At 38.3% G+C, this 52,790-nt stretch overlaps 2 protein-coding genes across 3 annotated transcripts; one reads left to right on the forward strand and one right to left on the reverse strand.

The window, feature by feature from the left end:
* The first annotated feature begins 7,127 nt into the window (after positions 1 to 7,127).
* On the forward strand, positions 7,128 to 19,338 carry LOC135481761 (dual specificity protein phosphatase 14-like). Of its 2 annotated transcripts, none has more exons than XM_064761443.1 (2): positions 7,128 to 7,486; positions 18,156 to 19,338. In XM_064761443.1, exon 2 carries the CDS (start codon positions 18,221 to 18,223, stop codon positions 18,809 to 18,811), a length of 591 nt encoding a protein of 196 aa, XP_064617513.1. In that variant the 5' UTR covers positions 7,128 to 7,486; positions 18,156 to 18,220; the 3' UTR covers positions 18,812 to 19,338. The 2 variants fall into 2 exon arrangements, with proteins under 2 accessions (XP_064617513.1, XP_064617514.1); XM_064761444.1 differs by lacking the exon at positions 7,128 to 7,486 and adding an exon at positions 16,334 to 16,484.
* Positions 19,339 to 23,986: 4,648 nt separating this feature from the next.
* On the reverse strand, positions 23,987 to 49,553 carry LOC135462196 (glutamate [NMDA] receptor subunit 1-like). Its single transcript, XM_064739596.1, has 18 exons — positions 49,392 to 49,553; positions 47,766 to 48,191; positions 46,845 to 47,036; positions 46,001 to 46,101; positions 44,375 to 44,487; positions 43,547 to 43,721; positions 41,909 to 42,053; positions 41,405 to 41,512; positions 40,300 to 40,432; positions 38,968 to 39,092; positions 37,152 to 37,316; positions 35,255 to 35,489; positions 33,988 to 34,136; positions 32,318 to 32,475; positions 31,663 to 31,835; positions 29,651 to 29,755; positions 28,668 to 28,813; positions 23,987 to 26,941 (listed from the first exon to the last, which is right to left on the reverse strand). Exons 2-18 carry the CDS (start codon positions 48,135 to 48,137, stop codon positions 26,726 to 26,728), a joined length of 2,811 nt encoding a protein of 936 aa, XP_064595666.1. The 5' UTR covers positions 48,138 to 48,191; positions 49,392 to 49,553; the 3' UTR covers positions 23,987 to 26,725.
* Between the last annotated feature and the right edge of the window lie 3,237 nt (positions 49,554 to 52,790).

A 52,790-nucleotide genomic window follows, 5' to 3' on the forward strand; every position in this document is an offset into this window, starting at 1 on the left:
GTTTTTAGGTTTTCTTCTCCTTTAAATATAATTCATTCATATTACTTCAACATAAAGATTCTGTTAGACTAACAAAATATTACGCGGAATATGACAGAATATTACGTTGTGATAACAGAATACATTCTAGCATACTTAAACAACAGGCTTGGTGTTAAAATTAACATTAATACTTTGAGTGAAGGAGTATGGGACATAGTGGGGTAAGGCAGTGAAGGGAGTATGGGATATAGTGGGGTAAGGTAGTGATGGAATATGGGACCTAGTGAGGTAAGACAGTGACGGGAGAATGGGCATAGTGAGGTACGGCAGTGAAGGGAGTATGGGATATAGTGAGAAAAGGCAGTGAAGGGAGTGTGGGATATAGTGAGGTAAGGTAGTGATGGGAATATGGGACACAGTGAGGTAAGGCAGTGAAGGGATCATGGGATATAGCGAGGAAAAGCAGTGGTGGGATTATGGGACCTAGTGAGGTAAGGCAGTGAAGGGAGTATGGGATATAGTGAGGTAAGGCAGTGAAGGGAGTATGGGATACAGTGAGGTAAGGCAGTGAAGGGAGTATGGGACATAGTGAGGTAAGGCAGTGAAGGGAGTATGGGACATAGTGAAGTACGGCATTGAAGGGAGTATGGGATATAGTGAAGTACGGCACTGAAGGGAGTATGGGACATAGTGAGGTAAGGTAGTGAAGGGACTATGGGACATAGTGGGGTAAGGCAGTGAAGGGAGTATGGGATACGGTGAGGTAAGGCAGTGAACGGAGTGTGGATATAGTGAGGTAAGACAGTGATGGAGTGTGGGATATAGTGCGGGTAAGGCAGTGAAGGGAGTATGGGATATGATGAGGTAAGGCAGTGAAGGGAGTATGGGATATAGTGAGGTAAGACAGTGAAAGGAGTATGAGACATAGTGAGGTAAGGCACTGATGGGAGTCTGAGACATAGTGAGGTAAGGCAGTGAAAGGAGTATGGGATATAGTGAGGTAAGACAGTGAAGGGAATATGAGACATAGTGAGATAAGGCAGAGAATGGACTATGGGACCTAGTGAGGTAAGGCAGTGAAGGGGTATGAGACATAGTGAGGTAAGGCAGTGGTGGGAGTATGAGACATGGTGAGGTAAGGCAGTGGTGGGAGTATAATACATGGTGATTTAAGGCAGTTGTGGGAGTATGAGACATAGTGAGGTACGGCATTGAAGGGAGTATGGGATATAGTGAGGTAAGGATGTGATGGGAGTATGGGACATAGTGAGGTAAGGCACTAATGGGAGTATGGGACATAGTGAGGTAAGGCAGTGAAGGGAGTATGGGATACAGTGAGGTAAGGCAGTGAAGGGAGAATGGGGCATAGTGAGGTAAGGCAGTGATGGGAGTGTGGGATATAGTGAGGCAAGGCAGTGAAGGGAGTATGGGATATAGTGAGGTAAGACAGTGAAGGGAGTATGGGATATAGTGAGGTAAGACAGTGATGGGAGTGTGAGACATAGTGAGGTACGGCACTGATGGGAGTATGGGATATAGTGAGGTAAGGCAGTGATGGGAATATGGGACACAGTGAGGTAAGGCAGTGAAGGGAGTGTGGGATATAGTGAGGTAAGGCAGTGAAGGAGGTATGGGATATAGTGAGGTAAGACAGTGAAGGGAGTATGAGACATAGTGAGGTACGGCAGTGATGGGAGTATGGGATATAGTGAGGTAAGGCAGTGATGGGCATTTGATACATGGCAGTGAAGGGAGTATGGGATATAGTGAGGTAAGGCATTGATGAGAGTATGAGACATAGTGAGGTAAGGCAGTTGTGGGAGTATGGGACACAGTGAGGTAAGGCTGTGAAGGGAGTATCAGACATAGTGAGGTAAGGCAGTGATGGGAGTATGATACATGGCGAGGTAAGGCAGTGAAGGGAGAATGGGCATGGTGAGGTAAGGCACTAATGGGAGTATGGGGCTTAGTGAGGTAAGGCAGTGATGGGGAGTATTATACATGGTGAGGTAAGGCAGTGAAGGGAGTATGAGACATAGTGAGGTAAGGCAGTGGTGGGAGTATGAGACATAGTGAGGTAAGGCAGTGGTGGGAGTATGGGACATAGTGAGGTAAGGCAGTGGTGGGAGTATGGGACACAGTGAGGTAAGGCTGTGAAGGGAGTATCAGACATAGTGAGGTAAGGCAGTGATGGGAGTATTATACATGGTGAGGTAAGGCAGTGAAGGGAGTATGAGACATAGTGAGGTAAGGCAGTGGTGGGAGTATGAGACATAGTGAGGTAAGGCAGTGGTGGGAGTATGGGACATAGTGAGGTAAGGCAGTGGTGGGAGTATGGGACACAGTGAGGTAAGGCTGTGAAGGGAGTATCAGACATAGTGAGGTAAGGCAGTGATGGGAGTATTATACATGGTGAGGTAAGGCAGTGAAGGGAGTATGAGTCATAGTGAGGTAAGGCAGTGGTGGGAGTATGAGACATAGTGAGGTAAGGCAGTGGTGGGAGTATGGGACATAGTGAGGTAAGGCAGTGGTGGGAGTATGGGACACAGTGAGGTAAGGCTGTGAAAGGAGTATGAGACATAGTGAGGTAAGGCAGTGATGGGAGTATTATACATGGTGAGGTAAGGCAGTGATGGGAGTATGAGACATAGTGAGGTAAGGCAGTGATGGGAGTATGAGACATGGTGAGGTAAGGCAGTGATGGGAGTATGAGACATAGTGAGGTAAGGCAGAGGGTTTGTAATAATATGTATTATTCAGGCGCTATACCAGTAATCTATATCCACATGTTGATGATTTAGGGAGCACAATACATGGATTAAGAATATGATGCCACGTTGCACATACATAGGGATGAGAGATAATCACAGCCATTTACATATAATCCATTCAAGGTTAGAAGACCACAACACGTGGATTAAGGACCTGACGATAACTGACATATAGGGTAATCTATAGTAACAGATAAGGGTTTCCAGTCATATAATATGTGATATCCGAAGTCCATTACCATTATGTGTTATCTGTAATCTGAATCCGCGTGTTGGGGTTTGGAGAACATAACACATCGATATAGGACATGTGCAACAGAGCACAGTAAGAGAACATGAAAAAAAATCATAAATGCATGTGGCTTGTTATGTGCAATCTCATATAAACTCGTGTGTACCAAGACTATATAGTAAACCAAGACTGGTTATATCTTATGTTCAAACACAAGTGAACCTTGCAATGCAGCGCATGCTTCCACAATGTATATTGATACAGTATATAATGCGAACATATATGCTTACATGAAGGAAGCGTGTTTAAAACTGATAAGAACTATAAAGTATACAAAATGTACAAAAACAGATATATAAGATTGTGAAGAAGAAGTGTGTTGTTTCCGCTATATTTACATGCGCGTATAAATATCGAACTAGCTGGCACGGAGCTCAATAGCCTAGAACATGATTCCCCATGCATATATTACCAGTCTTATTTGTATATTTCTATGATTGGTGTTTTACGCTTATACAACGGCTGGGTCATTGCGCCAGACTGGAATGCTAATCCCTTCGGCCATGGAGGCTCCAATATTTCACCAATCTCACAGACAAAGCAATAGGATGCATACAGCACGTATAGATTAATAATTCTACGATTTCCTTAGTTTGTGTGTGTACTTTGAATGTATATATATATATATATATATATATATATATATATATATATATATATATATATATATATATATATATATAGGCATATATATAGGCATATACTGGTCCACATATATATGCAGATATTCATTGCAACGCAAGTTATATATACATATATCTGTATACATATACATAAATGTACATGCCTAACAATTTTTAGTGTTTTGTAAAAAATATGCCCTAATAATGATTTTTAAAGAGACGTAATGGTTTATGTTCGAGGAAAAAAGAATCAAGAGCCATTTGAATTGTTCTGATGAGAACATGTCTTGCCATCAAGCATGTGTTACTTTTCATTGGCTATAAGCAAAGTGGTATTCACGGTGTAGCATGCATAGACTTCACAGCGTATATATACCTGAATCTTGGCGTTGTTATAATGAGCGCAGCATAACGGAAGGACGGTAAACTGTTATATCCTGCATGGTGGTGACTGACACAGTTCACTTATCTGGTTTCTGTATTATAGCTTCTCTGTGTTATTGTTTCCCTTGAGAAAGTTAACCCCAGTAGGCGATTTGACCATTAACATGTGAAAATTAAGTTATACTCTCTGGTCACGGAGTTCAAAGTTCATATAGCTTTTCGGACCAAAAGACCGGATCTATATTATGATGGAAAGTAGTGATAAGGCATATATATGCATGTGTAGGCCTGGGTGCAAAACTGTTACAGTTACCTATAGCGTTTAGCCTATCGAGCCCTACTATACTAAGCTTTCCTGTCCGACTTACTGATATCCTCAATAACAAACGATTCGCCTGCACGAGCTAGGCATAACTATATATTGCTTCTGTTGTAAGTTTTCTGTGGCCCTTCGCCATGCACTCAGCATGTGGTCGAATCCAGCAGCTCACATTGGATCGACAGAGGTCCTATGTCAGGAGACTTTTCGGGCAGGTTCCTGTATAGAGGGACTATGGTGGCTGTTAAATATATGATTATGATGGCTGATATCGGCTACAGTATGCCTCCAGTGAATACCAAGGGCGGTGCAACCTCTCCCCTTCGCATCGCAACATTGCCACTCCGTTCTATCGCAAATTCATCCCTTCGCACCGCAACTTTGGATTATCGCCTCTTCGTATGGCAACTTCGCCGCTTCGCATCGCAATTTCGCTCCTTCAGATCGCAACTTCGCCTCTTCGCCTCGCCCCTTCGCTGCATCGCCCTTGGTATTATACTGGAGGCATACTTTGGCCCGTACCATGCAGGCCTCATAACTGTAGATGAAGTTGTGGCCTAGCTCTGTGAGAACTTACAGACTCATCCAATAAAATATTCGTCCAACAAAAGCTGCATATGTACTATGAGTCTTTATTATGGGACATTTGCATGGGTAAGGTTTGGTATTGCTCTGTATTGGGTCTGACACTGCTCTATTCTTGCGTGTTAATAATATATTCAATTATTATTATTACAAGCCTCGCTTTTATGCATGTCAACTTTTTCAGTCCGTAAAGGCCATGTTTTATAACCGAATTACATTCCATGCATACACTATGCAAGATTACATGCTTTTCGCAGCTCTTTGAAGATTACGAATGTTTTCCATTCATGTGCCCATAGGTCTAGATGTTTAGAGAAAAAAATAAATATAAAATTGAATGACGTCAGCTTAAATATTATACCACATATATAGTATAAAGTCACCCTAAAAGGCGCCGGGGTCAATTCCACTAAGCCATTTCTGATTTATCATTTCCTCGCAATTAACTACTGCTGTATATATTGTTGAACTGAGTTTAAAAAGCATTAAATAGAGGTACATTAATCGGAGGAATATGGCACTTAAAATCATTGGATAATGAGGCTGGTTTTATGCATTTTTTTTCGCGAACACTCGGTAGTCTCCGCCGAATTACGTCATGCAAGTCCAACCGTTACGAGCTGTCAAAGCTTGGACATTTTGTTTAGTGTTAAAAAAGCTACATGACTGACAACGAGTATATCGAATTTCTTCCTAAATGGTTTGCTGCTCTGCGTAAGGGTGTAAAAACACGTCGTCGAAAAACCCTGGAGTTAATTTTTTTTTTTCACATTTCCAGACAATTTGATGCTCAGGAAGACGTGAATTTACAGAACAAGACGCAAAGATTTTGTACCCTCAAAAGATAGCCGCATCTGCTCTTGCCATTTTTCATCTGAATGTTACGAGAGGAATACATCTAGCTGAGCTTGAAAGATTTGGCTACTATAAGGGGGCCACAGTCGACTAAAACCTCAAGCTTGACTAAACTAAAAACTGCTATAACTTCATATCTCTGTACACTAATGCCGACGTCCACATTTATACCGTACATGACCATATAGGAATACATGTACATATAGGTTATTTGGAATGCCAACAATAAGATGCAGTTGTCTTCGCATGCATACAGGTATGAATTTAGTATACCTCGGAGGAGTAGAATGACATTTATTGTAACAGAGGGAAAGAATAGTAACTAAATTTTCCATTCTAAGATAAACACATGAAATGTAGGCCTACAGCGTAAACTATAGCGAATCAGTCCGTATTGCCAGTGCTGTTCGAAATGCCATGACAAAGATCAAATTCAACGTCTGAAAACTGAAGTCTGAATTCTGGCCAGACATGCCAGTGTCAAATCGGAACTTGAACGTCGTCCATTACGGGCTCAAGTTAATACAGTTAACGGTATATTTGCTTCTGTGATGTAGCTAGAATCCATATCAAAAATGACATAGTTTTGATAGGAATTCTCAGGTTATTTAGAGCAGCTAGACTTGAGTTGGGCATCTGTGACGTAATTCGCTGAGCCGTACCAGACGACCAGGTGAGGATCCCAAATTGTTTTGGTGGATTTAAATTTACTATCACGTTTCTCAGAAGCCCTCCCGTTAATATACTGTTTAAACAAATTACAATCTTTATAATTAGGACCACTAGCTAAATCTGGACACTAATCATTTAAGTCAAAATCTGAAATACAATCTTAAAGCTGTAGAAATCAAAATTTTGTCCACTTCCTCAATATTATAAGATGATAAATGTGCCCAAATTTCAACTTCCAGTACTAAAAACTAAGCATTTTTGAAGAAATTTTAAAGTATGACTTGACCAGTGTGATCTGGTTGTCGAGCTTCCGGGGCCCCAGTAAGCTACCGCATCTTCTGCACATGAATTGACGCCTCCACCTCAACCGCTACCACTTCCAGAACATCTGGCTAGATCCGAGCCTGATGATGTCTATAGCCATACAGTCAAATAAGCTCTAGGTTAACGTTTTAGTGTACGACAAAATAAAAACGAGCGTATAAACGTTAATTAAATTAAATTAAATTTATTTCATTTATTTATTTAATTTACTCCGCTTTAATAATATAAAAGAAATTTCCAACCATTTCGTCGCCTAATGCACAATGGAGCAATTATCTCCCCTTGTCCCTAAGCCGGTGATCGCTCCAAGGGCCACCATATTCGGCTGCGTGCATACTAAGCGAAAGCTCAGTTGTAGGTTGAACAACTCAAACGGTTGGGGGTTAAGTGTGTACAGCTCTTTTATTACAGATGCCTAACCACACACACTACACAACACACTGATTTTCGTTCGGGGACCTGAGAGATTTTAGCGCGGTGCAGTCCGATCATTAGGTCGTTACAGCTGAACAACGCTCCGTGTCAATATTGACAAGATACAACAATCAGCGACTGTCTGCAGCCCGAAGACGTGGGCTGAACATACACTTGGAGCAAGCTGTTGGTGAATGACATATGGGCGATCGCTAGCTACACCAACCCCCAGGCGTTTACAGACAGAGGATCTGAAGTCTTGCGGGTAGGTATCATCTTAAATTTACGGCGGTGAATTTTCAAAATGACCTGCCGTGTCAAAAAAAAAATGTCTCCAGTCAACTTTCAACCAGCGCACGTACATGCTACATGCTCTGACATGTAGACTACATGCAGGCCAACTATCATTCAGACTTGGGCCGTCACTCAGACACACTAGTCAGTGATAAGGATGTCTAATGAATAATTGTAGCCCAGACATTCATTAATTATTTGTAAATGGCAGCCTTACAGTTAATGTTCTCCACACTGAGGTGGCCTGGATTCCTCCTTCAACTTTTGAGTTTGAATCTTGTCCATGCTATCAGCGAATGACAAATGAAAAATCTTTTTAGGACCATAAGAGCAGAATAAAATTAAGCACCAATTAATACTTAAAATGGGAGGCCTCTAGGAGGTGGTTAGCGTGCTAGCACGGTGCATTGACCCAGAAGCCTCACACCATTTCAATCACTGTGAGTTCATGTCCAGCTTCCTCTACAGCCGTACGTGGGAAGGTCTTTCAGCAACCTGCAGATGGTCGTGGGTTTCCACTGGGCTCTGCCCGGTTTCCTCCCAAAATAATGCTGGCCGACGGCATAAGTCAAATATTCTTGACTACGGCATAAAAACACCAATCAAATAAATAAATAAATACTTAAAATGTATATATTATGATTTAATTAATTTTTTTCCCCTAATATTATATATGTAATACATTATAGGCCTACGTATTGTCTGACAAATTAACAGAATGCAAGATATACAATAGTACAATAGTACAGCAGTACACAATATAGAACATAGTAATATTTTTATATTGTGTAATATAGAAATATATGTACTTACATGTACATGTACGCTGATTCCACATAGATGCTTACATGCTTACATGTACAATGCATTTATCCTGCAAGACCCATCAATTCAGGTCAAACCAATATATAGGTGAATCTCTTCAGCCATGTGACCATTGTTGGACCACAAGAAAGGGAGATAACCTACTCAACAGACACATTTGATGTCGTCTGCAGGATTCGAGAATATATCTCTACCCCATGTGACCGTTGTTGTCCAATGAAAAGTGGAGTATTTTGTCTGATGCAGAAAAAAATATACTTACATGTACTTTATCATGTGAAGAATGGGTACTGGTAATTATCAGTTAGTTAACATGTGTATTACGGGACTTCTGGTTTTATTCAATTCGTTTGGTTTTATCATTTCAACATCAGAAATTGCACTGTAAATTTATTATTGTCATTTACATGTATCACTATTAGCTTCTTGATACTTTCTATTTCCTAAAGGTCAGTGTATGTTTAATTTGACATACAGGAATGATGATTGATATATTTTGATCGACAAATACATATGTGGCCAAAAGGGGTTGGTCCAAAAAAAGATGCCCCTGAAGGACCCATAATTTGAGCTAGTTCATATATATGGAGTGCCATGCAGATACATGTCGAAACAAGTTTTACAGAACACCCACAAATAGTGGAATGGTCTCTGCCAGACCTGTTGTCATTGACCCTGCCAGACACCCCGAAGCCTATTATCTTATGACTGTGTGTGTTAATTTAGACAGTGAAGGTACCAGAAAAAAAACACCTTTAATTGAATAATAATGGTTAAATTGTGGAATGGTTCAGAGCCTGCCTGATACTGTCAAGCTCCATTTGAGCTATGACTGACCTGTTTGTTTTGTTACGAGGAATCATAAAGCGCATGTACATTTACACTGTAACATGTACATGACATATTCTCATGCCTGTATATCTGCTTTATTCAGTAGAAAAAGCCTTTGGTTTTTGGTCAAGCTGACAAACTGGCAATGCAGTCCAATAAGCCCAGGATGCCCAGCAGCTAGTATTTATTGCAGGAAAGAGAACTCTTGCATTACACTTCATTATATGCACATGTACAACATACTTTGTTTCTTTGATTTCTCATCATGAGAATCAGCAGTTTTGTATTGGCCAGTTACAGATCAGATTAGAGAATGAATCCAGTTCTTGATGCTGCAGTTTACAGCTTTAAATCAAGAGGTTTGTCAAGAGGTAGCAAGCTAAGGTCCACCCGTAAACCTGACTTATGTTGAATACAGTGTTAAACACTAATGAAGTAAATAAACAAATACATGTACATTTCGGTCCTTGCATGATAAGTCCAGCTTTTCTATAGCACCATTATCATGATATGGCTGAAATATCATAAGTTCGTATCCCCTGGTCGTATAAGTGAAATATTCTTGTGTACAGCGTAAAACACCAATCAAATTACATGCAATACCAAGGTTCATGTGCAGGTATTTTCAAGTATTGCCTGGGTGTACTTTGGTACATTTAGTTCTCTAAATGTATTACCATATAAAATTTGGGTTGAGCTGTGAAATAGGAAGGGGTTAAATGCTCGATATTGTTTTTGTTTTAACCATTATATGAATACAGGGGGCCGCCAAGGCTGAGGTGGTTAGTGTGCCAGTGGAGCTCAATGACCAAGGAGCCTCTCACCGATGCGGTTGCAGTAAGTTCAAGTCAAGCTCATGCTAGCTTCCTCTTCAGCCGCTTGCGGATGGTCATGTGTTTCTTCAGATGCTTCCTGGTTTCCTCCCACCATAATGCTGTCATATAACTGAAATATTCTTGATTACGGCAGAAAACACCAATGAAATAAATATACAAATAAATGAATATATGATTACACTTAATGTTGACTGAACAAGGTATTTGTAGAATCTCCTGCCTTACTCTTTGTGGGTCCCAGGTGAGAGTAAGTGGTTGACAATGCTTTTGTGGCCATATGCGCAGTTAGCTGTGTTCATTTAGAAGCACTTGTTTTCCACCAAAATACATGTAGTTCTCATATTTTACATCACAAATGTTAAAGTTTGTCTGTATCTTGCCAGAAGCCTGTGGTTAATCTAGTCCACCCCGGTTTCCTCCAGCCATAAATAGTAACTGCCATTAAAGTGAAAATTTGTTGAGTATGGCATTAAAAGACAATCAACTGCAAGTAAATGAAACAAATAATGTTGAAGTATGTTCTAGGCTACAGGTAGATTATGCCATGTACAGTGTACGCATGTACATGGTTCCTTTAAGCGGGGTGGGGGTCTTGGAATTGGTACTGAGTGTGGTCGTGGTTGGTGGTTAAGTTGAGGATTCTGTGTTCTGAGAACTGACTAGTCAGAAATCCAATATGCTGAGAAAAGAGTTTTAGCATACATATATGTTTGTTGAGTGAAAAATCAGCTTTTAGTGGGTTACTGTACAAGGTACACCTACTTCTGTATGCCCAGACAGCTACATGGGCGTTGGTTGAAAATTTGCCAACTTTATGATACAAGCTCAACACTGAAGCTGTACAGTTGCAAGTGTAGAGAGCTGAGGGAAGGAAGGCAAAAGTGAACCATACAAGTCATGGAAGTCAGTGAAGTTAATTTTAGCCACTGTTTGACATCCAATACCCAACTCCCAACTCAGTTCAGGTACATGTAAAACCATGTGGCTAAGGTGAAAACACAGATGGAGAAGCTTGGCTGTTACATGTACAGCATGTAATTCAGATTCTTCATTTTTCAACGTGTATAGGGTGAATGTGTCAGTTTATTGTAGAGATCATCCATATTGCTTCTTAAGTTAGATTGGGTGAAATTCTGACTATAAACCCTTGATCACTGCATGTGGAAAGCAATACAGAACTCTTCATTGTACCTGAGACTTTACAAGTATTACACCTAGGTTTAATTCACATGGGTTGATTAATTCAAATTTCATTCACAGTAAAAAAACTGTGTTGCACATAAACTGTGTTGCACATAATAAAGGACAACAATCAGAACATGTACATTTCTCCTGTTTCTTTAAGTACATGTGTATGTATTTCTTTAAAAAGTTTATCATGGTTTAGCTGAAATGCTGGCAGTGTGGCAAACCCTAGTCATTCACTCATTCTTGAAGGAAACTAAAATGACTTGTCCTAGTTTTTGCATCCCCAGCTATGTTCGACCAAATTCTAAGCTTGAAAACACAATACATTACAGTGAACCTTATCATATGTGACATCTATCAGCTGCTGTTCACATTGCCGCATAACTATATACATACATATATATATATGCCATTGTTGATAATATTGCAGCCTGTCTATAGAAAATTGATTTATTGACACTTTGCTTAAAGTTGCATATTGCAAAGAGACAACAATAGCCTAAGGGACAGGTAGAATGTATGATCTTTTACTCCTATCCATGTGACTGATGCAGTTGTCAAGAGCGTCACTTTCATTACCTCTGTAAGTTAATTTAATTATGATGTACTTATCTCGATATTTGTTGATGGTGTCAGCCACTTTGTGCTTTGTCCACACTAAAACGTAAAGTCACTAGTCTTCAAATTATTAGGTTCATCAGAGAAGGGCAGAGAAAGACAAAATTGTCTTGAAAGTTGTATCCCTGAGCCCATAAGCCTGCTTCATATTAACTTTAGTCTGGACTGAAGTGACATTAGATTTTTATTAGAACAAGACTGGTATTAAGATGTAAGCGTGGATTAAGTTTTAATACACTTTAAATAACTTGCCCCAGTTTATGAATATATTTTCCTCTCTAGAATGAAGCCAGGAAAGGGTATATACATACACTGTATTAGTCCATGCGTGGTTTGCCTGGCAGGGTCATTATACATCATGTAAGGAACCTCTGTGGCTAATGGGGTAAGCGTGCCAGCACGACGCCATGAACCAGAAGCCTCCGACTAATGTGGTCGCTGTGAGCTCAAGTCCTGCTCGGGTTGGCTTCCTCTCCCAATCTGCAGATGGTCGTGGGTTTCCCCCGGGCTCTGCCTGGTTTCCTGTCATCATAGCTGCTGTCATAGAAGTAAAATATTCTTGAGTACAATCAAATAAATAATAAAAAATAAATATACTGTACGTCATATACATGTAGCTAATCCCAACCTGGAATGAACGTGCTTGAGCTAGGTAAAATGAGACTTAACAATATAACAAAGAAGTAAAATACTGGTTAAAGGATTAACATTGACAGCTAGGGCTTGTCATGTATGTGAATAATGTAGGTAATTATTGTAAGGAATTGTAACATATACATGAGTTAATTACGAGGAGATAAATTTAACAAAACAATGACCAGTGAAAGTCATCTGGTCATGATACATTACAGGTAGTTATATAAAGTGTGCAGCCTGCATGTAAACATGTGATACAGCATTTTATTAAACTGATTGCATAAGGACGTCATTATCTGTAAAAGTTGATTACAAAACATGATTGATGTACTTGTACCTACATGTATGCCATAGTGATATGTCTGCATAGTGAAGCATATTTTTGTCTGTTGGATAGAAAGGATGCTGGATATTGGCCCACTGAAGACTATGTAGGAAGATCATTCTGATTGCTCCTATCTTTGTAATTCCTCTATCTGTGCGTGGAAGGGCTATTTGTAGATGACTCCTCTTTGATGTCTTCATTATATATTTCTTATACTCATAGCCCAGGTTTACACAAGGAAGATTGGTTCTTTACCAGCCTTTTGGAAAAGTAAAGATATGAGTATGTTGTTTATTACATGGTCTGATCATATGAGAAAAAGAAACTCAATATTCTTGCTAGAATTACATATATATTGGCTAAAATGAGTGAACCAGGTGTCCCAAATTTTAGAAGAAAGTGGGTATGGCATGAATGGAGTATAGAAATGTCTTCATTATCTTTAGGGCAAGATGGAAGTTTGCCATTGCTATTAACTGATGACATCTAACTTTTGAATCCAACTGAAGAAGCCTTGTATGTTGATAGACGCTTACAGCTGCCTCTTTGATAACTACTGCGTTAAACAGACACCAGCACTGTGCAGGTTTACATAGTGGCACTGAGGTGATCAGTAGTTAGTCACTGTTTGTCGAATTTGATTTTGACGTGGTAAATTATATTGTTGGTATCATTTATCAACCCCTTAGCAGAAGTTTTAAATTCGTTAACGACATTTTCTTTCAAAACCTCCCGAAAATATCCAAACATAAGAAATGCATATTATTAGGAGATTTCAATATTGATCTGTTCAAGACATCTGGTCATATCGAAACAAGGGTCTTTTTAGATCAGATGAAAAGTTGTTATTCCCTTCCAAGTATTACTAAATCCACCTGTGCGCGTATAATAAAACGGCTACATCAATTGACAATATATTTACTAACTTTGGTGAGGATCATCTTCTATCAGGACTTCTTCTATCTGATACTGTATCACTGATCAGTTTCCCATTTTTCATATCCATGAAACACAACGAAAATTAAAACTGCCACAACCAAGGGTTACATTTTGGAAAATGACACAAACTAATAAAGAGAAACTCATAGAAGCAATATCTACCATTAACCTTTTCATGACGTTTATGATAGATCCTTTCCTCTTGTTAAACATGAACCACCTGGCATTATAAAACCACGGATAACATATGGACTTTTAATATCGATTTATCAAAAAAATAATCTGTATTGAATGAAACTCCAATCAGTTGATCGTAATATTGCAAATAAATATAAAACTTACCGTAATAAACTTAACAAATTGTTATCTTTATCGAGGAAAACATACTATGAATGCAAATTTAATGACACAAATCAAGATATCAATGGAAAGTTCTTAGTGAACTGATGGATCGAAACAAGAGTAAACCCATACAGTAAAACTTTATTATAGGCAACAAAAATTCAACTGATACTAAATGTATTTCTGGAGCATTTAATTCATATTTCTCTTCAGCAGCCAAGAGTCTTCGTGAAAAAATCCCAGATTCTTCATCTGATCCTATGGACCATATGTAATTTGAAGTCATCCTCGTCCGGCGTCAACGGCATTAAAATGTCAGTCTTGAAACTTGTTGCCATTTCTGTCAGTAAGCCTCTTGCCCATGTTATAATCTTATCTTTCATGTCAGCAACACTTTCATTGTCATTAAAAACAGCTTGAATAACTCCCATATACAAATCTGGCCAAAGTAACAAAGCTGAAAATTACAGACCAATCTCTGTACTACATGTACCGTCAATAAGCAAAATAGCGGAAATAATAGCAGCCAATATGATAACCGAACATGACATACTAATGACATGATTTCAGATAGTCGGTATGGATTTAGAAGCAATTCTACTTTATTTGCACCAAGTGCTCATTGAAACAAACTGATTACTCCAAAGAAAGTAAACAATTTAGTGTCATTACATTTGTGAACCTGTCAAAGCGTTTCACACAGGCCATGATATCCTTTTACAAAAGTTACACTTCCATGGGTTTTGAAGCGCATCTCTTTTCTGGTATCAAAGTTACCTTTCCAACCGAAGTCAATGTGTTCTTTATAATAACTCTTAATCTCTTAATCTCCCATTAAGTATGGTATGACACAGGGCCCTATTCTAGGCCCTATACTATTTCTAATTTGTGTCATTGATACAATTTCTTCTTTTACCATATTAAACTTTGTGCTCTTTGCTGATGATATCAGCTCCCCCTACTCGTCAGGAAACATTGATGAAATCGTGAATACTGTGACACATGAACTTAAAAAAGTCGAAGATTGGTTTTATGCAAATAGTCTTTCAGTAAATATTGGAAAAAAACAAAAGTAATGATTGTTACACCTTGTCGTAAAGCGCTTCCATGGGATCTTCCCAGCATAGCTCTTAATGGTCAACCTTTTGAAGTAGTATCTAATGTCAATATTCTGGAAATTATTTTTAACGATAAACTTTCCTGGCTGCCAGAAATCTAGAAATGTCCAACTTATTCAGCATGTTAAGCACAGTGTGTTAATAATAATAAAAAAACACTCTTTATACTTTACAATTCCATGATATTTCCATATCTATCATATGCTAATTTATTATGGGACAATACATTATCAGCATACTTACAACCGCTTTTCCTTCTCCAAAAACAGGCTATTAGAGTTATTACGTTATCCAGCAGATTAGAGCACACCAATCTGTTATTCAAGGAACAAAAAATTTTCATTTAAATCAGTTTGCTTGTTAGGTCAATGCCCATAAATGTATTCATCACCCTGAAAACTGCCTACCAATTTTAGAAGAATTCCTACACAACAATCTGATATACACAGTTACCTAACTAGAACCCTGAACAATCTTCACAAACCAATCTATAGCACCACATCAACACTCCAGGCATCAAAAATCAAATGTCCGCTAGATCGGAATAAATTATCCTGGTGTTTGAAATCTATGAATTCTACATTACTCTTTAAATTTAAACTGACTGAACATTTACTTGTTAACTAACTGTTTGATTTCTGTGTTTTAGCCTACCTTGTTGTTGCTCATCAGTATTTTTATACGTGTATAATTGCCTGTCACTAGCAATGTTTACTGATTTTGGGATAGAACAAATTCTCTGAAACTTGACTCCCACCAAAAGCTACCATATATACATAAAAGTCAAAACTACCCTGACACACAAGGGATCATGCAAACACATGATACCTGTATACTCCCCCCCCCCAAGCCCCCCCCCCCCCCCGCCCCCTTTACCCCGGCCATTGATCATATGACATGTACATGTAAATAGACTAACAGGTTTTTGGTTTATGACAGGCACAGATCTATAGGTACCTAAGGCCTGTCATAAGATACCCATACTAACTGTAACACAGGGGGCTAATTACTACAGCCTGAAGCTTAGGATGTTGGCTGCCTCCCAACACTGACGCACATAGGCCTGTATTAATAGACATTGCATGTTGTGAACCATGATTGAATCTACCAGGCAAGGTACTGGTAAATTGTCAGTGGTGCTCAGTCTGGCAGGCTGTTGACTTCAAAGCTGTGTGGGTCATGCGGGTGAATTCCTGTAGCACTGAATCAGTGAATCTATACATGGACATCTGAAAACCACACTTGTTGATGTCCATGGAGATTCAGTTTTTTGACAGTTGATGTTCTGTGATTTAGGATTTCTCAAAACAGGTAGCTATGTTTACTATTTTGTGCAGTAGCTGTCATACTGCCTTGCTGACCGTAATAGATCTCCCTCTTTCACTTTACCATAAATAAGCTATCTCAAGAGGAAATAGGAAAGTGGAGATAGACTCTCAGTGGACACAACGAAAATACATGTATAGTCGAAGTTGCTGTCATGTAGGTGGGTTTTTTTTTCTTTTGAGTTCCAAAGGGCTTTAACCTAGATGTGGCTTGGCATGATTTTCATGTGGACTGTCCCCTGTGTCATGTGGACTGTCCCCTGTGTCATGTGGACTGTCCCCTGTGCCATGGGTTCAAGTTTATCTCAATATTACTTGCATATACTAGTGCAGTTCTTACCTACCAGAAGCAGAATTGTGTATTGTAAGTTGATATCACCTTTTTGGATTTCTAGCAAATTTAATAGGTATTTTCGCCATGATAGGAGATCAATGTCATGATCTTGCCTGCAGTGATCTTATAGGTTGTTACACCGTCCTTGACTCATAGATTGATCTGACAGAGTATATCTCTTCCATAAATGCATTCATGAAGTATACTGCTTGTAGGGAACTATAGATGCTGCATTCAATCACAGTATAGCTAGGCTAAGCTATCGAGGATACATTGATAACAGTACGGCAAGCAGGTTGCCATGATCTCGTGCGCACTTGACATGGCTAGCTGCATGCTCAAGAAACCTGATGGCATCAGTCTCTTTACCCTTAGCTTCAGTTGATCTGTCATAATTTAATACATTTACATGTATATCTGACAATTTTGAACAGTTGTTAAAACCTTCTTAAAGTATAATTTATTTATTTGTTTATTTATGTGATTGGTGTTTTACGCTGTACTCAAAAATAATTCAGTTGCACGATGGCTGCCAACATTATGGCGGGAGAAAACCCACAACTATCTGCAGATTGCTAGCAGACCTTCCCGGACAGGAAGCCAGATTGAACTGGACTTAAACTTACAGCAAGTGCATTAGTTGAAAAGCATCATTAAAATTAAACTGGATTTCAGACACATGATCTCCACAAGTCCATCAGTAAAATGTTACTCTTGCCACCGCATATTGACCTTTGACCAATTATTAAAAGTTGCATGCTTGAATCCAGCTCTTACTGTTTTTGCTGAATGTGCAGATTGACATGGTCTTTTTATTCATAAAAGTATTCATATATTTTTCAAGGCAGTATCATTTCTGTGGTTCCAGAAGGTGGATTTTTGGCAATTGGTGTCACTTGTGATACGCTTTTCAGAACATTCATGTATAGACTATTGTTTACAGTATTATTATTATGATGATGAATGTGTTATTATATAATAATAATAATAAGTAAGTGAACCTGAACCAAGTCTACCTGTGGTAGAGGGCATATCATGATATGAAATCTTTGGAAAAAAAAAAAAAACAACCCAGAACGACATTTGGTACTGGTATTAAAATCATGACGATGATGACCAAGACTGGTTGAGAACAATTCTAAAAGAGGAGTAGACTGCCACATACTAGAGTCTATAAATTACACATTGCAATAGGCATGGGAATTCCTGACAACACATGAACAGTTTATATTTCTTTTGTACTGTGTATATCTTTTCAGCACAATATGCAGTGAAAAAACATAAATAAATTCTATTTAAAATTGTCTGATTTCTTTGTGACAGGTCAGTTCAGCTGAAGATTTGGCGCCTGTCTTATCCCAAAGTGATCCTCGTGCACTTGATCCAAGATGTCGTACGGATTGTTTACCCAGATTGCGGAAATCACAGACCACTTGTATCTAAGCAGTGCGGCAGCCATTACCCCAGAACGCATTCGTTCCTTAGGCATCACTCACATTATCAACTGTACCATGGACATTCCCAACTTGAACCTGCCAGAGGTTGAATCTCTTCAGATACACATTGATGACTCGGCCAAAGCCTATCTCAGTGTTTATTTTGAACGCGTTGGAGAGAAGATTCACCAGGTGGCTGGGCGTGGGGGCAAAACACTAGTGCACTGTGTAGCTGGTGTGAGCAGATCTGCCACTCTATGTATAGCCTACCTCATGGCTTACTACGCTATGACTCTGGAAAAGGCCCACGCTCATGTTAAGTCTAGGAGAAGCGTCATTTACCCTAATGTGGGCTTCTGGCGTCAGCTCATAGATTACGAACGTCGTATTTTCGGACGAAACTCGGTAAAAATGGTGACCTCAGGAGTAGGAGCTGTCCCAGATGTTTACAGTGAGCGTGTACGGGGTATGGTCTGGTACCCCACAGCAACCAACCACAGTCCACCTGTATCCTCCAGAGTGTCACGGTACAGGACTTACTGAGCAATGGGGCCAAGTCTAGGCAGCCTGTCACGATTTCATGTAGTATTGTTTAGACGTATTTGCCCAACCTCCTCCACTTCCCCCACCCACCACCAACAGCACCACTAAAAAAAAGCCATGAGAAAAAAACGGGACTTTTTCGTACTGTTCTTGGTGTGACATAAGTCTGACAGGAAAACATGGATTGTGACCAAGAAGCAGTGTACATGTGGGCAGGGTTCTTCTATCATTGTGGTCATGGAGAAGTTATCACGATTAGGAAAACTTGTGCCGATCAAGAGCATCAATACCTCACAGAAATGAAAACCACTTTCGATCCTTACCATGTTGTCATATACATGCAGAGAGAATAAAGTTGTAACCTGTGTTCAAAGGCAACAAGGTTTTATTTGTCTGTTATACTGTAGGGTTGTGAAAGACGGAAACAAAGTATGTTAGCAAAACTCTTTTATGAGCAAAACTTACTTGTTAGGGGTTGTTTGCACATGTACATGTAGGTAAAAAATAGCCAAAAGAATTTTGACAATCTGTGATTTTATTCAACTGTATCCTTGTGGTCTTTAAAGAATACACATCACATGTTGTGAACACGGAGTCTTGGAAAGGGATTTTCCTGACTCTTCTTTTTTTGTGGAACCTTGACAATGGCAGTAGATGCCTGTAACAATTAAACAGATAATTAGCGCAAGTAATACCAAACATGTACAGTTATTATGGTATTTATTTCCATTTAAAAGATGGAAGGTATATCATGGCATACAAAATTCATTCTCAACAACTGGCATATGTAGTGACCACTGTTAAGGATGACATGTGCCTGAAGGATTTTATTTATCAATAAATATCCCTTGTACACGTACTTGTAGCTGGTTTATAAAATGACTGATTCTGAACCAACGAGGTGGATATATAGTTTAAATTTAGCTTGGTTAAGGGCAGTTGATGGCAGAAATTTGGCTTGGTTAAGGGCAGTTGATGGCTGAAATTTAGCTTGGTTAAGGGCAGTTGATGGCTTAGATTTAGCTTGGCTAAGGGCAGTTGACGGCTTAGATTTAGCTTGGTTAAGGGCAGTTGATGGCAGAAATTTGCCTCAGTTAAGGGCAGTTGATGGCTGAAATTTAGCTTGGTTAAGGGCAGTTGATGGCTTAGATTTACCTTGGCTAAGGGCAGTTGACGGCTTAGATTTAGCTTGGCTAAGGGCAGTTGATGGCTTAGATTTAGCTTGGCTAAGGGCAGTTGATGGCTTAGATTTAACTTGGCTAAGGGCAGTTGATGGCTTAAATTTAGCCTGGCAGAGGACAGTTGATGGCTTAAATTTAGCCTGGCAGACGGCAGTTGAACTTGAATTTATCCTGGCAAAGAGCAGTTGATGGCTTAAATTTAGTTTAGTAAAGGGCAGTTGATAGATTAAATTTAGCTTAGTAAAGGGCAGTTGATAGCTTAAATTTAGCTTGGCAAAGGGCAGTTGGTAGCATGAAAAACCTGGTATGATACGTAAAGCAGGGAATCAGCCCCAGTGCAAGAAACTGTATGTGCATCTCAAGAAGCAAAACTGACTATAGCTGTAAGTGACAGCTGCTGGCATACTTGTAAGGCTACTTGTTTTTTCAGTTCTGTTTTACTCCTCTTATAAGGCAGTTAAGTATGTGGCTTAACTCCCAACATGCACTGTTAATGATAGCTAGAGGACCACATGTGCTCTCAAACAGGATTCACTTATGACTTCACAATAGTTACCACACGTCACGTAATGCCATAGCTTAACAATTATCCATGCTAATTCATAATAGCACTTTTTTAACGCAAGACAGCCTGTATATTTGCTCACACAAAAAGTATGTTGCCAAAGAGAAAAGAACCACAAAGATTCGAATCCTTCCTCAAGGTGCAACCTGTTCTCCACAGTGGCTTTGTCAGTTTTCTGTACTATGAGGGATATGTGACAGAATATGGTAGAAATACGGGTTTTAAACTTGCGAAAATATGACAAAACTGCTCATGTTATAAAGTTTTTTTTTTTACACATGAAGCTAAACACTGACAGCACGTAGAAATACATACGTGAAAGTTTCAGTATAGATGTTTTTCTGGTTAATGTTGATCTTCATACTATAAATTAAAGACAATGCCTCGTTTGAACAAAAAAAGATCAAGAGTGTATTGTTGGCAGCTTATTACTAAGAAACCATCTCTTCTATGGCAATATTTTTAAATGGTGTAAAGTTTTATACTTCTGATTTGGAAATTTACAAAATTGTGCTCGGAGTTGAAAATGTGCACTTTCTATCATACCTCTCTGGGTCGTTAAGCCTACCAATGGGCAGTTAATAACTTAAATTTAGCCTGGCAAAGGGCAATTGATGGCTTAAATTTAGCGTGGCAAAGGGCAGTTGATGGCTGAAATTTAGCCTGGCAAAGGGCAGTTGACAGATTAAATTTAGCCTGCCAAAGGGCAGTTGATAGCTTAAATTTAGCCTGGCAAAGGGCAATTGAGGGCATTAATTTAGCATGGCAAAGGGCAATTGATGGCTTAAATTTAGCCTGGCAAAGGGCAATTAATGGCTGAAATTTAGTGTGGCAAAGGGCAGATGAGGGCATTAATTTAGCCTGGCAAAGGGCAATTGATGGCTTAAATTTAGCCTGGCAAAGGGTGATTGATAGCTTAAATTTAGCCTGCCAAAGGGCAGTTGATGGCTTAAATTTAGCCTGGCAAAGGGCAGTTGATGGCTTAAATTTAGCCTGTCAAAGGGCAGTTGATGGCTTAAACTTAGCCTGGCAAAGGGCAATTGATGGCTTAAATTTAGCGTGGCAAAGGGCAGGTAATGGCTGAAATTTAGCGTGGCAAAGGGCAGTTGAGGGCATTAATTTAGCCTGGCAAAGGGCAGTTGATGGCTTAAATTTAGCCTGGCAAAGGGCAATTGATGGCTTAAATTTAGCCTGGCAAAGGGCAATTGATGGCTTAAATTTAGCCTGGCAAAGGGCAGTTGAGGGCATTAATTTAGCTTGGCAACGGGCAATTGATGGCTTAAATTTAGCCTGGCAAAGGGCGATTGATGGCTTAAATTTAGCCTGACAAAGGGCAGTTGATGGCTGAAATTTAGCCTGGCAAAGGGCAGTTGATGGCTTAAATTTAGCCTGTCAAAGGGCAGTTGATGGCTTAAACTTAGCCTGCCAAAGGGCAGTTGATGGCTGAAATTTAGCCTGGCAAAGGGCAGTTGATGGCTTAAATTTAGCCTGCCAAAGGGCAGTCGATGGCTTAAATTTAGCCTGGCAAAGTGCAGTTGATAGCTTAAATTTAGCCTCGTAAAGGGCAAACTGTTTCTTAATATAAAAAATATGCAAAAAGTCTTTACACGATTTATCATCAGTGTTGTAAATAATCACAATTTAGAACCTTCCATAAATGTTAAATGATGGTCTTTGTGAGGTTGCACAATGTTCAATCTCTACAGAAACAGTGGCTTTTGCTGTTAATTAGTTGTTGATCCAGAGGTAACCTAAATTGCAGGACTTATTTTCCACACCGTGTACATAAAAGTATAATGCTGACTCAAGAATGTTTCACTTGTTGGCTGTCATGGTTACGTGTGAAGTAAATCGCATCGACCAAAGTATCGCAAAGACTTTGCTACATAAATAGCCGTAAGATGTCCAGAAAAGTTTACGAATTCTTAATTTTTAATGAAATCTCGATCAGAGGCCTGAAGTGAGACCACCGCATCTCGTGACATTGCATTTTATTCCGTTGGCGCAAGTACGGAGTAATCCAAATGGCCAGCGACGTCACATCGTTACTTTGCAAGTGTCCTGTATAATGTCATATTAGGCAGTTGTCATTTACTACAGAATATTATTGCAGTGGGACAGTCAAATGTACATGTATATAAAATAATTAAGAATACTGATGGTAGTTCAAGGCTTCCAAAAATAATTACTTTGAATAGTAGGACGCTTGGATTTTTACCAGGGGTTCAAACCAAAGTCCTACTGAACACCTGTTCTTTTGAACATTTCATCAGGCCCTCAAGCTTTGTTTTTGCCCAAATTCTGATTATAATATTATGTTACAATTATTTAGGTTATATTTGATTGGTGTTTTACACCGTACTCAAGAATATTTCACTTATTCAATGGCGACCGGCATTAATTAATGACATACGTGTACTTTCTACATTGTGCAGATACTCGAGTAATACACCACCTTACAATGAGTCATACTGGTTTTACGCCAAAAATGTATTTTCTCTCTGAAACGGCAAACAGACTAGGACAAACTTTAATGGGCTTTACACAGAATAGAGCCATGCTGATTGCAAAATCTCAACGTGTTAACTCATTATACCACTGATTTCTTCTGGATGCCTACAGGGCTGGCCCTGACGGTTAATGATCTGGCGGACGGTGAGATTATTCATCCCGTCATCAATCAGGTTATGTGTTTGAAATGAATTCAGCACATTTTGCCTTAACTGTGGCTTTAAGTCAGGAGATTTCTCTACCAATCAAAAATTCTTCAACTAAATAAATGACTGGAAGGTCTATATGGGACCCGAAACTGACACAGTCATTATATACAGGCACCAGATTACCGCACACAACAAAATTATCCCCCAAAAGCTACAACTCTCCCAGTCGGAGCATCAGTGGTTCACACACCTTGGTTACTCCTGACACAGAAGACTTTTTAATGAAATTTCAGATTAATGCAATGAAAAACTAAACAAGCTTGGTGAATGTAAAACCTCATGATGCATAGCTACTCCCTGACAATGTTCCGGCTTTAGTTTGAAGACGCTTACATGCACAGGTATTGTTAATCAGTGAGTGTGGTAGAAATTACTTTATTTGGAACCATATTTGAAGCCTGTGCAAGGAAAAGCCATCACGTTTCCCCATTGTTGTTCTGTCCACCCCAAACCCTCTTCTCCAGACGCCAATAAACTGTTACAGGTCATCAGTTGTATCTTTTGTCCTGATGCTGCTCTTATTATTTCTAGAGTACTAGGGCTACATGTATTCCTACAACGGTAGAGATATGGTTCTTGATTCAAGGAAAGAATTACAGACCACTCAAATCTAATATTTTGGAACAAATTTGTTTATTTTAAGGATCACAAATGAAAGCTTAATCCATCATGCTGCTCACAATAAATAAATAAATAAATAAATAAATACATGTACCGTACATTCTGTTTAACATGAAACAGACAATGCAGATATTAAGGCTCACAATCAATCGCTAGGGGTTTTCACTGAATGAGCTGTCCAGGCTGCATCATTTCATACCTGTCATCCGAGAAGTCACATGCTCTACTCCCACTCTCGTTAACTTTGCTTCTGTGTCAAAAGGTTTCTCAAGTACACAACCTAGTAAAGTGGGGTGGATGCATAAAACTGATCAACCATGACATATTCATGTATGTAATGGAAGAGTTATGAGTTCAAACTCTTTTAATGCTAAAAGAGTAAAACTGCTTTAACTCAAAAGTGCCTCAGTTGGGGTTTTATGCTGCAGTGGAATATTTTTCACTATAAATACCACAGCAATTTGGTTTATGGGTAGAAGAACTGGGCACATAATCTCATCTCACTTTGGAACGTGTGGTATTATTGATAAACAGCTAATGGACATTCAGTATTTCCCACTACACTGCTCTGTCAGTGATGGCCAGTCATCATTATGGTAGTGAAGTACGGCCTAAAATTTCAATCAAACAAATTATTCATTGCAATCACAAGTTGCATAAATCATTACTGCAGGCCAACCAATTCAGACACAAAAATTACCATACACTCTTCAACTTATAACATGATTACTCAAGATCAATGCAAAAATTAATAAATAACCATAACTACATAGTACTAATAAAAAGAGCAGTAACAGAGATACAGCCTTCAATTGTCTGTTGTGTACCTGTTGCATCCATTATAAGTAAAATACATAGATGGCAAATTGATTGGATTATGTAGAATTGCCACGATCATTTTCATAATTCACGTTCCTGTTTGCAGTTTGTTGAAATACAATGATAGAGAAATTCACAACTTCCTTGTCTGAGTTGGGGGTATGTTTTTTTTTTTCTCTTTATTCCCCTTTTCCACATAATAAGAACTACATGTGTAAACACAGTATTCATACACACATGCACATGAAAATAAAGTCCTTGTACTTTGTAAATCTAAATAACCATGAGTTACTGGCAAAAGCCAGTGTAGTATACAATGAACAAAAACTCTTTAAACACGTACTTAAAAAAACAATCATAGATATATACATATATATGTATATTGAATGTCTGTGGTGTTTATTTACAGTCTCGGAGATTCAACCCTGAGCAGGGGTTGCAATCTAGACAATCACATTCGGATCTTATAGCCGCTGACTTCACACTAAATGTAAATCCGAAACAACACCTGCTCTTACCCTGTTTTACAGTTGGTCCAATCAAATTCTTCCTTCTGTACTTTGGGACGTAAACTCTGCTCTCTCACTCATTGATTCATTGATCCTCTCTAACCTCTTGTGTTGAAGCTTGTGTTGCTTCAGATGTATTTTTTATGGTGACCAGTCATTCTTGAAAGCTGCTATTACAGTAGTATATGTGACTGTAAAGTGACTTTAAATACTTCCTGGAACACTGAAAGTTGCTGATTGGTCTCTGCACACATTGGTCGGCTACAGTAAACAATAGAGTACTATCATATATGGAAGACATTTCTACACCTAGCTAGTTGATACACTAAAAACCAAAGAATGAACAGCTTTACTGGCCCCTACACCTTTTTGCTATCTGCATGAGCAATCAAATAAGTTTGAGGTTTTATACAGATCAGCTTACATCCTGTGGAGATACACATACAACTATGCTATGTATGGTAAGATCACTGATTTGTCATCTGCCTTGAAACATAATATAGGGGCTTGGGGTTGAAGACAGAAGAGAAGTGCAGCATACAGTATAGGGTAGCTTGAACAGCATTCTCGCCAGCAGAATCTGTGTATGTAAATGTATCCCTAGTTTGTTTCCAGCTTCTCCGGGGTCCTGCTTCATTTGTCCTTGAATTTATGAATTGTCCGCCATCCTGATTGCCACTGCCGCCAGATCGGTGCATTTGGAGCACAAACTGCCAGGTAACCTTTCACATCACTTCTTGCAAATCAAAAGACTTCCTCCTGGGCAAACCTAGAAACAGCGTATGCCAGTCTGCTGCTGTTTTTTTGTATTACAGAATGCTCAGTCAGTTGTATAGACACACCTCGTGACAAGTTTTTGTATGAGACAGACACTAATCATCAAAACTACATTTCTGACATACACATAAACTGAACATATAATTTCTGATAAGATGAAATGGTATTTGGTTGACAGATCGCTTTCTTCCTTAGAATACATAGGGTCTTGTTTTCTTTACAGGCCTAGAGTTGTCCATACAGAATCTGAGGTCTACATGGTGATACCATTGCCTGCTGGTTCATGAATGGGACAGAGTTAAGCTTGGGACATTTTGCCGTCATGAACTAGCACGATGTATTTGGTATTTGTGGTGTTATTGCACTAAAAAGACATTTAACCGTACATTTTAATCCACTCCAATATGCAAAAGTATTCAGAATGTGTTGAAAAATTATGCAAAACATCCAAATGTTGAAAAGATTTACAGTATTGTGCTCTAGAGTCACCTTAAAACAATATTGTAATTTGCCAAGCATAATTATGTGCTATGTGGCATAATACTGAGGTAATAAAATGAAAAAAAAAAAAATTCAATAGAATAAAAGTATAATATTGCACATGAAATAGTGAAGATTAAAAACATTGTAAATACATCTGTAAATACAGGTTTATATGGCAAATTGTAACAAATACAACAATTCCTTACTGTTGAAAACAGTAAATTTTGTGTAGCAAGAGCTTAAACCACATTTTCTTCCACATGGTTGTCTGGCTGTTTGGGATTTCCACTCCTTTGTTTCTGTGACTGAGGGTGTATAGGGTAGGTCATGGCTTCCTCAAAGCTGGGAGGGTTGAGAGGAGGGGTGACGAGGTTTCGAGATACTCCTCCCACTGAGTTTCGCTTCGCTTGCTCCTCTCTTTGCTTCTGGAGAGTTTGTCTTAATGTTCGACGTTTCTGCAAAGTAAACAAAAAAATATGAAAACAATATTTATAATACTCGTGTGCACAAAAATTCTAAAGTCAAATTCATAAGATTGACTGATTGGTGTTTCACAGCATAATCAACAATTTTTCACTAATATGACCGCAGCCTGGTTTACGGATGTTGGAAACTGGAGTGCCGTAAGTAAACCATCCACCTTCACTAGGTAAGAAACATGACAAACCTCTGGACTTATAACCACTGAGAAAGCAGTGAGTGCTGGGTTTGAACATGTAGCCTCCTTCGTCATGGGCATGGCAGTCAGAGCAAGCCAGCTTTTTAGCCATGTGAGCCAGCCCAGAGCCAAAATAGTCAAATTGATAATGGTATAATTAGCTTGTTGTTCAGATATCAATACATTAGTTTCGTTTGTATATAAAAGTGAAATACTAGAATTTGGGGTTACCAATGACCTCGTTTTGAAATACCACAAGTGCTGCATCAACAGGAGTCCCCAGCATTAGACAAACTGGATGAGGTAGGTTTTTGTTCAACTCAGAACCAAGGCTAAACTTACTAATTTCATTGGAACATTCTTGTATGTACAAAAACAGTGCATGAACACCTAGGCACAAGTTCCTGATTTTGCATGGCTCTGCATGACCATTCATTAACCAGGGTTTGATTGTGTGCAGTTGTTCAGCCAATTCTAGCTCTTTCTGGTACGCAGACAGTTTGTTTACATTACAAAGAGTACCCTCTTTGATTTTAAAGGGAAACACTACAAATACTTTGAGTATTCATCTGTTCACTATGTTGTAATTACATGTATAGTAACAAAAGTCACTAACTGGTGAATTTTGTATGACTTGGTAAAACTGGACTTGACTTGACTGGAATTTCAATGTAATAACTGAAGGTTCAATCAAGCTGCTAACAAAAATTTGGAGTATATCCATTACTGTGGCTAAAGACATCTTGTTAAGAACCAATCACCATGGACTGATGCCCACACACACTAGAGACCAGAGCACACAATATTGTCAATGACAGTACTGGGACAGTACTGCAGTAATATGTTTGTACTTTTTCATGACCTGTTACCTGCAAAACCAACGATGTTCTAGCCATAACCAGGTGATTTCCAAAAGCTTCTCAGATTCTTTGGATCAATTTGTCAAGTTTTGAGCCCAACATCTAGGTTCTTGCACAAATAAATTTATCCCAAAAATTTACACACCACATTGTTTGAACCAGTTGGCTTTTCATGTGTGACAACGGTTAAGAACAATACATGGGTACACTGTGGATCATGATTAAAGCCTTGCGATGCTCGTTGACAAATCAGTAGACTGAGTTTGGTCGCCAGGCACACACTCAGCTGATTCTAGCTACCTTTGGCTTGCTGACAATTTCTGTTTGTTCCAAGGGTGACGTACACGAGGCAAAAGTAGTGAAAAGTCCCGTTTCACTGGCTTCTGTCAGGGTGGGTTTGACCCCTATGAACTGTTTGGCAATTTTTTGAAAAATTTCATTGGTCAACCCCTATCAGGAATTTGACTGGAATTGTGTAAGGGGACAAGGATTATCAGGCCCGAAGCTTTCGGGGCCCGCAGATTTAGGGACAGAGCTGTGAGACCAAACGTTAACATTTGGTAAGTAAACAAAATTAATTGTGGGCTGTGGCTTGCAGTTTTACCACCTGGTGGGAGGCAGACAAGATGACAGGGGAGACAACCATGTCTCACATTGACCTACCTCAATGTTCCCTCTCCAACGATCTGCAGCATTGCGAGCCAGCTCAAGCTCTTTGTCCTTCAGTCCACGGTGACGCTTGTAGGCAATCTCCACAAATATGAGCACCACACCAGCTACGATACCACCAGCCACCATCATGAACACACCTGTCAAACACACCTCAGGCTGCAGTTTTCGCTATGTACAAAACATGCTGCCTTGTTTCTTTCAGCCATAGATCTTTTTTTTTTTTCATTTTACTAACTTTTAATAGTATAGAAAATTTCGTCTTTTCATAAAATTTTAAAGCTGTGAAAGTACATGTTCGTCAATAAATTTAACATGAAAACATTGATACTTGATAAATTCAAGTTATATTTCAAACATAAGCATGGTCCAGTAGAAACTACAAGAAGATGGGAGGTCACACATATAAGCACCGGTATAATAATATTAACAAGCTCAGATGATCCAGAGTATGAAGCAGAATATACACCAATTTGACAGAGTTATGTCCTTCCTTCCTGTGTTTTGAAGCAAACACCATTTAATGGGCACCAGTGTAAAATCAGCTTCAGCAGATACTGGCACCATCACACCCAAGTTTAGTAGAATGTGCACCTCAACTCTCTGCCTTTTGGCTAAATGTATAATACATGAAAAAGGATCATTATGCTTAGCATCCGGGAGGGAACAACTTTGTAAATACATGTACTGAACTGCTCATAATGACAGATGAGATGTATTCAAAAATTTCATGGAAATCCTTGCGCTATGTTCTAGGGTATTAGGCAGGTAAAATAACATCTGTAAACCGCAGAGTGCCTCAACAGAGGTAATTTTGTACAACAGCCTTGAGAATTATGCACACCATGTTAAGACATCTGCAAATTTTCATGGAAAGCTGTGCAGTGCTTCAGGACAATTGAGTGGAGAAAATGTCATGTGTCTACAAACAGACAGATGGACAGACAGACAGACAGTGTGATTCCAGTATACTATACCTGCCATGTTAGTCAATCCTAATGTGGCAGGAGCGGAATCTCTCTCTGGGCAGGTAGCGTGCCGTACCACAATAAACTTTGAATCAAGCTTCTCCATGTAACCACCTGCGACACAGATTGAAAAATCAGTAACTGAATGACCATAAGTTTTTCTTCATCTAAAACCCATTTTTGTCATGCACATGCTTTAGCTTTGGCAGTTATGTTTTCACTTAAAATCTCACGGTGTCTATTTTCATGACTGTGGAAGTCAAAACCTCCGCAGTCAGAACTTGGCATCAGGCAGAAGAATATCCCCAAAATTATTTATTACCTGCTGCTTATGAAACACCAAACCAAAAAATTTTTCACTTTAATATATGATGGAGGAAACTAGAGTGCCCAGTGTAAACCACAAACCTTTGGCAAATTATTAACCAACTTTCCCATATGTGACTACAGATATGCACACCACATTAGTGGAATACAAGTGATTTTCAATGAACATTAAACTGTGCAAATGCCCACATGAGCGTTGTTGGCCCCATAAACAGCAGAGAGCAGCAGAATCTGCAAATTCCCCATTTAAGGCTGGGTTTGTTCTGAATTCCAAAAAAAAAAAAAACAGAATTGGGCTTTTTTTTAAGTAAACATAAAGTCTCTGCCATTATATGTACATAGAAAAAATGATATAGGACACAGTTATCACAGAAAAATGTGTACAAAATTCTATAAAATTTTAAAGTCAAGAAGATGAAGTTCAGCATTGGGGAAATGACACCGACGGACAATTCACTCCAAATAGCCATGTTGTAGAAGCCCTCATGAACTGGGCCAATCACTAGCACTGAAAGCATCACATGATAACTGGCAATCACGTCAAAAAACCTATTAGTTCTCTATTGTCAGTGTGGTTTCTTATAGCGGATAGACAGACATCAAGGCAATAAATGAATTTTGCAGATAGCTTTAAGAGTTAAACTGATGCATTTTGGACTACACATTTATGAGCAGGGAACTGAGAACAGCTGCCCATGTCACAATGCGTACATGTTGGGCAGGGCACTGCAGTAACTTGTCAGGGTGAGCTGGCAAGAAAACCGCCTTGGGAAAATCATTGTTTGAAGAAAAATATTGTGACTCTGCATTATTTTTCCTTAGCAAAGTCAGATTTATTATAAAAATATCTTCCCAAAATCTAAATGAAAGAGTCTGTTATCAATCAGAAGGTCCTGCTATTTCCCTGAAGTCGGTGCGGCCAGCTAGACCAAATTCTTCACCCATGCAGGATGAAGACGAACAACAGGACGCTTGTGTCCATGAACATCACCCTGACCAAGCCCTTTGAACACGGAACAGAGCTGACACTCTCTGGTTGGGTATCAGGCATTTTTGTTTGTATTTTCTCATTTTCCCATTGTTTAATACCCATGGTACGGGAGAGCTCCTAGGTTTTCTGACATCACTCTAGATAGCTACATAACAAGGCAAAATGGCAGCACCAAATGAGTGGCTAGGTACTGAACATTTCTGGAATACTACTTTAATAATTAATTCCGTTTTTATTGGATGACTTTTCATTCACTTTAAGACAATACAAAAATCATGAAGCTCAAAAACAGTAATGAAAATAAAATGCTCAGAAGAACTCAATTATATCTTGCCAGGTGCTCAATTGGTGTCTACTCAGAACAACCTTCTATCACTTTTCAGGACAGTTTTTCTCTAGGAAACTGAACAATGGATTCTTGCTCTACACCCCTTCAAGAATTTTTCCCGTATTGTAAATCTTCAACCATTTCAACCTCAGCAGCACTTTTTTCCAGTGGAATTTATGCATTCAATTATTATGAAAATTACACCAAGAATGATTTCCATGTGTTACCAAAGATGCAAGTTTGATAAACCTGTGCAGATTATTTCACTACACCCCAAAGTTCCTTCAGAATATCTCAAAATATTGGTCACAGTGGTAGTTGAAAACGTTGAAGAATTAGGGTAAATCTTTTGGAGCAGATGAAAACACCACATACTTTCATGGAAATTGAGAACGGTCGAGGAGATGGCTTCTTTCCATGGGCTGTTCTTCTGTAGACCTATACCATAAGCAGATCTACCGAACAGTTCCCCAGCTGTCACCAGGTCGCAATCCTTGGCCGCCTCATACTGAAGGCGAGACGAATCCCAAATGAACGCTTGGAGCTCACTGTCAATGAAACAACGGCCGTCAGGATTGCATTCAGACACATTCATATCGTGTTCTCCAAAGCAATTCACTAAATTTATATAATACACCTCGATTTTGCCCTAAAAATTAGCACGAAAAATGTATTTTTGAGAAGAATGAAGCTCATGAAATATTATTTTTGGTGTTGACTATTTTTTTGGAAGTATATCATCATTACCTCTAGACAAACCTTAATAAAATCTGTTAAAATCAAGAACTGAATTGAGGAAGAGAAAGCTATTTTTCTTGCTATCATTAAAAGTTGCTTTGAAGTAACTAAAAAATTCAACCTAAACATAACAAACTACTCCATTTATCAAATATGAAAAATTACTGTCTTTTTGTCCTAGTAAATCATTTCATGGCATGCAAATTTTTTTGGACAAACTCACCCATTCAAAGTTAGCTAAATTTTCATACATAATGGACCATTTTATTTGTTTGTTTTTTTCAAATCTTACCCCTTTTTTACGGCTTGGATAGCAAGCTCAGCATTGTCATAGTTGATTGGATCCATGGTTCTACGCATGGTTGAAAGTTCCACTTGACGCTTGAAATACATGTCCACAGCACTATTTCTAACTGTAGCATATCTGAAGTTGTCTTGAGGGTTTCTCAGCTACAAGAGCATAATACAATTATTAACCAGTATTAGGAATAACATTAAAACGTAACTAGTGATTGATTACCATGCGTTATCAGGAGAAGGGTTTTATAGCCTGTCATAGGAGAGATATGAAGAAGACGATATACAATCTTTTATCCCATAGATGTTCATTTTTCCGGGTAATAAAGGCATGGCATATCGTTTTGATATGCACCACGTGTAATATAAATTCCGACATTTTGATTGGTCTGTGTAAATTTCATTCATCAAATCGACCAATCAAAAGTTACAACTCGGCTGTACAGGCACTACATTTTTTTACAACCTTTTCTTGTCGTTTGCAAATGTCAACATGGCCGACTTTCAACCATGAGATATCGTACAAATTGACAAAAAAGGACACGCCAGAGTTTTAAATGTGACGAGAGATAATCAAATCAATGTGGAAATCCTCGGCATTGACTACAAACATAGCACTATCGCCATGACGGTTAAGTAATGGTGCCAATATTTGGAGATCCCATATCGGCTGGTGTCTTTCACGTGCAGTGTTCATTACAACCATGAAGCACCCAAACGACGACGTGTTTGTGTTACTGTAAAGTAATATAGTAAAATGTAATATTCTTGTTATAAATATTAACGGATTGAAAAATGTATTGTATAAAGCAAACTTTTGACTATGGTATAAAAAATTTGTTACATAAATAAATTTTGTCTGTACTATATTATACTCCGCCATGTACTTGTCACTTACTGATGACGCTTCACTTGACCTATATATGTGATATCACTACACGGTTAAACATCTACGCAGTTTCCGAAAAGTTTAAATCATAATGATTTTTTCTGCTTTAAATTTACGATAAGTCATTTATGGGATAAATAGGATATGAAATTCATGACCCTCGATATCAAATGTATTAACCTCGAGTAGTAGTTTTCATTTGTTCCTTGCCCGAAGCTCGGAAGAAATGAAAACTACTACTAGAGTTTAATAAATTTGATATCTTCCGGTCACCCATTACATAACCTCTATGAATAGATGCTATTCTTCAACACTTCTTGGGAACATATCAGAGCTCTTGCCTTTCACAAAACAACATTGCATTGTGCAAATTAAGGTTCTGATAAGATTACATAAAAACTACAGCAACTGTGTACAGAGGACAGAGATTGGGACAGTTCGTGTGCTTTAAGATATTTGGTGTTTGAAGAGATGAACATGTTATGTGAAGGACATTTCTGTTGTAGTTACAGACGTACTTCTTGTTCATGATAACGGATGCATTTTTAAATGTGTGTGCAACACAACCTATTTTCTTATTAAATGATACATTTTTACAAATTGCACATGAAAGGGAGAAGTACTATTATCGGGCAACAACAGAAGCTATTTTGAGTAGATATATCATGTATTGTTATGAGAGACACACTATAAAGGCTCACTTAATATACACGGCGATTTTCAAATGGAAGTACACACTGTTCTTTTAGCATGTATTACACATTTCGTTTGTTTACCCTTGCATCATCGATGCCTGATATCGATGCCTCAGGTCTGTCTAACACCAGGAATGCGGCCAGATTAGCTGTATAGGAAGCCACAATAATCATGGCAAAGCCTGCCCACACCATTCCCAGGACACGAGCACTGAAACTGCGGGGAGTACCTGAAATCATAAAGGATCTCAGCAAATCATAAAGGATCTCATCAAATCCTAAGGGATCTCATCCAATCATAAAGGATCTCAGCAAATCATAAAGGATCTCAGCAAATCATAAAGGATCTCATCAAATCCTAGGGGATCTCATCAAACCATAAAGGATCTCATCAAATCAAAGGATCTCATCAAATCATAAAGGATCTCATCAAATCATGGTGCATGATAATCATGACAGGCTTCTAACAGTAAATCAGAAATAATTTTGTTGTTTATTTGCCTCATTACAACAAAAGTTTCAGTAAAACATGGTTAAAAATGTGTCTCCTGTACATACTTTCAAAAGTTTTAGTGAAGAAAACCTTCAATAGTTTAACATGTAATTACTGAATGAAAACCATATTATACTGATCTGGCTTACAGTTAATTAACATACAGCATCACATTTTCAGTAGTTAACAAACTCCTACAATGCACTTGACTTATAACACGACAGGTAGATTCGTCCCCCAAACAACAGCTTTGGAAGGAGGAAGAGGTGTATATGAAGAAAGTCAGGTTCATGGGTGGAGGAAACTGGAGTGCCCATTGTGAGCACTTGTGACACGGCAGCCACATGTACAGGTGGAGGAAAATGGGCAGACTCCAGTAGACACCACAGAGATTAAAAATACCTATACCTATCCCTATGTTATGCTGTGCACAACAATTCAACCAAATCCATCCATGACTTCTTCTGAAAAGTTCCTAACAGACAGATAAATAATCAACGTGACGAGGTAAAAACAGCTGGTTATAACTTATTTGCAGTCATAAACATGAAACATACGAACTTTTACAATGCCAACTTGAATAAGCTGGCTCAGTTGGTTAGCGCGCTAGCACAGCGTGATGACCCAGGAGCCTCTCACCAATGCGGTCGCAGTGAGTTCAAGTCCAGCTCTTGCTGGCTTCCACTCCGGTCGTAAGTGGGAAGGTCTGTAAGCAACCTACCGATGGTTGTGGGTTTCCTCCCACCATAATGCTGGCCGTCGCCGTATAAGTGAAATATTCTTGAGTATGGCGTAAAACACCAATCAAATAAATAAATAAATAAATAAATAAATAAATAAATAAATGAGCTGTACCTTCCCCAATGCCACTGTTAAGCAGAACTCCCCAGGCAAACCACATGGCACTGGAGAGGTTCAGAGCATCTTCCTCCGTGTCGTCACTCTTAGCCAGCTTAAATCTTCCAAATGGACTGAAGCGGTCAAGCAGATAGAGGACGAGGGCCACCACATGCACGGACAGCCCCACCAGTATCCACAATGTGTCCTGGAATGGCTGAAGGAAAGAGGCCAGGCTGCTCTCCTTGGTGGTCTGTCAAAAACATAGTCACTTTAACACAGAACTGTTTTGAAATTCCCTGTCCTATTCTGGGTCTATATGGAATTTGAAAATATACCGAGAAACTTTTAAACAACATGTTTGTGCAAAGGACTCAATATACAATGTTCCTGTAATGGTTGATTGAATGTGTATTTTATGTGCCCTACCCCCTTTTAATCAAGATTATTTTTAATAAAAAGGACAAAGACTAACAGGATTCTGACAAACAAACTAAAATGAAAGTCGCAGTAAAACCCCCAGGAAGCAGTACTAAAATTTACACATATGGATTCCACAAGCAAGAAGTCTATAGTCCATGCAGTCTCACAAGTATGTCCTGTTTGTATCATAATTTTATTGATCTTTCAATGCATACAGGTTCGATTTTTTATGTTATAGTAACTTTACTATATTTGTACTTTAAAATTAAAAAGTGAAATTTTAATCTGAAAATATGATGGTTTTCTCCCTAGACAGACATAATTTATTCCCAGAAAAACAGCTGGTTGATTTACATGGACATGTATTTGACCTAAAAACTGACCCCCTAAACCTGCATTTTTTGACACGAATAGAAGTCACAAAATATTACTTTTGGTGCTGGAACATATTTTCGCAGGACATCATCCAAACTATCAACAAATCTAAATTTCAAAAAAAGCTTTTAATGATCAAACTCACTTTTAAATGCATATCGTTAAGTTATGGATGAAATTTAAGGGCAAATACTACTGTTCTTATCAACACAGTAAAGGAACATTTGATTGATGCAGGGCTTAAAATGACACTATTAAATCTGCTTATCTGAATCAATTAACATGTCATGAAAGTCATACACGCATAGGTGAACAACTCCACAGGGTAGAATATTCTTTATGACAAGGAAAAACACAACTCTGAACCAAAGGTTTCTGAGTGATCTCAAGCCGTTCTGCATTATAACAGTAAAAACTTCCTCAATTAAAGCATAAAACCAAAGATAATTCATAGAGAATTTAAAAAAAAAAAAAAAATCCAGGAAGTAATATATGTGTTATACTGGATGAGATATCATGGATTGTGATAGGGTTGTAACAGTTCTCCAATTAACGTATAAAACTAGAATTAAACAATGTGAATTATGGGTTATAAAATACTGTGTGAACACAGAAACATACTTTGGTTCAACTGGTTAATTAATGAAAAACATAATATGATGAAAGCCATATTTTGATAAACTTCTGACAATTCCCAATATCGATGATATGTGCCCTTGTTATATATTAATCAGCTGTAATTATACAAATACAATGTCACATGAAATTCTTGAAAAGGGGGATAAACTTACAAATGAGCATAAGGAAATATATAACCTGATCCAGATAATCATATATCTGCAGCCAGAGTCTGACATCACCAAATGCTTTCACAAGTATTGCAGAACATAATGATGTTAAAAGATGTATGAACTCTCCAATACACAGAAAAAGTTAAATAATTCTTTTGTCTTTCACATCTATACAGTAAACACTGGAATTAAAATACAATTTACAAAGAGTGAAACAGTCCATTAATAGCCAGCCATGTAGTTTTATCAGTATTTCAAAATATTTATAAAACATTTTTAACACTAGTTATTTAAATACATGTATTAGAACACTAAGCTGGACAAACCTTTTTCACAAGAATAGTCAGACCTTGGTACTTGAACGGCTTGGAGAAGTCAATGTACTGGGCTCTCTCTGGGTTGACAGTCAGAGGGGCGACTATCATGTCAGCATTTCCTCTCACCAGCTGACCTATCATCCCATTCCATTCTCTCTCATTTGTTCCATTACACTGTAACAGCAGAGTGGCAACAGTGAGCTGGCAATCCCAAATAAAAATGCCTTTCAAAGGCTGAAAATTTGTACCATTTTACAGATGTATAATGGCATGTGACCCTATGGTATCAAATTTTTTCTGTGAAAAATGAAAAAAAATTTAGCAGCTTTCAGTGAAATATTCTTGAGCACTGTGTAAAATACCAATCAAATAAATAAATAAAAAATTTGTTTGATTAGTGAAAAACAAACAAAAGTTATGGCTTTTGTTTAATAAATTTGATACCATATGATGGGGTCATGAGTTGGAGACTCCGTTCTTCTCATAAATATAACGTTGAAAAAAAATTACAAAACTAAGTCTCACATCTGGGAAATTAAGTTGTCTTGTTTCCTCGTTTATACAAGTACGTGCAGAAGCACAGAGTAATACACGAATCGGTCATTCGTCCTCAGGCCAAGCCCCTTCATTCATACACACGGCAAAAAATAGAGGTCACAAGACGAGTTCTACTTCAGAACTGTCTTTTATGCTGATACAAGCTCAGCCAGATTTTCTAGATTGTCATGCATATAATTAAAAGCAGAAAATAATTGCTTTGAAATAGTTTAAGAACATATTTCTCACACAAAGCAAGACCCAGAGGAGTCACGTGAAAATCGGCATGTGTGTGATACTACACCTGAAACGAGCCTACACACAACGGAAAATCAAAATCTCCAAGAACCTAGAGATGAAGTTCTCTGGACCCCATGTTCTTGGTCACATTTATGAAAACATCAAGTTATTGCATTACATATGTATATCTGTTGTGTTTAGTGCGCCTTTATGATGTGAGCAAGCTATAAAGTATTATCGGGCAGATGGGAAAAGAAGTCAGTTTCTGGTTAAATGTTAGCACCCAATGCCTAAATGCAGGTTCCAATTTGTGCGTGATATACATATAAGTATTATATTTGAGGATTTATGCTGGGGCAGGGCCATATTTGAAAGATTTGTTGGTGTTTCCAAGCCAGTATTGATTTGTCTCATTCAGATGCTAAGCAAAAGTTATTTGTCATGTCAAGCTTATTGGTTTTCTCAATAATACATAGGAAAATCTTTCTGTTCCAGCATTTCGGTGAAATCTAGGCTTGATAGACAAATCTGTGTCTTTAACTCAAACTGATTTATTTCTAGCACTTTAGAAATAATGTATTACTATACATAGAAATCCAAGGCATCGTAATCCATATTCAGCTTTTCATAAACTTCATGAGTGTCAAAATTTGCAGGCCTCTGACACTTATTTTCATTGTTACTCAGAAACAGGATACGGAAATATATGGTGTATACAATAGTAGCCGTCACGCCTCTCCCTAATATGAGGATTACTGACACCATATATTTTCGTATCATGTGAGTAATTATGTAACAAATTTATTGAGCAATTCAGTGCAAAAGACAGATGTATAGGCAAATTGCTTTAGTGATGTGACATTGGTTTCACAATCAAAGGGAGATAACCCAGTCAGTATATGGGAAGATATATGTCTCCCACACCATTGATGCTGTCCAATCAAAAGCTGGATATTTTGTTTGATGCAGTATAAATATATATACATGCACATGTGTCTTTGGTACCTTTGCATCCAGACTAAAAACTAAACTGAAAGCAATGCCATACCCTCTGAAAACTGCCATAGTAACCATCCTTGTCCAACTCCAAGTCAAAGGTGAAGTTGACTCTGGCAGATAACCTCAAGAGCATATCTATACAGTAGCCCCAACAGCAGTATTCTGTGACCGCACCTGTCAAGAGATCAGGACAGCGTTAATAACGTAGTACCAGTACAAGACTTGACTCAACTGATAATCACCACTTCATGATACAGGCAAAGAAGAGTTCCTCTGATGAAAGAAAGGAATTGTCTGACAAGGGTCCTGTTACATGTCTAATTGTATTTCAATATTGTAAATTACTTATTATTCACTGGAATTTATTTTCGCGGATTTCCCCAAAAATATGTTTGTGGGAATTAAATTTCCCATGTTTAAGAGAACACTGAAAAACAGATCTTAAAATCTTAAAATTTTCCAAGATATAATATGGCTAGTTTTATGTGACAGATATCACGTAAGACAGGTATCATCATGGGTGGCTTTAATCCTCGTTTGTTTCTTGCAGTGTCGCTAATCCTCGTGATTTGGATCAGAGATTAAAACACATGGGGGATGGATGACTTTTACACCTAACGTGAGCAGTGTTACTTCTTTTCGAATCAGTGATGAGCACTTTAAACACCTGGCAAAGTGACCTGTCACCATATAAGCAGTTCAACGCAAAACATGTGAATTCACCATTATCCGCGCCAGTTACTTATTCAACACGGTGAGTTTTGCATTGTTATCAGTTTCATTCGTCCACTGTAGCAGGTCAGAAACTGCAAACATTGTCGTAGCTGGCAAATGGCCATTGTGTTGTTGTAAACACTTCACAGTTTGTTAGAAGCTCACTCATTGGACCACAGGAGAGACACAGCAAATGGGATTGCATGTATCAGAGTGACATTCATTAGAAACCAGCACGTGTTGGTACTGCGTCTACTTTTCTTTCACTTAACGGGTATAGCGAAGACTGATCAAACTAAAGACGAATAAACTCCCACTCTGTTTTATACCCACCAAGCCTTAGCACTAGAGTTTGTATGTATTTAAACCATAATTTTCCTTCCCTGCTATTAAAAAATTTAGCTGGCCCGTCAGGCTTTCTTAGCACAACTCCTGTCACCCTGGCAAAGACTTCACTTCATTATTACCACTACCTGTAGTTTATGATTCGATATTGGATATTTTTTTTGCAGGAATTATTTTTCCAGCGAAAATTAGTTCCACGCGAAAACTAAGTACTTCACAGTACTACATGTACATTACAAGCAGTTAAGCTGGCCTGAGGAATAAAAACTTAAGATTTTACATCAATACAAGTGCGTAGCTAGCAGACGGTGTAACGGCCTACCTGTAGAGCTGTTTGTAGCTGGACAATACACTTGCTCATACGCCTCATTGCTCTCTGGGTCAATATAAAAATCACACTCGTTTTTGGTCTTTATCTCAGCTTCCACGAACGGCTTCTCTTCCAGAGTCAGAACCTGAACACGACACCCAATCGCTATGTTATTATTTCATTGCTGCTCACATTAATTAAATTAAAATGCAACCTCTTTCCAAACTTACACATCAAGATGAAATGGATGGATGACAATGCTACTACAATGCTGACGTCACAGAAAGACTGAACATTTGTAACCAATATGTGGGACATCCAGTTCACCTATTTGTAACAATACTGCTCATGACTGGTCAGCTACGTGTTCTATATTGACAGTTCAGAAAGGTCTATAGTGTTGAGACCAAATCTAACGATATCCAAAACTGATGTAACGCATGATCTTGTATATGCTATTACACATGAACATTTTTCCTTACATTATGTGTACAGCCATAAATATTCTTACCCAATACACTTATTAAAAACTCATTCACTGGTTATCCATTAACAGTTCCAGTTAATGAACAAATTTGATGTTTTATGTCCTGTTTCAATTTTCACATATTTATTTCATATTCTAGTGTTTATTCACAGTATATTTGTCTATGTGTGAGTCTGTGTGTATACATGTATGTCCATCCCCTTGCACTGCTCTTTCCTAATACCTATAATGTAACAGCCTTATAGATGGTGATATGAGGAGCATCACACATGGCACCATCTCAATTAGCTTTGATCTTTTAAATGTACAAACTCAGTCTGAGTTTCATAATGACTGTAAGAACCAAAAAAGTCTTCACAATTTTCTTAATCATTAAGTTAATGAAAACAGACTCTGTGTAGCAGATTTATCTTGGTATTCTCAACTCTTGCCTGGTGTGATAACAATACACTCCAATAAATGCCTATATGTACAAAACCACAGCAGCATCTTCACCACTGAACATTGTACACGCGATTGAATCTTTTCCTCAATTCCCAAAGCTGACGTGTATTAAAGTAACTGCACTGTGATCATGGTTGACTTTAGGCTCTATACTGTCAGCTGTGACATATGGCACCATATACACACCTTCAGATGGGTAGAAATGACTACACCTTTGGGTCGCTCATGAACATTGCCTGGATACACAATGAGGCCAGAATCACGTAAAGTCAGAAGTTGATCAATGGCCCATGGCTAAACAAAACAAAACAAAATCCATTGTGATTCTTGGATGGATAGTCATTTAAACTTAATTGTGATCTTTACTATTATAAAATGACCCAAAAATAAAAAAAAATGTAAAATATGATTACCGGATGAAATTACAAATTTATATGGCTGTATGTTCCAGAGAAAATTTAAAGAAGAAAAGTTATGTGTGCTTACTATAAAACACTGTATAAAAACTGCTGTACAAAAGCTACTGTATTTCACCTGGAGCTGGGCCCGTAAATAGTGCACTTTCAGAAGCACATATAGGCATTAAAATCATACTTTTGTTTTTCTGGTAAGAAATTATCCACAAACTTTACAAAAAAACTATTCAGCAGCTACATTTTATTAAACTCAGACATATGATGTCAGACATACCTGTGTACTGCCATACAATCCTACCACTGTCTTCCCTGCAGGGTGAATGTTGATGATCTCATACACAGGGTAAAGTCTATCTCCTTGGGTGTTGAAGGACACCTGGCCGGTGGCTCCATGCATAAGCTGGGATTCCTGTAGATATCTATTAACATATTATAAAATGACTCTTAGCCTTTTCAGCTTAAACCAGTGGATGAAGTATGCCTGAGAGTAGCCAGAAATAGTGTTTGACCACAGAATATTCTGCACAGCATACATAAATTATGAATTTCAACAAAATGTAATTTTAGCTTAGCGTCACCAAGGAAGCACACTTTTGTATTAACTCCAGGTTATTTAGACAATATTTTCACCGCTGTGTCTGCATAAGTAAAACTTCTAGGCATGAGTGTAATATAAATTGTTGTTACTCAACTTCATACCTACATGTATTGCACCTCAAAGCCATGTAAGAAACTGCTTCTACTCAACTTCATACCTACATGTATTGCACCTCAAAGCCATGTAAGAAACAGCTTCTACTCAACTGCATACCTACATGTATTGCACCCCAAAGTCATGTAAGAAACAGCTTCTACTCAACGTCATACCTACATGTATTGCACCTCAAAGCCATGTAAGAAACAGCTTCTACTCAACGTCATACCTACATGTATTGCACCTCAAAGCCATGTAAGAAACTGCTTCTACTCAACTTCATACCTACATGTATTGCACCTCAAAGCCATGTAAGAAACAGCTTCTACTCAACTTCATACCTACATGTATTGCACCTCAAAGCCATGTAAGAAACAGCTTCTACTCAACTTCACACCTACATGTATTGCACCTCAAAGCCATGTAATAAATTGCTGCTACTCAACTTCATACCTACATGTATTGCACCTCAAAGCCATGTAAGAAACAGCTTCTACTCAACTTCATACCTACATGTATTGCACCTCAAAGCCATGTAAGAAACAGCTTCTACTCAACTTCACACCTACATGTATTGCACCTCAAAGCCATGTAATAAATTTCTGCTACTCAACTTCATACCTACATGTATTGCACCTCAAAGCCATGCAAGAAACTGCTTCTACTCAACTTCATACCTACATGTATTGCACCTCAAAGCCATGTAAGAAACAGCTTCTACTCAACTTCACACCTACATGTATTGCACCTCAAAGCCATGTAAAAAACAGCTTCTACTCAACTTCATACCTACATGTATTGCACCTCAAAGCCATGTAAGAAACTGCTTCTACTCAACGTCATACCTACATGTATTGCACCTCAAAGCCATGTAAGAAACTGCTTCTACTCAACTTCACACCTACATGTATTGCACCTCAAAGCCATGTAAGAAACAGCTTCTACTCAACTTCACACCTACATGTATTGCACCTCAAAGCCATGTAATAAATTGCTGCTACTCAACTTCATACCTACATGTATTGCACCTCAAAGCCATGTAATAAATTGCTGCTACATGTGCTCAACTTAACATATTCAGTCCAGTTGTGCTCGTAAGTCACAGAGGTTGTTCACAAGCACTGCAGCTTAACAACAAAGAATGTCGTGCTTTAGACAGCTTGGAACCAGCTTGAATAGGCGGGACATGTTGAGTTACAACACATACAGAAGTCTCACTTGTAGATAAGGGGCCCACTGCCCCAGGGCAGGGAGTTCTCACGGCAAACCTTGTAAGGAGCAGTCAGATTGTGCTTTAATAACAACTCCTTGAAGGCCAGAGCCAAAAGTGCCACTGTATCCTTAATATGGGCAGATTCATTACTGCTGTTCACCAGGGACGCTCCCAGTATCCCTGCAATGTACGTACACAGAAGGTGAAATATACGTCACTCACTGAAATATACACTCGAAATCATTACTTAAGAATAAAACACTGCATCTGAACATATCACTGTGTGGGTGAAATGGATTGAATGAACGACTGGGATTACAGACTTTCCGAAATATTGTAGTGATGAAAAGATGGAAGAAAACTGTCCTAAAAAATTTGGCACACCAACTCTATCAGAAAAAAAATGATACATGCAGGTTGCTAATGGAAATTATTTTTCAAATTCTGCCTAACAAAGATTTTACGGATTTTAAAGAAATAAAAATTGAGAGAAAAATAATAAAAAACATTGCATAAAAAGCCCAATAAAAACTTTAGAGTAGAGCCCTTTTATGCCGATCAGTAGGGTTTAATATTCCCAATAAACAGTCTTTGCTGCCGGTCTGTCTGCTAAGAAGGAGCTACATGTATTACCCATAGAGACAAATTCAGGAATAATGGTAACTTGTACATCTTTCCATGAATCCATATCATAAAAGATTTTGGAAATTTGCAATAAATTCCAATACAGTGTTCGATCCTCATCCTTGATCAACTTGAAGTGTACATGTGCATGTAGCTAAAAGCCATATTATCTTTACACTGACATACACCGAAGCTGTGTACATTCTTACCAACGGGTACATTTTGAGCATTCAAAGCCTGCTCTGTTACGATCCAAGCATAGGTTTCTTCTGTCAGGTTTAAGGCTTGGGCATCACTGAATATAGTGTCAGCATCCTCCGATCTAAAAACACAGTGGTAATAAGGCATGGCATGTTACATGCAGATTGTCTTCCAAATCACAATGTTTATGTGGAAACTATTTCACGATTCTCACAGTTTCACTACATGTACTTAAAGATATATTTTGGGCTGATTTTCACTTCATTCAAAATTGTGGTCAAATGCATGTACACACTGTCCAGATCTGAGCTAGTGTCTATACATTACAGATAATGTATGTACACACTGTCTAGATCAGAGCTAGTGTCTATACATTACAGATAATGCATGTACACACTGTCTAGATCAAAACTAGTGTCTATACATTACAGATAATGCATGTACACACTGTCCAGATCAGAGCTAGTGTATATACAATACAGATAATGCATGTACACACTGTCCAGATCAAAACTAGTGTCTATACATTACAGATAATGCATGTACACACTGTCCAGATCTGAGCTAGTGTCTATACATTACAGATAATGCATGTACACACTGTCCAGATCAGAGCTAGTGTCTATACATTACAGATAATGCATGTACACACTGTCCAGATCAGAGCTAGTGTCTATACATTACAGATAATGCATGTACACACTGTCCAGATCAAAACTAGTGTCTATATATTACAGATAATGCATGTACACACTGTCCAGATCAAAACTAGTGTCTATACATTACAGATAATGCATGTACACACTGTCCAGATCAAAGCTAGTGTCTATACATTACAGATAATGCATGTACACACTGTCTAGATCAAAACCAGTGTCTATACATTACAGATAATGCATGTACACACTGTCCAGATCAAAGCTAGTGTCTATACATTACAGACACATGTACAAAACATAACTGTGCTATAAAGGTAATAACACCAATATGAGAAACAAGTATGAATCATAACATTACATAATTGGAAGAGTGCATAATATTTGACAAGAACGCACATCTTAATTCTACAAATCTGTGACAAAGACATGGAATATCCATTTTTAAAATACTACTTTAAAGAATTCACACATGCACATTATACTTTCCAAATAAGTATTAATGGTTCAGTATAAATGGTGCAGTGAAACTTCATTAATTTTACAATTTACACAACATTCAATTCCCACCTCAAGGGCAATCTCATAATAAAATGCCACAACAGCTTGCAATCATCAAATAAGTGGGAAAATAATGATCAAACACAAAGGGACTTCACTCTGCTGGCTGCCTGCTGATATGTCTACAATACTACATACTGGAATATTTCAGCGATGATCACAGACTGTTTGATTCACATTTTCTATTAGTAATACTGCAATTTCGCATTTCTCCACGTAAGTGGGAAGGTCTGTCAGCAATCTGCGGATGGTCGTGGGTTTCCCCCGGGCTGTGCCCAGTTTCCACCCACCATAATGCTGGCCGCCGTCGTATGAGTGAAATGTTCTTGAGTACAGCGTAAAATACCAATCAAATAAATAAATCGCATTTCTCCTTGTATGTCATACACCCTATAATAAAGGTAGATAGAAACTTACGAAGCATAAAGCAGTATAACTCTGGACTGCAGAGAGGGTATCATTGACAGGTTCTTGGTGTAATTTTTTGAGCCAGTCGGAAACTTGATAATTTTTTCAACCTGGAACAAAAAGTGTCTTTTGTCATCATGATACACGAGATGCCAAAAAATTAGATCAGACTGTCTGCTTATTGAATTACTTGATCCTTGTTTAATACCATACTCAAGAATATTTCACTTATATGTATACGATGTTCAGTTTTATGGGCGGAGGAAACCAGTGTTCAGTTTTATGGGCGGAGGAAACCAGAGTGTTCAGTTTTATGGGCGGTGGAAACCAGAGTGTTGGGCTTATCCACTGATCTTGGCAAGTTACTGACCATAACTTCCTTATGTGTGAAATACATACCCTTCAATAAATACTAGACTGTGCATACAGCTAAATGTGCATCACTGACCTTTTATATTGTCATCAAGCACTGTGAGAGGGAGAACCTACAAAATCCCTGTCCAAGGCCAGGTTTGAATTTGCACCTTGTGTGTCCTAGTGACTGAAAGGCTAGCACTTTAACCACGACCAGGAAGTACCATGAGTGTTGCAAATGTGGTTCCTTCAAGCTTTTAAACTGGCAATATTAGGGACAAATACAGGGTTTCTTTGGACGCCTTGCTCCCATTTTGAGCAAATCCATTCAATTAAAGCATCCTAGCATGATCTTCAGTTGTTACTTAAAAGTAAACTGTACATTTTCTTATATATTTATGTTTATCTATCTAAGTGCAAACAATAAGGGAAGGCCTAAAGCCTATGAAAACTTTACATGTGCGATAACTGATTTACTGCAAGAAACAAACAGTCCTACAGTCAACACATCTTCTCCAATCTTGGTTTCATCTGCCAGAAGTTGAAATCTGTTCAGCATGGCCCAGCCCTCTTCGTCTGCACTGTGGATAAAGATAACTTGGCTCCAGCTAAACTTTTTCAGGAGTTCAATCCAAACATCCACCTGGTGGGAGTACGGGGGTACTGTCCTCAGAAACGTCTTGTGGACATTCTGAAACAAAACAGTTCCAATACTGAAATTCACATGTAGGGATGTGACTTTTTGCTACACTGGCCCTTCAAGCGCTCTTCACAATGTATGATAAATAATTTCTTATGCCCTGTATATTTATATATCCACCCACCATAATGCCAGCCTCCATCATGTAAGTAAATATATCACTATGGTTTTGGTATCAAAGAATCCTATATTTCTTTATTTTATGGAGAGACATCTAAGATCTGGGATTCACCCAAAATCCACCCAAAAGACAGTTACTTCAAATAACTCCACCCTATCAAAGCTTTAAAATAGGACAACATGGGCTTTAGAGAAGTGAACATTTTCACAACATTTAAATCAACTTTCTGCTCACCAATTTCATAATCTACGTAGTAACACCGTAATTTAGGAAAAGTGAATTATAAGGTACTAAAGTTACACAAAACTGAGTAATAAAAAATTGAGTTAGAAAGCTTTGAGTGCATCTATCCCTTTTTTTAAGTGCCACACTGCATTAAGACATTCAAATATAGCACCCTTAGCCCCAACCCCCTCCCCCACCAGTCCCACCTGAACATGCAATAACCGTATATTTTCTACCCAAAGTGTTACCTACTTTACCACGTAGAATTAGCTTGATTTTCAAGTCTGGGTTCTCCTATTCTCCCTATCTCCTATTTTACAGCTTTGTGCATATCAAAGGCAAGGATACAAACTCCTGGTAACTCAAGGACTCACCTTATCTGAAAAAGCACTTTCCCTGGCTGAGATTCCAATGACAGGAATGGAGTAGAAGCCACAGGTGTAGGAGACGGAGACAGGAGAGAGGCTGTTGTCAGGTGGGTGACTCACAATAATACTGTACACCTGCTGAGGAATCAGGTCCTCACAGACAGACAGCGCTGCACGGATTGGATTACTAGCCATTATTATGGATGTGGCATTGAACTGAAATCCAGTAAGCTGATGATTTATATTTTCAACCATTTCTTGCAGAATTATTTCATTTTCGTGTGTGCTTAACACACCACCAATGTTAAAAATAGGTACTGCAAGGCTTTGATGGGAGAGGAGTGCCACAGTAAGCAAGGTTATACAAGCCTTCGTCATTTTCTGTAGTTTTGTAGATGAAGTTCTTTCTTTAACGACTGCAGCTTCACCATCCTGAAACATACACAAAATATCCTATATATTAGACTATATAAATTTTAAAAATCACCCTAAGATTCAGATGATGTTTTCATAACTTTATTTTTCTCTTCTCAATTTGAATACCACAAACACTGCTTATTAAGACAGCACCTGGTTAATGTTTATTTCAACATATCTTCAACTGACATTTAAAAGTACATTTTTTAAAATTATTTGCAACCCTATAGAGGTGAAGTGTAACTTGACCTTGACATAGCTAAAGCTCTGTTAACCAAAAATGTAAGAAACATGAACCCCCATTTTCATCCCACGAATACCCATGTAAAGTTGTCTTAACTGTTTTAATCATCTCAGCTACACATACTGCAGAGGGAGGAAAACAAAACAGCTCTGTTGCCTCTGAACCGAACTTCAACCTCAGTGGCCGAGACAGTTAAACACTGACGCTTTAGTTTTTACCTCTGGTGAATGCAACCAGGAAAATGTCAAATTCAAAAAATAAGGAGTTAACGTCCTTCTTTATACTAAACAATGAAAGGCTTGTACCACTCCTCAACAAACAAAGCATATACATGACAAAGATGATCAATAATTAGCAATGACTTTAGTATTTGGCATGACAATGACATGGACTCAAATGTGCAGATCATGTGTTCATGGATCATATCCATTTAGGATATCACACTTGTGTTTTCTGAAAATGGTATACCGGTAGTTTATACCACTGAACATTAGAAGACATGTAACTGACATACATGCACAAACAAACTTTGAATGATTATTTTGACATCACTATTGTTATAAATTCCCAAAAAATTCGACAGGGTGCCCTATTGGGATATAATTAAAAGGCTTGTAAATGTAAATAGTTTTGCATGTTTGAAGTCTTCCCATTGTCTTACAAGATAGGCCTAATTAAAGACATAGGCCTACCGGTAGTGAGAAAGATTTTAATAATTAGTGTACCGGTATATAGGCTATATAGTCTTGATACGTTGTATTTTATCACATGCATTTTGGGGTTATTTTCATGGGTTGATTGTTGTGCTGTTGTGCTGATTTTGATGGGTTGGTCGTTGTGCTATGTAAAGCAGGGACATAGAGTACAGATCTGCATATTTCCTACCAAGTATCACATACGCATTTGCCCTTAGGCTTAACTGAGCTACTGATGCAGAGATGACTGGAGCAATCAACGATACACTGACTTACCAACGACAACGTTGAGTCTGAAAGCTTTCTCCTTAAAGCCGTTTAGATTTCCATACTTGTCAACGGAAACCAGATACATGTATCGTGTGTACCTAAGATTTCCGGTATATCAAACTGCGCATACATGTATGCTGGAAACAGACATCTGTTGCCTGCACAAAAATTATGTCGTCTGCATTTTTAATCAGGTATACCAGTAGCGCATAAACGGAGAGTTTAGTAATCAAGTAACGACAACTCTTTGCTTTCCTGCTTCAAACTCTGAATTATCTCCCTTGATTCTGGTGCACACGTTTTCCTGCAAGATAAGAAATCCTGTCAGTCTGAGAATGGTAGGCACCTCCAGGACCTGAGCTGCGCATGTCCATCTCATGGTACTACTTGTCGTTTAAATGTTATCACACCTGAGTTTTTCTGGACTAATAATGAGGAAAACCAAACAGTTTAAATTGCTGGAGACGTGTGCCCTGCAATTTAGCTGTAGTAATCATGACATCACAGTTTCTATGTGGTTAACAACTTCTGATTTATTTCTTTATTTCAACGTTTCGATGTACATTATAATATCGTTGTCAAGCATGTTTAATAATAATCATGATAGTTTTACTTTATACAGGAGGTATCAGATGGCACATCCAACATATACCATTTTGTGTTCGGGATGGAGATGTTATATTTGTCAAAAAAGGGGCATCCAGCGGAGAAGCCGTGTGTTTCCTGACATGTACTATTAAGATGAAGATGATGGTGGCAATAACATATCACTGCTGTCATCTTTCATGGCTTGTTTAAAGGACAGAGGTTATAAAGCAACACAAATATATTAAATACAAAAGAGAGATCATCTAGCATGGTATCTCCGCATGAGGAGCTTATGGTGCCTCTTATTCGTTTTAATCTTACATACCAGGGCCATAGGCCTATCTAGAATAAAACTGAAGGTTCAGTTTAATTTGGAAGCCAAACGTTTTACAGAACCAGAAAGGCTCCAGATATGGCCCTGTCTGCGCACCCGAGAAGACCTATACTTTTGTGTGAATGATGTACTTCTAAAACATCACTAATACAACATATGTTTATGTAATAGAATCTAAATTACACATTTTTAAATGGCACTTATCTGTAATTTTTATTTCATATACATTTCTTTGTTTAACAGTGGCTTCAATGTATACATTGTATTTCTTCTCATTTGTACTCAGCCAAGACTGTTGTATATAGGTATAAGCCTAGTGCTAAAATTTAGTTCACACCTCTTGTATATACAGAGTAGCTATCATTATTCAACAGTCTGATGACATATTTCATTAACATGGATGGGTTTTTGTTTTCAGTTCGACTGGTCCAACACATAACTGGGCTTAATTTTGTTTGTGTGTGACTTTTCATAATATTGAAGACTAGAAATTTTGAATATTTGTTTTCATATGTTTGTCAGTTTGAATTGATCATACAGTGTATGGAACAGAAGGTTTCAAAATGATATACAGTGTACATGATAATGCAATGTTGATCATGCATGTTATGCAAAGCTTGATCAGTTTTAATCCTTGGGCATACAGTTGCCTTGAAACGTTGACGCATTGATCGTTCGCAGTATCTTGTTTGAATTACACAATCTGAACGGCCCAAAATACATTACTGGACTGATCAAAATATTGAGCCAATCACCTTGGGCTATGTAAAATTTTGATCTTTTTGGTTAAATTTTATATACAGTTATTTTCTGTGATTTTTTAGCATTGCTCCTGCAAACATACGCACTTACTTATGGCAAATGCGTAGTAAATACTTCCTACTATTTACTACGCATTTACAATACGTCCTAAATTTAGCAAAATAATCAGGCCAAAAGCCGAACTTGTACCCTTTGTTAGTGGCAGTTTTTATTTTAACATCTTTTCATTATATGATGAATTTTTTTTTCAGTTTGCATTATTGCGGATGGTCGTAAGTTTCGGGCCGGTTTTCCTCCCACCATAATGCTGGCTACTGTCGTAAAAGTTTTGTAGTCAGGCTAGTTTTCAGTTGAGCTATATGGGTGGGCTACCTGGCCTGTCTCTCTGTACAGTTACTGGCAGCCTCGCTTCGCGCTCGTCACTGAGAGGGTAGAGAAAAGAAACAGGACCGGTGTGGTCCCTGTGTCAGAATAATGTGACTGGGCGGGGTGTCATGTCTGGTGTGCTCGGCATGATACTTCAGTGGCTGCTGTACATTGGCGGCATCGACTGGCCCCGCCACAAGAAGACATAACATAGGCATATGTATACACACACCTAATGACTCCATGTCGTCAAATGACTGAAAAATTAGGTACAGGGTTAAACCCCAAGCATTCATACATTATGTACAGTTACTTTATTTCGGGATAGATAATAAGGGAAAGAGAGCAGACAGAAAAACATGGTGTAGTGTCCAGATAAATCACCAATCATCAATTTACGCGTTGATGTATTAATGTATTGTGTAATGTTGATAATGCCGACTAACTACAAGCTGCGTGAGACTCGCGAGACACCGCGAGGTACCGATGAGTTTAAACCTAACGGAGAAATATGCTTTATTTCTAAAGACGTTGTTTCCCACCTTGGCTATCCTTATACAGGCCTATACAGTACACATACATATGCAGTAGCAAACAATGTTCGTTCGAAAGCTGATACATTAGGTTTTACGCTGATGTATGAGTCCACATGTATGAGAGGACAAGGACGATATAGGCCTATTATTTGTGCGCGATTTGCTACAGATAAAGACGTCAACCCTGAGACAGTGGACGTTGACAAGTCATTTTACTTTTCATCTCTTCTTTATCTTTTCAGACTAAAGGTTTGAAGGCATGTTCTGTTTCAGGTGAGGTTGACACAAGGTCCTCCCTTTGTGGTGTGTCGTTTCTGTCGTTATCGGTATGTAGAAATACTATACTATACTAATATTGCTGTTCATAAAAAAAAAAGAAAACTTAATTAATATCAATTTTATACTGGGAATTGATTCTTGATTGCTGTTTGCTGATTAGGGAGGATAAAGTATCGACATACACTTGAAAATTTCACACCCATGGTTTAAATCTATAGTTACCCATCTCAAGATACAGATAATTTACAAGGCTTTGCAAGTATTTTTAAATTATTTTTTTTTGGTAGGAACTGTAACTTTTGCAAGGTAGCAATATTCTGTACCAATAATTAAAACTGTGGTCATTCAAGAGGTTATATCGGAATTGTTTGGCAATGAATCCAAATTCACCAATGAAATCAAATTTTCTCCGCTGACCAGGAATATCTGAAATTATTGCCTTTCAATAAATACCAGACTCGTACCTATACTATGCATATAGTGTCAATATGATCCTAAGGTGTGAAAAAGTTATAATGTGATTCACTTTCTACATTTTGT

The sequence above is a fragment of the Liolophura sinensis genome, chromosome 1, assembly GCF_032854445.1.
Source record: "Liolophura sinensis isolate JHLJ2023 chromosome 1, CUHK_Ljap_v2, whole genome shotgun sequence".
NCBI classification, from domain to species: Eukaryota; Metazoa; Mollusca; class Polyplacophora; order Chitonida; family Chitonidae; genus Liolophura; species Liolophura sinensis.

Bases quoted from the DNA above. Each gene is read 5' to 3' on its own strand.
- LOC135481761 (XM_064761443.1), top strand. From the start codon at position 18,221: ATGTCGTACGGATTGTTTACCCAGATTGCGGAAATCACAGACCACTTG.
- LOC135462196 (XM_064739596.1), bottom strand. From the start codon at position 48,137: ATGACGAAGGCTTGTATAACCTTGCTTACTGTGGCACTCCTCTCCCAT. The intron at 39,093-40,299 runs GTAGGCCGTTAC...ATCTCTTGACAG, and splicing joins AGCTACAAACAGCTCTACAG to GTGCGGTCACAGAATACTGC. The intron at 28,814-29,650 runs GTATAGTATACT...TGTGTTTGACAG, and splicing joins AGGATTGACTAACATGGCAG to GTGTGTTCATGATGGTGGCT.